Source organism: Acomys minous (genome assembly GCF_964271855.1).
Source record: "Acomys minous genome assembly, chromosome: 19".
Taxonomy (NCBI): Eukaryota; Metazoa; Chordata; class Mammalia; order Rodentia; family Muridae; genus Acomys; species Acomys minous.
Genome location: NC_140499.1, coordinates 44901484 through 44973572, shown reverse-complemented (window position 1 = coordinate 44973572; position 72089 = coordinate 44901484). Strand labels below are relative to the sequence as shown.

The window sequence follows — 72089 nt, the reverse complement described above, 5'->3', positions numbered from 1 at the left end:
GCATTTTTAAAAGGATAGGTTTAGGAGGAATATATTCTGATAGCAAGAAGAGTCTTCAGGTCATGTGAATTTATGATCGAGTTTTTTAAATTCTGGAAAAAAAATCACTTACTAGATTGATAACAAAGTAATTAAATAAAATGCTACAGAGGCAAAGCCCTTTAGAAAGAGTTCGCACGATTAGTATGTGCAAAATCAAAATACAGAATAAAACGTTGCATTGGGTTTTTTTTTTTTCCTGACCAAGATCAAAGAAGCAGTTATACTCAAGTCTGGCTTTAGGGAAGCAACGAATGCATTGGATTGCACATAGAAGCACCGGATGAGGCTACATGCAAATGCATGAGCAAGTAGGCAGCTGCCTCATCAAAAAGCCTACCTCAGAGTGAGAACGACTCCGGGAGCCGTGTCGCTGGGCCACTTGCAGGCGTCTGCATCACTGGAGCCTCTCCTTTTCTCATCAGTGGTTACTGTTTATATAACATCAGGGAGTGTGACCTTAGATCTTGGAAAGTTCTCACTCAGCCCGGGTTTTATAAGTTTCTTTTTTTATTATTAATTTATTCATATTACATCTCAGTTGTTAGCCCATCCCTTGTATCCTCCCATTCCTCCTTTCCTCCCACTTCCCCCCTACTCCCCTCCCCTATGTTTGTGTCTGAGGGGGACCTCCTCCCCCTGTATATGCTCATAGGGTATCAAGTCTCTCCTTGGTGACCTATTATCTTTGAGTCTCATCAGCCTATGGTCCTCCCTGTTCTGTCTGGGAGGAAACCTTCCCATCTGAAAAAGACTACTACACAAAAGAAAACAACGGAGGGTCTTTTCTCACCAGGCTTTGTCTGCAACTTTATTCTTCCTTCCAGATCTTTCGCTTATATACTATGGTTTCAGATTTTTCTGTTAGGGGTTCTGTTTTGTATGTGAATATGTATGTCTTAGCCTCTGGATGTGTTTCTTGTACTTTTTTGTCTGTTTTTTTGTTTGTTTGTTTGTTTGTTTTTCCATTTTGTCTTTGTCTTGGTCAGTGTTCTAGTGCTGTGAAGAGACACCAAGATCCTGGTCACTCTTTAAAAAGGAGAGCATTTAATTGGGGCTGGCTTACAGTTAGGTTTAGTGCATTGTCATCATGGTGGGGAGCATGGCAGCACATAAGCAGACACTGTGCTGGAGGAGGAGCTGAGAGTTTTAAATCTGGATCCCCAGGCAGCAGGAAGAGAGAGGCACTGGGCCCAGTTTGGGCTTTTGAAACCTCAAAGCACACCCCCCGGTGACAAACTTCCTCCAACAAGGCCATGACTACTCTAAAGGCCACATGTACTAATCCTTCTCAAGCAGTGCTGCTCCCTGATGCCTAAGCATTCGAATAGATGGGCCTATGGGGCCATTCTTGTTCAAAAACTACACTCCTATTCTGATCTGTTTGTTTTTATCTTATTATTTTTTTTTAGATGCCTGCTTGTATTCTAATGAAAAAGAGAAAGAAACAGCATGAATTTGGGTGAGTGGGGAGGGTCTGGGAGATTTGGGGATGGGAAATTATAGCAGAATATATTGTATTAAAAATCTATTTTCAAGTAAAAACTTGATTTAAAAAAATAGTAAAAATAACAAAATAGCTTAGAGGGCTGCTATCTGCCTTAAGCTTTTATAAATCTAAAAGGTCTCTGCCTCAATTACTTGGGAACTAGCTGGGGTAGATATACCCTCTAGAGTCTACTATCTCTTCTACAATATATTGGTTTCCACATGATTTGGTATATGTGAGAATGTGCTTGTCCGGATAGCATCCAGATCTTGGGGGCATTTGAATACATAAGATCAGAGCAACCCCAATAAAAATGTATCCCTTATGCTCACATTAACTTATTGAAATCAATAAATAAATACACTTAATAATTGCACAACAAAAATATAGTAAAAAAATAGAAAATCAAATGAGAGATGCTTCTTAGGAAAATGTCATACATGAGACTGCATTGCTGAGGGTAGCTATCTGGGGTCATCTGAGGAATGCGTCCCTGGCAAGGGCCAGCATGTCCATCAACCTGTGCTACTGCAACAAGCACTTGTGGCAACATACCTTAAAAGGAGAAAGGTTTGTTTGGGTTCATCACTTTGGAAGGTTCATCCCATGGTTGGTGCTTCCCATTTGGGGGTTTGTGGGGACCTTACTGGGGTGGTGCGTTATGGCAGAAGGAGGAGTTTCTCACTTGGAGACAACCAGGAAAGAGAGAGAGGGGTATCTTGGCAAGCTGCAATCCCCTTTGATAGTGTACTCCAGTAACCTCAAGGCTCGAGTTAGGCCACACCTCTTACAAGTCTTACCACTGCAAGCCGAGGAGGATCTATTCTTTAGGTCATGGGCCTTGGTATAATATTCTAGATGTATATTGTAGCATCACTCTAGCCTCAGTCCGCTTCTCCACACAGGCACATTTGTCTTAACTGCGTACCGTTTTCTTCATAGGAGAGCAGTATCTAGGACCACTCCTAAGGCTGTTGTAAGGTAAAAAATGAAATCAAATTTGGCTTTAAAAAAAAATATTTTACTGAAGCCAGGCAGTTGTGGCACACACCTTTAATCCTAGCACTCTGAGAGACAAAGGCAGATGGATATCTGTGAATTAGAAGCCAGCATGGTCAACAGAAAAATTTCAGGACAGCCAGGGCTACATAGAGAAACCCTGTCTTGAAAAACTAAAAAAAATAAAATAAAATAAAAAATAATAAAAGTTTTGCTAATCTGTAAATCAATTCTTTTGCTTTTCATAAAAGTATTAAATAAAATATTCTTAAAGTGTGCAGTGATGAATAGAGGAACTAAATAAAGGCTCTTAAATCTTTTAGGAGAAATTATATAGTATACTATCATTTATATAATACAAGCAAAAGCAGGATTCAGTGAACTGGAGTGTTTTGACCAATACAGTGATAGAGTTGTTGTGGTGGTGGCAACAGTGCTAGCTACTACATGGTAACTTGTAACTTCCAAAAGACACTTAGCATCCAAAGTGTAGATAGTTTCTGTGATGTAAGCAAGAAAAGCATTAAGTGATCTCCAGAGGCAAGAGAGAAGCCCATCCTTCTACCTTCTGCTCATGTCATCAGAGAAGCGCCACTTAGCAAGACCTGATGGCTAACCTTGATGCTGCTACTCCATAGCTAAATTCAAGTTGGAAGTTTCTCAAGAAAGGTGAAAAGAGTAAATAGGAGCTGGAAGCTTTATTCACTCCTGGTGGGGATGTTAAATGGTATGCCCACAGTGGAAAAAATACAGTTGTGGTTCCTCAAAAATCTAAATCTAAAGAACCAAAAGCACTAAAGCCTGGGCCAACAGTTCCATGTCTGAGCGCACACTCAGTCAATTAGAAGTAGCAGATGCCGTGGAGCAAATGGAAGTCGGAGAGCAACCTATGGGACTCGGTTCTCCCTTTCGACTGTGTGAGTTCAAGAGATGGAACCTGGGTTGTCGGGCAAGTGCCTGTACCTGCTCACCAGCGCCCAGGAAATCACGAGTTTTAACTGATTCTGTTGCTTGTAGTAGTAAGTTACACATGTGACAGAATTGCGTACATACACACACACACACACACACACACACACACACACACACACACACACGGAATGTGTAACTTATGAAATCTGGAAAACTTCATAGACTGTTCAATGGTTGCATTTTGATGTTTAATGGAGTTTTGGGGGTTTTGAAAAATATTACCATCAGAGATCTGCAAAGGGCTATTGAGACTTCTTTGTGTGTTTTTTATATTCTTTCATTAATATAAAATTATTTCCAATTAAAAACACTAGTGAAACATTTTTGATTTGAAAGTATGAATACAGAATGTCTCCTGATAGAACCCTGGGATATATTCTGAAGGAGTTCCTCACACTATAGTTTATTCTATAGACACATCTTGTCAGGCAGGCATGGTACCTGTTATCCCAGCATCAGAGACAGAAGACCTGCCCTGCCATGAGTTTAAGGGCAGCCTACACTACACAAAGAAACAAATCAGACCTGAAAATGAAAACTCTTTCTCAAAACATAAATAAAAAACAAACATGACTTTTTTTCTAATCCACTTTAAAGTCAATGCTTTGTCCATTTGGCTTTCCAGTTACTCATTTCCCAAACAATAAATGCTTGTATAAGGAAATAAAATTATGGGGAGGGAACTTTCCACCTATAAAGACTGTTCACAGGCTTATGAAATACAGCTAAACTTGTAAAGCCTAATGAACATAATAGCCATCCCTCTCGTACAAATAATATTTTTCCATTATTTTGACAGTTTAAGGGAAACAGCATTGAGATTAGGACTACCACAGACCACTTCAAAAGCAGACATTTTTATTGACTGGGTTGGTGCCCTTTCGATACCAAAGTGATGAGCAATCATGGTGGACATTCTTATTAAGCTAGTTTGCATATTTATGAAGACCCTGTAGGTTCATAAAATGATATAGGGCAGTGAAAGTTTATGAAGATCACTAGAAATGTCAGAATAGTATTCTAAAGACACAATAAAACTTCATAATTCCAGTTTTAGTCCCAAACCATCTAAAATAAAAACCAACCTTCTTTTATTAGCTCTAGCTCATAATTAAATCAAATTTGCTAATAGAGTTTCCATTTACCTAGCATTTAGTTGACTATATTGAAGCCTTGCCATGGCCTTAGTACAGGCAATAAATTTAAAGGATTTAGGTTTAATTTCATGAAAATTGTCTTCTACCCTCTTTGGCTGTAAATATAAAAGTTGATAGATAGTCAGGCAGAGAAAAAAATCATGGTAGCTAAGATAATAAACAATACCCCACACCAATAAATCTTCAAGAGCACTGTCACTAAATCTAAAATATTACACTATCATACTGCTGTTTGGGACCAGTTAATGAATGATATTCTATTATTTTATGATGATAATTTATCAGCTTAGAATTTATATCTACAGTGATGACTATTACTGTTTGACCCAGAATTGTAGTTAATCTTTTATGCACACTTTTAACTTTTAACTAAAAGCAACCGATATAATAATAAAAGTCTTTAAAAGCAAGACTCTTGTTAGTTACTTTCGGTTTCTGGTTTTATTCCTCTAGATGCTTTCATTTCCGGTAGTGACCTCCGCCATTCTTCCTTATTGCTGAGTCTATTGAGAAAGTATGGATCCTTTCTTGATGCTAGGAAAGTGTACACAAGATTGGAAAAGATAAATACTAAAGACAACACTATTGGGCTGGAGCAATAGTCCAACGGTTAAGAGCACTTACTGCTCTTGCAGAGGGTCCAAGTTTGGTTCCCAGCACCCACGCGGCAGCTTACAACCATCTGTAACTTCAGCTACACCTTCTTCTGGGCTCCACAGGCACCAGGCACATATTTAGCACATATATATATGTGTGTGTGTGTGTGTGTGTGTGTGTGTGTGTGTGTGTGTGTGTGTGTGTGTATTCAGGCAAACACAAGCAATGCTATAATCTCAACCACTGCAGCATTTGTGGTTATTAAGATAATTTCTAATAAAAGATAAAGAACAACATTACCAAGAATGACTTATTTCCCCTTAGAAGACTCACAAGCAAGTGTGAAAGTTGCCTTAAAGAAACCCATAATGGAATGATTATCTCTGCCTAGAAAACCTTATAGGATCAGCTGCTAAGGATTTTTTCCCCAAGATTTCTATGTGCAGCCAGCAAAAGCTATTCTTGCTTATGATCCAAACTGTCATAAGCAATACCATTTTACAGAGTAACTAAAACCCAAGAAGAAGAAAAAAAGCAGGTTCTAATCCAGTCAGAGGTATGTTTGATACTAGAGTTTATGCTTCTTGTTTTGGGGACAAATTTAAGTGATTTTTGAGAGGGCTCAGGTGATAATTCCTATTAGCCGCTCTTCTTTTTCATAGCAAGCTTTCTTCAGCAAATGTGCTTGCTGTCTAGCCCAACTGCCCTTCCTCTGTCTCAGCTACACAGACCTCTGTAATTCATTTAATTTCTTGCTGAGAACAGATTTTACTTTTCTTCAATCATTTAAAAATCAAGAAAACCAATAACACTTGGATTCATTAAAAATAGCACTTCCTATTTAAATTCTATTTAAAACAATTAGGCTATTCAACTTGATTAAATCCTTTTTCAAATAATTACTGCAATGCCTTCGCAACTCCAACCATTCAGGTTCACCACCTACACATCCCAGACAGAGCAGCCGAAGCCTGCAGAAGCTGATCTCACAGAGTAACTCGTTGAGAAGTGACTTAAAGCAAAACCCTAGTTTACAGTTGTCTTCTTCATTTACTGAGCTGGCTCAGAAAAACTCAGCTTCCAAACATACAGTTAAATAAAGTTTATTCTAATTTAAACGGAGTGCCTGTAAAATAAGGCTATCCACAGCAAGCATCGTTTATCTCTCCTTTAAACTTCAGTCTGATAACCCCACTGGGCATTATTTGTTAACAACTGCATTTTACTCTTAAATTTATATTTAAATAATTCAAAGTAGGGAATCTTTTAAAAGACACCTCTTTAATGGCTTTAATTGATTCCAAAGCCAATTATTCCTATTTTTAGTCTCGCGCAGAGCCAGATTCTTAATAATTGCCCTTTTGTGCAACTGAACGATTTGCATGAATCCTCTCTGACTTTTTCAAGACTGGTAGGTATAATCCATGAAGGAAATTTGGACATGTAGCCTCAGGGGACCTCACATCATGTCTTCAGGCACCATATAGAAATACAAACAAAGATGTTTTTACTAAGAAATTTCCAAGAGATGGTGACAGGCAAATGACTCTCTCCAGCAAAGTCGTGATGATGGGACAATTTTCCAACTGAGGAAAATAAAATCTGCCATGGGAAGGATAGCTTATCTCTCACTCCCTATAAATATAAACAACAGATTATTGGTAACCTTATAGAAATCTCATATATATAGACTATTTAACCAATCAATAAATTAAATTAAAATTTTTAAATGTATTCAAATTGTGAACTTTTAATACTGAAAGGAAAATAGTTAACAGGTACAATGGAAAAGAGTTAGTAGCTTCCAAGTCTCTTTTAATGTGTAAGAGAAGAAAATGAAGATTGTAAGTAATCAACACACACACACATTTTAAAATACCTAGAAATTTTTGTCTAATTTTTGGTAAAGTGTCATAAGCACAATGCTGATAGAGTAGAGACAATTCATTTAAAAGGAACACGCAAACAGATAACAAGGAGGTAAAGGTATACATGGCAAGTAGACCTGATCATTGGCCTCCTAGGACTCCATTCTACTTGTAGAAGACACTGAGGTCACTGACTCATCCAAAACCCAACTCTTTTCTCCAGAGCCATCATCTGGCTGGATGAAGCACCATCACAGCTTGATCAAGGAGAGAAAAAAAATTCAGATCACTGAATGCAACTTCTGCTTTTCATTCTTGCTACATCAAATGGGAAAGTCGACATCGTAAGTATAGAAGTCATTTTCTAGATGTAAGAGAGAAACCGAAGATAATCTGAAGACCCTGGTCTTCAGTCAGTGAACCATCAAGAGAATGTCAGTACCAAGCACATAACCTCCAGAATCGCTATGTATGGAAAACAAATGCTGCTTGTTTTAGCCACTTAATGATCCACCAAAAAAAAAAAAAATGAATGCAATGTTGCTGGGAGAGTTGCTTATGGTTATTTGTACCAACACTTACTTTTGTAAGAGTTAAAAAGTGGAAGGAACTAATACCTAATAACAGACATATTTAGGAAATAATGGTACATAAGAATGAACCTTAAGTTATCAATCTGTGGATCTTATATGTTGCATATTTTATTTTATTCATGGCACAGGTTGTTTTTATAGCTTTCCTTACATTCATGCTGCATCATGACAACTTGCTCTTCTTCTCAGCAAAGACATGAGTCTATTTCTCTGTTCCTTGACTTTAAGTTCAGTAAAAGGGCTTTCTTTAGACAAAGGAATGTATTGAGCATAACAAAAGTAGTGTTAACACAAGTTCTACAAATTTACTGGTCCTCTCTGAGTATAAATAGGCTAGCCTGTCAGACCTGTAGTTTGTAGAATAGAGCTAAGTCATCCCAGTTTGACTGATCTGTCAACTTGAGATCTCCTCCAAGATCAGAAGAGTTGTCCACAGTTGGTGGCCCTTGGTTAACACAAGGCCTAAGGTTGTTTATGCTTTGCCCTTTGAGACAAAAATCTTTGTATATTGGTAGCATGCACAGGATGCAGAAATGAAGAACTGAGGAACATGAATGAAAATAATAGGGCAGAACTAGGAAAGAAGACATTAGGATGACCAATCAGTCCTCTGGAGACATGCTTGTATACTCCAAAAAAGGAGAGGGAAAGTGTAGAATAAACTCAGCAAGAAGAGGCAAGACAAAATAAGCGCCAAATGGGTGATTAGCTGAAAAGAAGAGAGGAAAGTGAGTGGGACAGTATATGTGTTTAAAATTGAAAGACAAGAAGGAAAGAACTGTTACCTGACCATCTCTTGCTTATAAGGCCCAATGCATCAACATTTTCTGCTGAGAATGAGGAAAGTGAGGTGAAAACAAAACAAAAAAATATATAATCTGAAAGATAGAATTCTATAAGAGGAAGATAAATGTGGATAGCCAAAATGGATTCTGCACTGTGATGAAATTGTTGCCATCTGTATCACATGAGAGGCTATGCTTGGGAAGAATTTTAGAAGTGATTTGAAGTAACAGCACAGAGAATCATACAAAAATAGTACCTTCATTGTTATCGTGATGATTGGTATTTCTGAAAAGCTTCATTCCTTTTTAATGTATTTAGGGGTCAGCCTAGATTTATTCAGACATGGAATAACAAAGTAAACTATAAACCAAAAATGCCTAGATGAGAAAAAATATCATTATGCATTCAATTTACAATCATAACTCTAATTAGACTGTCGAAACATTCCATTTCTTCATATGGATTATTTTCCTAATTCTATTTTCACTACTGTAATAGTTTCAACCCCAAACTGCATTAAAGGATTCTATAGTTGCAAATTCTTTAGTATCACTTTGGGAATATATTCTCTGAAAATGGTACTTTTATGTTGACAAATGGATTTCTTTCTAGAGATTTCTCATCTGTCAGTTTCACCAACTGCCCCACTATGCTCTCGTTCCTGTACACACTATGTACTACAAGTCATTGCAGGAAGTTTACAAATTGTTCCATGTCCATCCCAAGCTCTTTGGTGAGTCTCTTCTAGATTTGAGTTCAACGGTTTTAAGACATCAACAAATCCTGAGCCAGATCAGCTACAAAACTTTTTGTCTTTTTCAATGCTGTTTCAGCCTAACTGAGAGTGACAGCTGTGTGTCATGGCACTGAAACTGTAATTTCACCTTAGAATCTAAGGTACAATCAATAACTGGTCAAAATGAAGAAATTAAAGAGAAAATGATGAAAACCAGGACCAGACATCTAGGTTATAAACTACTTAAAGAGGAGGCAGATCAAGAGAAGCATTCATACCTTGGGCAAAACCACAACTCTGGCCCCAACTATCCATCCCTTTACCCTACATCTGGAAAACAGTGGTCAGGTGCTTCAGAGGACACTGGGAGAGCCTAGATGTGTGGTTTTCACTCTCTCATCAAATTGCTGAGTAAAGCTGTGCTCACTCCCACCTGGACAATCTAGAGACTCGGAGATATCTAGAAGACTATTCATTAGAACTGGCTTGAACTCCCAAAAGTTATCAGAGGGAAGGACATGAAAGTGAGGTGAGTGGACACGTGTATAGACCAGTGTGAGGTTAGCACCAGTTGGGATCAGTAACCAAGACAAAAACAAAAGACTGAAGATGGAGTTCACAAGGCAAGATGATGTCCCAGTACCCACTGAAACTGACCAGTGATGAGAATAGGAAATAGAAACTGGTCAGGTAGAGCTGGAACCACAAAAACAGCAGTTTGGAGAATGACCTTGCTGGAGCCCAGGAATGCTAGAGTGTACCTGTCTGTAGATGAGAGAGTTCTGATTTCTGGTCCTTCGCTATCTCTTACCTGTCTGGAAGTTATCTATACAACAGGCTCAGAAGGAAGCTCAAGAGCCATCTTGCCAGGGTTCCAAGGAAGAGCCAAGCTGTTAAATCTCAGATGCCAGAGAAGAAAGATGAAGAGGGAAGGAAACCATGTGGTCATCAAGCAACCTCATGGCAGACAAGCAGCAGCGTGGCAAGTGAGTGGAGTTTCAGAGAAATAGTGAAGAATCCCAGAGTGTCTAGAAAAGCATATTTAGGAAAGGCAAAAAGAAGAAAAACACTACATGGCTATGCTCCATTAACAACTGCATGGAGGGTAAGGAAGATTTTTTTTTAATTTTTTTTAAAAAGCTGCATGACTGTATTGCATAAGCAGCTGCATGGAGGGCAGGGATGCTGGCAAAGAAAGTGCATTGTGTCATTAAAGGAATAATTATTCCTCCCATCTCACTGCAGTGGTTTAAGGTGAACCAGCTTCTCTAGGGGCTGGTCTCTCAACCAGGGGACTCATCAACCCAACTGGATTAGGATTTTTGTTTTTCAAGGTCTGATCATTTCTTTGTTGTTCATACACTTTTTTTTTTAACTAGATTTAGATTTAGAATTAGGCGCTCTCATTAGGAGAGCCTATGTCTCTTGTTATCTGTTTCTGGTTTTTTTGTTTTGTTTTGTTTGCTTCCTTCATTCTCCTGACCCAAAGTTTAGCATCTCCTGCAGCCTTCTCCTTGTCCTTCTTAGGCATCTTTTTCATTACAGCAACATATCAGTGTTTGTGTTGCAGGGCACGTGAAGTAACAGACACTAAATCTTGGGTGCTTTGGTCCTCGGTTTCTTGCCTTCTCTGTTTAAGAGCTTTCTGACAACATACTGGCAGACATCATCTTCTCTAGAGAGATTAAAAAGCTTTCCAATTCTGCTAGCTCCTTTGGGTCCCAGCCCACTGAAATACAGTGGTATTTATCAGTCCAGGAATATCTTTCTCTCCATTTTTTTTTACAATAACCAATTTGAGAACCCTCAGATTGGCATCCTTGGTGCATCCTCAAACAGACTTGCATGTCCTCTCTCCTGTTTGCCTTGGTCTATAACAAGAATGCCAGTACTTAATAGCACGTGCACTCTGCCATGCCTCAAGATATCTTTCTCTGTGAGAAAACCTTGGCTGTCCTTGCCACCACTGACTCAGACCATACATCCCTTCCGTTCTTCATCCCGAGCACCAGCAGCTGCTTCTGTAGCCATGTGCTTCTCATAGAAAGTGTGATGACGCTTGTGTTCACCATCAACTTCAGTGAGCTTCTGACTGGTGGAGGCTGGGAAGAGAGTACTCAGCTTCATCTTGACATGGCTGACCACATAGGAGGTACCAAAAAAGATTAAAAAAACAAACAAACAAACAAACAAACACCTCAACTAAATTAACTCCTAGGAGAGGGAGGACCCTCTCTACCGACAGGCACACAGGTACATTTCTTCACCTGTCCCTACGAAGAAATAACTTTCCTTAAAAGGATCCAACACAGCCTTGGCTTTGATGCTACTACTTCTGAGGAAATAGTCTTAAAGTGATTTAGAACATGGGCTGAAATTGGTAGGTGGACGTAACCCATTTTCATCATGAAAATCCAAAGATCTAGCCCCAAAGCTGGAAGGGAGTAGCGTGGAGACTAGCTTCAAGTCCTCCCTTACAGCTTCTAGATAGTTGCCCTTTTAGAAAAACTTAGGATACCACAGCTCCCTCCTGCCTTCCTAGCTAGAAGACCAAGGACAAACTTGAAACTGCTGCTTTTGGGTTCCCTGCCCTGGAGCTACCTGTTCAGTTTCTATCTCTTAGTTTTAGCCTCTAGACTGAGCCTGACCAATCTACCTCGGCCAGCCCACAACAGGACACAGGCAGGAACTTCCTTACACCGCCTACTGCCTTGGCTCTCCTCTCTCTTGTCTTTTATTTTACCCAGTCAAACCCAACAAAAATGGGTGAGCTGCAGGGTGGGGGATGGGGGGAGTTGAAAACAGAACAGAAAGATTACGGTGCCTCCCACTGCAAGCGATGCAAGGAAACATGACAAATCGGCTTAACTGATGACTTTTTTTTTTTTCAGGTCTTCTCTTTGAAGACCTGTCTGTCCTAGAACTCAATCTGTAGACAGGCTGGCCTCACTCAGAGATCTGCCTGCCTCTGTTGCCTTAGCACCGATATCAAAGGCATGTGCTGCCACGGCCACTGCTACCACCACCACCATACCCAATGACATTTTTTTCATTAATTAATTTATTTATTCGCTATACATCCCAATCACAGCCCTCCCTCCTCTCCACCCAGTTCCACCCTCACATCCTCTCCCTCCATCCCCCATGGAAGCCGGCCTGGCACAAATCTCTAAACGTTACTTAAGTGTAAACAGAAAAGTCCACTGAACGTGCCCACGTTTTTATCCCATGGCTGAAGAAATGCATTTTTCACTAAATGAAATTTCAGGAGGTCTAAGGAGAGGAAAATAAAAGCTCATTTTAATCACGTCCCTCAAATCATTTGTTCAGTCACTGTTATGAAGTCATGAGACTCTAACAGTATTTTAAGGCTGACATCTTGACATGCGTCCATAATAGGACCGGGGGGTAAGATTTTTTAGCTAAAAAAAATTTTTTTTCCAGCTGAATTTAGGCAAAATGTTCACCTCCCACTTCGGCCTCGAGTGGCTTATAGTCCTCTCGCCTTCCTTCAGGGTCATATATTTCCTTCCTTGCCTCGTAGATCAGGGGAATTTGACCTTGAGGAATGGGAGAAAGGCCTCCACACTACAGTAACAGAGGCAGAATCTTTTTGGATTCAAGCTATTCAGTCAAAATCCTGACACCAGCATGTGCTGGTCTTGTTGAAAGGGAGAGAAGGAGGAGACTGAGCTAACCCAGGCTTTTCTCTCTCCTCGGGTGGGCTTTAGGTCTGGAGTTAGGGAGCCTGAAGCTCAAAGTCACAAAGCATTTCCACTGAGTTCAGTGGCTCTGGAGTCTTGTCTGCGTATTTAAAGAATAAGATGCACAGACGACTCAGGGTGAGTTTCAGAAGGAAGTTTATTAAGGGAAAGAATGCAGTGCCCCTGCCCCACCCCCAGCCCCTCTGGGCCCCCATGCCCCTCTCCACCTCCTCCCCCACATCCCTGTACAGCAGGGAAGCAGGGATGGGCCCAAGCAAATGGGGCACCATGGAATTGCCAGTCTTACCATTTTTCACAAGGCTGATGGTGGAAATATCCTAACATGCATTCCTTAAGAGAAGAAAGGAAAAAGAGGCAGACCTGCCTTCAGCATCCCTGGCAGATGGACAGGGCAGAACCAATGTCATTTTGGCTTAAGAACTGGCATCCTTGGCCTCCAGGAAAGACAGACAGAAGACATGTTGTCAGGGCCCAGTACATGCCTGGCTTTTAGTCAGGAAAAATTGCTTGTCTTTAGGGGTTCCTACCCTAACACTGCCTGAATAGTTTTTATCTCATATTGTTATAATAAATAACATGAGCAATCATATACTATTTCTGGAAGTCAGAAAGATTCAGAGCGTAAGATATATAAAGATCTATTTTACCAGGTAACTTAAAAGTTAAGTAAGATTCTTAGTTCAAGGCACCTAATGCAGAGTGGTCGCCTGGTGAATGTTAGCTCCCTTCCCCCCTTTGATTTTCTTATTGCAACATTCATCAGATGAGGAAGTAGAGTTGTATAAATAACTTTTCACTGCCTATACAGCTGGCTTTTCTTTTAGATGTTTTGAAGCCTTCAACAAAATTACATTAAGGGAAAATTCTACCTAATTACAAATAATAACCAAAAATTGAGTTGGCCTCAATTAAAACAATTTCATCCAAGACTCTTCAAAACGTTAAAGTTAAAATATGTGGCAACAGTATAATTAAAAAGTCAAAAGTCTTATAATTGCCTTGTTTTGCAGTGAGTAAAGGTAAGCCCAGGAAATTTTTTAATTCACTCCAAAAAGGCTGTGTTTACCTTTCATTTGGCTTCATCAATTTTTATTTGCTTTTTATTGTCATGCTATGGTTCTTTTCAATCATTACTTCAATAACTACTGTTTGGGGGTGATTAAGCTTTTGTCTTTGAATGAGTAGTTTTAGTGGCTGACTTTTCATCTTCTGATTGGCATTGACAACTCACCAAATGAATAGTTGCAATACTTTGTGGAGAGAACAAATTCAAATGATGTCACATGTACACTGACAGGACCAGGAATGAAAGACATAGAACATCTCAGAAGAGGTAGAGGCCAAGCAGTTACCAGGTGCAGCCCTTCGGCCTATGTATAAACCCCTCAATCTTATCCTATTGGATGACTACATACCTCTAGTTAGAGACCACCAATAAAGCAGAACCCACTTTGATCATGGTAGATTTAATTAAATCTAACTAGATTTTCAGAAAAGAGTAATGTTTATACTGTGTTTTCTTATATTGGAGTGAAATCAACTGGTTCATTAGTAGAGTCCCTTCCGATCTCTGCTGCCTGAGATGTACAGAGAGAGCCATTGATGCTTGCCTACTCAGAGGTGAGATTTCAAAGGTACCTCTGTGTGTGTGTGTGTGTGTGTGTGTGTGTGTGTGTGTGTGTGTGTGTGTGTGTAAGTGGAGAGAAGTGATGAGAACATTGTATCCATGGGGAGGTCAGAGGACAACTTTGGAGAACTGGTTCTCTCCTTGTGCCGTGGTTTCAGGGATCAAGCTCGGATCCTTACACTTGTGCAGCAATGACTTTTACTCACTAAGCAACCTGGATCAGGAACTTTATATTGTTGTGTGTTGTGCTAAAACACCATGACCAAAGCAACATGCAGAAGAGAATTTATCAGAGCCTCTGCTTCTAGAGGGGCGGAAGCCCATAGTAGAAGGGAGGTATGGTGACTAGCAGCAGGGCTGGTGGCAGGAACAGGGAGTACATCCTGAACTGCAAGTAGGAAGCAGAGAGAACAAATATTAAGTGGCTGGAGGATTTAAATCTCCAAGCCCACCCCCTAGTATTATATTTCCTAAAGCAAGGCCACACTTCCTAAAACTCTCCAAACAGCGCCACCGGCTGTGGACCAAGTGTTCAAATGCCTGAGCCTGTGGAAGACATGTCTCCTGTAAACCTCCACAGTACCTCACCAGTCTCAGCAAAGAGGATTTGGTTTTTTCCCCACTAGACACATCCAAGTTCTCTATTTGCTTTGGCTCTAACCACTAAGAGCAATGGTGACAGGTAGCTTTCTTCAGAAATGCTTCTCAACATCTGTGTGAGGAAACAGCTAACCTGATGCACACACTAGGATGGGCATACAGGTGTGGCTAAGCATGTGATACTTACAAATCTCTCTGAGCATGGGCCGCAGGGACAGTCCTATTTAGAGAGGTTGGTTATGAGCTGTGAGCCCATTGAAGTCGCTCAGTGACTTCATTTTAAGGAGTGTCCCTGGCGCTGCCGAAGACGAATAATATTCTGCAGTAGTTGTTACTGCGCACCAAGAGCGGCTTTTACTCTCATTACAATGTACGAAGTTACACGTGAGAACAAGAAGTGCTGTGCTTTCCCTGTGCTCTGAAGCCCCACACTGTCTACCCTGTCAATCAAAGCACTGCACATAAGCTTTTCTAAGTTTAAACCATAATTCCGTAACCAACTTGAACTTACAAGTTGGTGCTTCAGACAGAACTATATTTACATTCCACTTTCAAAGGCTGATTTATGCTTTTTTCCCACACGCAGAGAAAATGACTACTTCTGTCACTTGGAGTCGAAATCCTAGCCACACACCACCTGAATTTGCAGGGTAAAATTGGGTGTAAGGAACGCACGCTGTTCAACCAAACAAAACGTGAAGTGTGTCAGCAACATAGCAATTATACATATCCACACTGGAAAACACTCATCAACCCCCTGCGGATTGTGTTCCTATATTTAATGCACTATGGGTCACTCTGATCCTGCTTGAATGACTACTTGGATACCTCCAAATTATTATCGTTGGAATTTGAATTTCTCTCACAGCAATTTCACTCCATCGGGTTCTTCAGGCCACTGCTCTGTATCCATTTTGGATGCTAACTCTCTCTGCTCATGTAGCATGAAGGAATACCGTAGAAGGAACACGTATTTTAAACTACACTCCTGATGACCTCTGATCACACTGCTGAGAAGCATTTTGTTTATCTGTTAAAGCTATTTTATAAACATAGATACATTTCTGTTTCATGGCGTATTGTCTTAGTTGATGAACATGTGCTACTTTCCTATAATCAGAGCTACTCAATAGGCTAAGACAGGAGAATCAAGCGTTTAAGCCTTGGCTTAACCTAGGCTACAGAGTGAGTTCAAAGCCACACGTGTGACTTAACAAGACCTTGTACCTGGGGAAAAAAAAAACATTTCAAGAGAAAAGAGGGCTGGGAATGCAGCCCGAGGGTAGAATGCTAGCAAGCACAAAGCCATAGGTTCAATAGCCTCTACTTAAAAAATAAATCAACTCTAGATTATCCATAATCACTAATGAAATAAAAATTCTATACTACTATAATTCTACATTACTTAAGGACTATATATTAAGACATATATACAATTGTAATTCTCCATTACTTTAGGACTATATATGTTAGGACATATATACCATCATAATTATACATTACTTAAGGACTATATATATATTAAGGCATATATATTACAGAGCAGATACTTTCTAATATCTTCAGTCATGCTTGACTGACATCATGAGTGATTCAGAGGGCTGCAGGTGCTTCTGAGCTCTGTGAAGGTTTAGCTATATGACTCATTTTGGGAATAGTATTTGAGTGACTATGATTAACTTCATGCTTTTAGAAGCCATGTATGTTTCTACCATCCACTTGAAATATGCTAGGCAGCTAGAACCCACTTCCTGGAGCCCAACCCAAAGCAGGCAAGAAAAGCCAAGCACATCCACCACCAGCTTGTGACTGGAAAACAGACACATGCTCCCTTGTTGACCATAAACACTTGGCATTGTCTGTCACCACAGAAAAAGCTGGTGAGTATTTACATAATGCTTCTGAAAGGCACATATGATGGTTAATGAAGCCCACTCTCACTGGGCTTCTGACAGTCAAAGATGATTTTACAAAAAAAAAAAAGTTCATTGGAAGTTCAAATACTCATTTTTGACTCTTTAATAAGACTTTCTTTTTCCCTATCTGACTCCTCTTGATAAAGCTGAAGGTCCGGAAACTGTTGCCTATGTCTTTGAACACCTGCATAGGAGTGAAATAGCTGTATATAAAATTTCAAAATCTCTCTCCACAAAGAGGGGCTAGATGTGACCTGAATAAAGACATACACCTCCTATTTTTTCCATTTTCTTTTAATATGGGGTGAGCTCCTTCCATTTCACATTGGCTCTCAGCTTCTCTTACCTTGATACAATTCAAATGTGATGCTCCTACGTTCTCTAACATGCATCTCTGAGGACAAAGGCCCCATCGTATTCATGTCTGTATCAATTCGCCAAGTGTCATCAGTACCAACAACAGAATGGTAGAGAGGAAGAAAGGAAGAAAAAGTGGGAGTTTACACTATGGAATACTATTCAGCTATTAAAAACAAGGAATTTCCAAAATTTGTGGACAAATGGATTGAACTAGAAATGATCATAATGAGTGAGCTAACCCAGAAGCAGAGAGACTCAAATGGTATATACTCACTTATAACTGGACACTAGCCCAAGGGGCAGGTCCCATGAAAGTCTTCACTTACCAGGGAAGTGGGACAGAGGGGAGGACATCCTATTGGGACTCTGGGTGAGAAAAATATAGGGGATAGGGAAATAGATGGATCCAGAGGGTCCTAGAAACCTACAAGAAGAACACTATGATGGGCACATGCAGAGCAAAAGCTGACTTGAAACTCTGCCCTCCATGTGTGCACACACACACACACACACACACACACACACACACACACACACTCATTCACCAACATGCAGGCACAGAATACACATATAGACACCAAAACAAAATTAGAAAGCTATATATGTAATATGTGTGTACTGTTCCTATCAGTGCATCATATTCCAATACATTTTTTAAATCAGTCTGATACTATGACTGTGGGGGCCGCATACCACACACTGTGGAGCATGAGAGGTTTGAGATCACTTCTCTCAAGAGGATCTGGTGAGATGATTATCAACATCTTTCCAGGCTCAGATGAGAGCAACAATAATGGTTCCTCTCTTCGCCCTTGCCTCACTCAGGGCTCAGCTTCTGATTTCCCTCTAGAGTTCCTTAGGCTTCTCTCCCCTTATCAATCCGTGGTCTCAGAAACAAGATTTAGCATCCCACAAGGTAATACCGGATTGTGAAAATGTTGTTCTTGGATATTTTTATTTAATATTTTTCTGTTGCTGAGGCTGAACCTTTTGAAATAAATTGCTCACCTAGTACTCTTTGGGGTAGTTAATAAGAACAGCTGTCGGCCAGCTTTCTGGATTAAGTGTTTTCTCAATATCCCCAATAACAGCTGTGGTGTTTAGGTTTTTGGCAAACACACACACACACATACACACACACACAAAGAAAGAGTAGAACAACCATTGCTTTCCTTAGCTTTTTCGTCCATTCGACTGTGGCTCCCTTGAAGATAAGAAATTATCTCATTCATCTTTGTGTCCCTGGCATCAGGCTTGGTGCCTGGTACATAGTAGATGCTCATTAATTTCTCTTGAATTAAAACAAATGAGTAAGACCTTCACAAAAACCTTTGGCCAGAAGCAATTTTAACTTGCATTCAGCATCCAAGGAGAGTGGGTGTAGTGCTTTGGTGATAGCTATGACATTGAATAATCTGGATGTTCCAAATTTCTTGGTGCTCATTTATCCTCAGGGGAGAAAAGGGGAAGCGAGAGAGGATCGTGTTTGCAAGGGAGGCAGACGCATCTCATACTCATCACCCAGAGAGACGGATCAGATGAGGCAGCACCAGGACCAAGGCCACCTGCTCTGCTCCTGTCTTCCAACTGCTGATGTTGCCTTAATCACTGAGCCGATGCAATTTCCTACTGCTATCCCTCGCTATGGTCCACTGGGAGGTCCCATTTGTCACTGTCATTACCTTTCAGATCAGCACAACATCCATCTTGAGGTGGGCCCTCATTCTCTGCTTTGTTCGGGTATATAAGTAACACACTGTCAGGGGTGGCAATCAGGAACAGTGGCCCTGGGGGACTACATATAAAGGTAAAGTCATACACTTTGATATGTTAACTCTATTTTGAAGATACTGAAAGGTGAATCACAGTCTCAGAATCGTAGCATTTCTGTATCCTCTATAAGCCACATTGTACCAGATTTACATGTTCAGTAAGGAAGCCTTGATTAAGTGCACAGCTCCAGTTCCCCCAACAACACCATGGTTAATCCCATACTAAGCTCAAGACTGTCCTGGCTTCACCTTCCCATCCTCACAGAAATCCAACAGCTGAGAATATCATGTATACTTGCTAGTGAAACAGAGTCTCATCCACATACACAATACAACCCCTATCACATTTGGATCAATACAGTTGGCTTTCATGTTTATCAAACAACCACCTGTTTAGTGCATAATTCGTGGCAGAGTTTTGCAAATGTAAGTTCACTCATAGCACTAAAACTATTTCACAGAAGAAAACCCAGAGGCAAAAACAGATACCAACACATCTTGTTCTTACTAGCTATGACCTAAGTAAGTTAAACTTTAACCCGATGCTTCGGGTTCCTAACTCTGTGCTCTTAACTGCCACAGTCAGATGCTGGCAGCTCCTCAGGGCTAACCATCAGGCCAGTTTTCCAGTGGTGCCCTGTTCTTAGTTTTCTTCGGGCACCATTCCAGACCAAAGCAGCAAATGGCAGAGTAAGAAGCAGTCTACAAACCTGTTCCATCCACTACAGATGTGAAAAATAAGATGTTCAGTAAAAATAAGTCACTGTGAGAGAACAAAAGCAAAGTTAAACTTAGGTAGAAATGGCTCTTTGCTGCGATAAAGTCCACTGCAAAGCTGTAACCAACAGGCAAAGTGCTCTGGCCTGCATGCTGTCTGTCTGAGCAGCCTCTAAAGATCAAAACAGCCAGACCTTTATACTGAGCTTGCTGACTTGCTGACGTTTCGACATCTCTGGAGATGCCTTGAGAGAGGCAAGGCAGCACTGCATCTACTTTCTCCTAGAAGAGATGAGGGGGCACAATACATATCCACAAACTTGGGGTGAAATATTGTCACAAGAGCCTAAAGGTCCTACATAGTCTGAGGCTTTGCCGCCTTTTAGACCTCACCCCACTGCCCAAGACTTTGCCCACAATGTCACTGTAGACTAACTGGCCTCTTTGCTAGGGAGGCTTCTCCATCAGGAATGGCGCCTTTATGTTCGTCCTGTGGTTCCAAGAAGATTTGCTCTCCTGTCTTCTCTGCAGCTTGGCACAACAATCCCTTTCTCAGTGAGGCCTTGCCTAAGCCCGCTTCTCACCACCTTCCACTCTCAATCGCTCTCACCACTTTATTTTTTCCCCAAAGCATGCACCGTCCTCTAGGGATGCTGTCTCCTTTCTTATCTTGAGCTCTATGAAAAGAGAGGCTTTCTTTCCTTCCTCTCTGCTGCTTGACCCATCCTCAGTACCATGAACGGAGCCTAGGGTGCAGTAACTAAGTAAATCAACAAATATGCAAGGAGCAAAAAATCAAGAAGCCAATGTCCTCAGCCTTGCCCTCAAGCTCAAGATAAGTGAGACGCTGCCGAATGCAACTGTGAAAACGCTAATCTCGCGTGTGCTGTCTTTTAGATTCAACATCATTCTTACACCTCAAACAACAATAAATTCATTTTTACCCTGGCTACCGAAACAATCAAGTACTCCTTTTAACTGATCCACCAAAACAACTTATAGACCAGGGGTTCTCAAACTTATGAGCCCCATCCCCTTTGGGGTTGCATAATCAGACATCCTGCATACCAGATATTTACGTTACGATTCCTAACAGTAGGAAAATTACAGTTATGAAGCAGCAACAAAAATAATAGCATGGTTGGTTAGGCGGCCACCCACAACATGAGGAGCTGTGTTAAAAGGCTGCAGCACTGGGAAGGTTCAGAACCACTGTTGTAGACTAAGTTGGTGAGAGGACCCTACGGTTGGGACTGTTGGAATCATCTCGTCCCCTGCTGATGTATCAGGCCTCCCCACTGGCAGCGCTAGCCTTGAGAACAGGGTACAGCCAGTTCCCTTTTCATTCAGTGATGTGCCGCTCTGCTGCCTGAGAATGTGATTTCCAGATCAGTCAGCAGGATCCATGGTTCCCTGCCTCCCAGGTGGGTCTGTCAGCATATTGCTTAGCCACTCTCCACTTCTGTCCACTTAACAGATAGGTACGCCACCCCCCCCCCACCCCAGGTCACCTCCTACATGGAAACCCAATGCAAGGCACAATGTGGATACCTAAGAAATATTAGTGAGGGCAACTCCATCGTGCCCAATGTCCTCCTTTCCCACTTTTATTGTGCATAGAGCACGGCTTTCAGGTTCTCCCTCTCCAAGAATCCTTTCAAGCTTTATAGCATTCTTAACCTCTAGCCTACTCACCCCATTTTAAAAGCTTTTTGTAAGTGGTTTTACACTGCACTGTGTGTCATATCCCAGGACTCGGATCAACCTAGTTGTTGCAAGAGTGGGAGATAAGAATGTGTAGAGCTTTCTCCCAGAACAGCAGCTTCCTTTTTTCAGTTGTGAATTTCTTACTGCAACTACAGAGACGTGCCTAAGCCTTATGTTTCAACAGAAGGAGAAAATCGGGTGGTGCTCTGAAACACCACAAAATATAAAATAGGTCCTTAGTAGCAAAGCCTTCATCACTTTATTTGCCATACAAAATGTGTGTTTAGGGGTTAAGAGGTTTGAGGCTTTTCCTTATGAGATAAAAATAGATACCAAGTAAAGATGGTCTCTGAGCTCCACCTTGTGGCTAGATTTCCTACTGCCTTACAGTTTAGACTTCACCAACCTTCATTGGTCATGTTTTAATATGTTGACACTAAAGATAGAACAGCAAACAGAAAAAAAGAAAAAGCACAAGAAACACACTCACACACACACACACACACACACACACACAAACATAAAAACACAAAATCGAAAACCATTATAGATAAGCAAAAGACAAGTTCATAATGCCCAAAGCATTATGAAATAAAATAATCTCCAAAACTATCGTTGAGTTCCTTTTGTCTTGGCCACCTACTACTGGGCGTGGAGTGTACCCCCAAATGTTGTCTGTGTACCCACTGAACCTTCATTGAAGAGCACTAGTTTTTTTCCTTTGCAAGCACTTAACACTTGAAGGTAGCTGATGGGTTAGGCATGGAAGCACATGCTCACTCCCCTTCTCAGGACCCCATCTGCCTTGGACCCAGGCAGGCCGTGTGCATGCTGCCACCATCTCTGTGCATTTATATGTGCATCAGTCCTGCTGTGTCAGGAAGTCACGATTTTCTTGGTGTCATCCAAACCCACTGTCTCTTACAACACTTCTGTCTCCTCTTCTACAGAGCGTTCTGAGGGGAGGTACTGGATGGAGACGTCCCAGTGAGGACTGAGTGAGTGTTCCAAGGTCTCTCACTCTCTGTACATTGTCCAGTTGTGGGTCTCTGAATTTATTTCACATCTATTGTGGGAGGAAGCATCTCTGATGAGGTATGAGCAAGACACTGATCAACAGAATGCTGTTAGGAGTCATTTTATTGATACATTACTTTAGCAGAACACTAGTGTTTGGTTTTCCCCTAAGTCCATGACCAACCCAGTCTCAGGTTCTTGAATACCCAAACAGTGTCAGGCATGGGTTCCTTCTCATAGAGAGGGACCTTAAATTTGATCAGATATTGGGTGTTTACTACCATGACTTTTGTGCACTATGGGACCAGGCAGACAGGTCACCATTATAGATTGAAGAGTTTGTATCTGGGTTTCTGCTTACCTTTTTCCCTAGTTGCCAGGAGAGTACTTTCCAGTGCTGTCAACACCATTACAGAAGGGTAAAGGCTGTAGTTAGGCACCAGCATGACTTTTCTGTGTTCAATGAGATATGTAGATGTTATCAGTAGATCTCAATTTGTGGAGAGCAACCAATACTGTTGGCAATACCCTGAGATGTTTAGGTGGTTCCATGGAACCCCTTTAGCTAATAACTCAACTAGACATAACCCATTCCTGGCACTGGAGGTTTTACTTGGTAAATGATGTCTAGTTGGGGCTTCGGTTCCTCCACTAGTTGGTGACTCCATTTAGATTTCTTTCATATATGTATATATTTTAATAAGCTTCTACTGTAGTAGGTTTTCATATAACCTCCCCAAGCGGCTTCTAGTGTTATCTGCCCATTTCCAAATTCCCTCCCTTACAGCCTGCTTCCCTACCTCTCTCCGTGTAACCCTCACTTCCCACCCTCATCCTGGTCACTATGTATTATTCTATTTCTCCTTCCTTGAGACATCTCTCCTTCTTTTCCTTCCCCACTAGCCCCTTACTCTATTGTAGCATGCCTATCAGTGCCTGAAAAGTTAACATGCACCACTAGCCCAAGGGATATGTCCCATGAAAGTCTTCACTTACCAGGAAAGTTGGACAGAGGGGAGGACATCCTATTGGGATTCTAGGTGAGAGAAGCATGGTAGAATGGGGAAATAGAAGGAACCAGAGGGTCCTAGAAACCTACAAGAAGAACATTATGATGGGCAGATCTGGGCCCAGGGGTTCTGCTCAATCTATGGCACCAGCCAAGGACAATAAATGCTGTAAACTTCAAACCCCTACCCAGATCTAGCCAATGGACAGGGCATTCTCCACAGTTGAGTGGAGAGTGGGGTTTGACTTTCACACAAACTCTGGTGCTCCACATTTGACCATGTCTCCTGGATGGGGAGGCCTGGTGGCACTCAGAGGAAGGATAGCAGGCTACTAAGAAGAGACTTGATACCCTATGAGCATATACAGGGGGAGGAGGTCCCCCTCAGTCACAGTCATAGGGGAGGGGAGTAAGGGGAAAATGGGAAGGAGGGAGGAATGGGAGGATACAAGGGATGGGATAACAATTGAGATGTAATATGAATAAATTAATAAAATACATTTTAAAAAGTTAACATCCACATATAAGAGAATGCAACACATATCATTTTGGATTTTTGGATATAGATTACCTCATTCGGTACAAATTTTTTTAGTTCCATGCGTATACCTACAAATTTCAGAATTTCATTTTTAACAGCTAAATAGTATTCCACTGTGTAAATTAATCAGTCAGCTTGGAGAATATTTGACCCAGAACAGCTGCATTTAACCAGCAAGCCAGAGATCAGAAAAGGCTAGAAAGGGTGAGCTTATTTAGCAGTAAGCCTCTGATATGACAATTACATCTGGCAAATAAAGTTACATTTACATGTGTGTTTCCATATGAAGCTAAAAGTTGTCCTTTCAATTTCTGTGAAAAATTGTGCTGGAACATTGATGGGGACTGCATTGAATCTGTAGTTTGTTTTTAGTGGGATGGCCATTTTCTCTATGTTAATATTATCAATCTATGAGAATAGGAGATCTTTTCTATCTTCTGGCAGCTTCAATTTCTTTCTTCAATGTCTTTTGATTTTATTATGAATTTTTTTTTCATTTTCTCAGTTAGAGTTACCCCCAAGAAACTGTTTTTGAGGCTGTTGTGAAAGGCGTTGCTTCCTTAGGTTACTTTTTCAGCCACTTGTCATGTGTGTATATGAAGGATATTAAGGTTTTGTGTCTGTGTTGTCTATGACATTTTTTTTAATTGTAGGAAATAGGATGACCCCACAAAAACTAACTGGACAAAATTGTCAATAGAAGAATTTTACATAAATATATTAGATTTTTTATGAAATTAAGCTTTTTAAAATGATACTAACATAACTTGACAGAAGGTGTGGCAGTGAAGATGTGTGAGAGTCCTCCAAATCTGGGTAGACCCTGAAGCATTAAATGTATTTATGTAAGAATAAAAACTTCAACTGATACAATGTTTATACTCCAGACAAGTAGGAGCAGTTGCCGTTATATAATTTGGAGGGTATGAGAACCACAGAAACTTGACTTGGCTGCACTAAGCTGAAGGTGTCAGGCAATCTGAGTTCAGGACTGACAGTCAGGTGTAGCTATTGGTAGCCATTGGGGTAGGAGGAAGGCAGCTATTGAACCTAAATCCTTGGGTTTGTTTAACAAGAGCACACACGATGTACTGAAAGAGGGGAGCCCGTGCCACATTTTTCTAGCCTCACATCATCAAGTACCACCAAGAGTCTAGAATCCATCTTCCAAATGATGTCCATCAGCCAGCAGCTGCCTATGTTTTGCTATCTTGTAAAATGCTTCTAGTCATCATCAACCCTAAGTACTAACCCTGAATAGTCTACACTTCCTGTAAAATGCCCATCACAAACAGATGGAAGACACTGTCAGGTACCAGGAACCTTACATGTGAATTGTTTCTTTGCTGGCCTTCTGCCTGATTGTCTTCATATCTAATACCCTGATGTCTCTCTCTCTCTCTCTCTCTCTCTCTCTCTCTCTCTCTCTCTCTCTCTCTCTCTGTGTGTGTGTGTGTGTGTGTGTGTGTGTGTGTGTGTGTGTGTGTGTGTTTCAATTATTCTATCTTCCTCTGCTAGTTGGTTCACTGCCTTCTGAAACTTGGTATTGGAAGTAATATGAAGGAAAGGGAAGGGGCTAGAAGGATGGCTCAGTGGTTGAGAGCACTCAGTGCTCTTCCAGTGAACCAAAGTTTGATTTCCAGCACCAACATGACAGTCCACGACCATCTGCAACTCCTGTTCCAGGGCATCCAGCAGCTTCTTCTGGTTTCCTCATGTACCAGACAAACACATGGTGCACAAACATGTGCAGGCAAATCACTCTTGCACACAAAATAAAATAATATACATTTAAGAAAAGAAAAAACTCTAAGTTCTGGAATCACTTCACTACTTAATACCTGATTTAGGAAAGATTTCAAATGACGTGCTTTAACTTAACTTAAATCACTCGCAAGTTATCTCATTCTTCCTCTAAAAAGAAAAAAATGCAGGCACAGCCATGGCTAAAGTCACATTCTGGTCTACACAGAAGAAAAATCACTGGATAAGAAACTAATGCAACATTTCCAAAAATTAATATCCTAAAGAATATTGTTCATGGAATGAATTCAAAACTAACAATAAACTCGAGATCACTGAGTAAAACAATATTAAGTTATTTTATTTTCTATGCAAAAGTCAGAGACTACATTAATGTGCCTTATGAATCTTCATAGGATGTATATATATATATATATCATTGAACTTCCAGCATTTGTTTAATATGGAAGCTTCTCTTTTCTAGTGATTCACAATAACATCTAGAAATGGCTCTGCTCTGAACTGTTTGGGAAACACTCTGTTAAGATGCATATGGATAAGAATTTCAAAAGCGAATGCCTGCCCAAATTGGCAGAACATGACCAGAAAATTCCCCGGCACCCATTTCCTGACTTGGCATCCAAAGATTTGCAAATCTGTATAACTGTACCTCTGCAAAACCAAATTCCATTTGGATTCAATAAATTTCACTTTTATAAAAGAGTGAAACTGCTGAATTATCCAATATTCACAGTTACTAAACATTTACTTTGCAAATGAATTTTACCCCCACCTGCTCCCAAAGCGTTATCACTGAATAACTGGAAATAATATTATAAAGATGATGATAAGGGTGCCAAAGAACGTATCAGAAGTAAATGGTCTATCATAAAGAAAGAGCTGAAACTTTGATCAATACTAATTTAATTTTATTTTTGAGTCTCTTGGGGACATTTAGTTCTATGCACAATAATTTGAAGGATAGTTAATTGAGTGACATCTTTTTCAACTTCCTTTTCTATATTTATCCTTAGCCTACATAATATAGGTTTATGTGCAAATCCTTACACACAGATAAATTTTTACGATAGTTTGCCAACTCTTCCACATTGCCTGTGTATTTTTCTGAATTAAGCTGAAAGGAGAAGGCCTGTGTTATATTGAAAGGCACCCTTCCGAGAGAATCAGGGGCTTTGAAAAAGAGCTGTCATCATGGTCTGTCAGCTGTTGCCCTCACATTCACACGGAATGGAGTGACATGTCATTACAAGAGATAAAGTATTTAGAAGGATATTGTCTTAGTGACTGTTCCATTGCTGTGAAGAGACACCATGACCAAGACAACTCTTTTTGATGTTATTTGTTTTTCCTTTTTAAATTTGTATTTATTTAATCACTGTACAGCCTGATCCCAGCCCCCTCCCTCCTTTCCTCCCAGGCCCACTCTCTCACCCCCACCTCCACACACACACACCTTCTTCTTTTTCTTCTTCTTCTTCTTCTTCTTCTTCTTCTTCTTCTTCTTCTTCTTCTTCTTCTTCTTCTTCTTCTCAGAGAAGGGCAGGCCCCTATGAGGTACCAACCCACCCTCGCACCTCAAGTCATATCAGGACTAAGGCCTTCCTCTCCCACTGAGGCGCCCAGCTTGAGGAAAGAGATCCAAAGGCAAGCTACAGAGTCAAAGATAGTCTCTACTCCCGGTGTCGGGGGTGCCACAAGCCACGTGATAACCATGCTGCACATTTGCTACACATGTGTACGGGGTCTAGTTCTGGCCCATGAAAGCTCTTTGGTTGGTGGTTCAATCTCTGTGAGCCCTTTGTCCTTGATCCCTCTGCTACCCTCTTATGATAAAAGGCATTTAATTTGGGGTTCATGGTTCCAGAGAATAATAGAGTGTATTACCATCACAGTAGGAAGAAGACAGGCAGGATGCTGGAGCCATAGCAGAGATCTTTACATCCCGATCTGCAGGCAGAGAGAGACAGGGACAGAGACAGAGGGACACGAGGCAGAGACAGAGAGACCGGGCCTGACAAGAGCTTTGGAAGCCTCAAGGCCCATCCCTAGTGACACACTTCTTCCATTAAAACCACTCCTACTCCAACAAGGCCACATCTCCCAATCCTTTCAAACAGTTGTGTTCCCTGTGACCAAACATTCAGATATATATGAACCGATGGGTGGCAATTCTTAGTCAAACCACCACATACATACTTAGTAACTGTAAGTCTCCTGCATAGATTTGAATGTTACTGAGATTAATTCCTTCAATGGCACCAGGAATGCTATTATAATGCTAAATGGAAAACAATAGCTTTGAACTTAATAGACACCTTCTCAAATGCATATAAATATGTCAAAGGAGATGTTTTGAAATAGGAGCAGTTGACTCTACGTTGTACTTTTTTTTTTTTAATGTTTCTGTATTGTATTTATAGTGAAAAAGTCAAAGTTTTTAAGAGCCCCACTCAAAGTTAATAGAGTAAATCAAAAGCGCAGCGTCCAAAACCCAAATTTATGGTAACTTTCCAAGAGTTTCCTCCGGGTACAGAAGGAACCCACTAAAAATGCTGTCATCCTCAGGGCCGACGTACAGTCCGTTCCAGTCTTTTGACACTTCCAGCCACACTTGATCTCCTGCACTCAATTTCAGAACAACGAGGAGAGAGGCCTGGTCTACTTGCTGACCATAGAGCATCTCTCTGGACTTGAACTGCTTCCGGTTGCGGGCCACGAGGCTGATTCGAGCAGGGCGACCCCGCACAGTGACATGATAGGAAAAAATATATGTCCCAGGAACACTACAGTTAAATTTCCCAGTGACAGGGCTATAATCCCCTTGGTCATTGGAGAGAATCTTGTCAAATTTGATGGGAATATTGGGGGGAGGGAAAGGCTTGGACAAAAGAGCACTAAATGCGGACTGTGGGACTTGAGTGGTTTCGCCTTTAGATCCCTTGACACCCCTGGAGCCCTTTTTCCCGGTGGGACCTCGAACGCCTTTGCTCCCCACCTCACCCTTTGGCCCCGCAGGTCCGGTGACACCAGGAGGACCTGTCTCTCCTTTTTCTCCTTTTGGGCCAGGCTTGCCTGCGGGCCCCGGTAGACCATCTGAGCCCGCTTTGCCTTCAACCCCCGCATCTCCCTGACTACCTTTCTCTCCTTCCACTCCTGCCTGACCATTCTGCCCCTTTTCACCTTTCTCCCCAGAATCTCCACGGTCGCCTTTCTCCCCGACACCCCCCTTCTCGCCCTTGGCCCCAGGCTCGCCGATAAAGCCATGAGCACCCAAGACCCCAGGGTCCCCTTTCTCTCCTTTGGTGCCATTCCCACACAGGTCCCCCTTGGAGCCTTTCTGTCCTTTTGTTCCTGCCAAGCCTGTGTTTCCTTTATCTCCCTTGGGACCGAGTCCACCTGGAATGGAAACATGAAACAATGCTTAAGAATCATATAAACCACGGCAGGCTGCTATTACTAAAGATCTAAAATATTAAAATATTACCAATTAATGGGACCCATAAACCTGCTTCTTGCCTTGGCGAAGTCTCTTCTAGGAGTCAGTAAATGCCGTGGGTAATAATTACCATGTCATGTTTTACAAGGAGAATAACTAAGGTGTCCAAGAAACAAGAATGTTTCGGGTTTTTTGCTTTTAAGATAACAAGGAATTGGTTGCTTCCACTAGCTTTTGTATTTCGCACAATCCAAGAAATCACTTCCGTCTCTGTGTTAGCCATGGATACCCGAAGTCTCGCAAACACAGAAATGCAGATTTTTTTTTTCTGATGACAGCTCAAGAAAATGAACAGAACGCAGACATATTTGCCTAATGTCCCAACTCCTAGACTCACCTCGTCCAGTGAGCACACTGGGTTATTAAATCAATGAGAATCTCAGTATAAGCCTTGCACACTCCTGTTTCACAAGCTGGAAGACACGGGGCTTTCCTGTCGCCCTTGAGTTCCTCCCTCAGAAGATTGGACCTTACCTTGCTCTCCCGGTTTTCCTGGGTATCCTGGAACGCCACCTGCTCCTTGGTCGCCGCGTTCTCCCTTTAGTCCTAAAATAGAACAGGGATTCATTTCAACACGACTGTTTCGTTTGCGGTAACGCTAACACGTGGTTCAGAGCTGCACCACACAGTAAGGTTTCTTAACAAAAATTGCTTAATGGTAAAAGAGTATGGGAAGAGAATGTGTTGAAGGCCATTAGGAGGACTGCGCTCTGGGTAATGGTAAGGCACTTAGGGGGAATTAAGAGCTGACCCCTTCAAGCACAACGGCTCTTTCTCATGACATTCACACGATTCTTCAAACTCTTCGTGGAATTCCTAATACCCTGCAAATATTGTGTATGTGTTTGCTGGTGGTTTCCCTATTGCGAATCTTGAATGACGGTCAAAATGTCCTTTTTGTCTGTCACCCACCATAGCAGCTTAAACAAAGAAAGAGTTCACAACACTCTTCTATCAGCTAAAACTACTCAAAAAACCAATCCAGGGATGAAAACTATACTTAACGATGACATGCCATTTCTTATTTTTAATAGCTGAATAGTATTCCATAGTGTAAATGTACCACAGTTTCTTTATCCATTCTTCTACTGAGGGACATTTAGGCTGTTTCCATGTTCTGGCTATTATGAATAAGCCTGCTATGAATATGGTTGAGCATATGTCCCTGTTGTATGGTAGAGCATTTTCTGGGTATATTCCAAGGAGTGGAATAGCTGGGTCTTAAGGAAGCCCTATTCCCAGTTTTCTGAGAAAGTGCCAGATACATTTCCAAAGTGGTTGTACTAGTTTGCATCCCACCAGCAATGAAGGAGTGTTCCTCTCTCTCCACATCCTCGCCAGCATGTGGTGTCAGTTGAGTTATTGATCTTAGCCATTCTGATGGATCCTGGAAACCTACAAGAGGAACTTTATGACAGGCGGATCTGGGTCCTGGGGTCCTCCTCAAACTATAGCACCAGCCAAGGAAAATATAGGCAGTAAACTTCTAACCCCTACCCAGACTAGCCGATGGACAGGACATTCTCCACCATTGAGTGGAGAAGGAGATCTGACTTTCACACGAACTCTAGTGCCCCATCTCTGACCACGTCCCCTGGATGGGGAGACCTGGTGGCACTCAGAGGAAGGATAACAGGTTACCAAGAAGAGACTTGATACCCTAAGAGCATATATAGGGAGAAAAGGTCCCCCTCAGTCACGGACATAGGGGAGGGGGGGAAGGGGAAAATGGGAGGGAGGGATGAATGGGAGGATACAAGGGATGGGCTAACCATTGAGATGTAATATGAATAAATTAATAAAAAAAACATGCCATTTTCATGACATTTGGAATAACTTCTCTACATTCTTCCAGAGCTACAAGAAACACTTTTGATAATAAAAGATTTAGACATTCAGATATTTGTCATACAACCCAGAAAAAAATCATTCTACTTTCCTAAGGAGGTGGCTTCTCTATTATTACACCACATAAAGCCAAATGTAGAAATGTATCACATAGAACCCCGGAAATAATATCTGGATGTATTCTGACAGGTTCTGATGTTCAGTGAAAGTGAAGAGCTCCTCCTCGGGAGTAGACATTGGCCACCTTCATCCAGCATTACTGGCATTCTTGGTTATTGTTTTGTTTTGTTGTTGTTGCTTTGACACAGTTTCACTGTGTAGCCCTGGCTGGCCTGGAATTCACTATGTAGACCAGATTGGCCTTGAACTCAGAGCTATCTACCTGCCTGTACCTCCCAAATACTAGGATTAATGGTGTGTGCCACCATTCCCAGCATTACTGGCATTAACCTTATTTAAGAAGATTAATTTCTACGTTGGAATTATTCCCTTGGATGGTGACTGACTAGCATGCAGCTGTTCATGCAAGGTTTTGGATTTTTTTTTTTTTTTACTTTCAGTCTTAACTAGAAGTCCACGCTAAGTCTGGAAGTAAAAGAAAAGTGGAGTTGACACTTCATAGAAACTGGCTGAATGAAATTCTGCTTTGATCATTCATCAAAGCACCTTCTTAAGATCCGTATCTTAAGGTACCTCCCTGGATCTTCTTCTACTACCTGAAGTCTAGCTTCCAAAATGTATGAAGCATCAGGGAGGTTCATCACTCATGCTTATTTCACAGGTTCCCTGCTAATAAAGTTCAGCCACAAAAGGACTCAACGTTTCCAAAAGTGAAAAAATCGCGTAACTGGCAGCTGTGAAGTAACCCTCTCTTACCTTAGCATATGTTTTGACTTAATTACGTCACTGACTGTTCTAGCAGGAATGAATTAGGCAGTTCCTGAGCCATGCGGAGGGTGATGTATACGTGATGTTAAGACTTCTGACAGGTGGCACTGGAACACTGAGCTTGATGGATAGGTGGTACTTCCACAGGGTACCACTATTCACTGAGGAATTTCTAAACATCCCAGTCAATCTGTAACTTTATAGTACTTTTAAAGTACCCAAAGAACCAGTCAGTTCTGGGGCAGAAAGCCTTCTATGCTGATACATGCATATACAGTTGCAGACTTCTTGAGCAGGAAAAGATAAATCAAAGTGTTCATACTATAAATCTTGATGAACAGGTTGTCAATAAATAAAAGTCTATTTCTGCCAGGTTCCAGGCAATGTAAAACCGTTGCTATATTTTAATTATTTCTTTTATTTTTGAGATTATAATATTTAATTTATTTAGCTGTCCATCCTTCATATGCCTCTGATTTCAGAGTAATCTAAAGACAATATCAAATTCTTCTTAACAGCCAGCTTTCTACTTAAGTTGAATACTTTACTGAATCCCCTGGTCCTGTGTTATTTAGTGCTAAATTAATTGTATCATTATTTTTAAAAATCCACACTTAAATGGGTGTGTATTGCTCAATGAAAGAGATCTTATCTGGCATGCACAGTCTCACTCCCCAGTACTAGAGGGGGGAGGGGAGAATGAAAGATCTCACCCAGAAAGAAGGACATTCCCAGGCACTATACTTTGTGACTTCTAGTCTCTGGGTCGTACTGGTGGCAAATAAGTGATGGAGGGGTTGTTTAAGAGACTGTCTTGGCATTTTTTTCTCTATGGTTTCTTGGTTGGTTGGTTGGTTGGTTGGTTTAGATTTTTGTTCTTTGTTTTGGTTTGGGGGAGAGGAGAGAAGAGAGAGGGAGAGAGAACATAAAATTGGATGGGTAGGGAGGTGGTGGTATGTGGGGCAAGTTGAGACTGGGGAAAACATAATCAAACCATATTGCCTAAATAAACAAAAAATATAAAGTAACGAAAAAAGAATATCTCTCTATTTCCCTATCTGCTGCTGAGATAGATAGATAGATAATAGATAGATAGTATAGATAGATATCTCTCTGTGTTGTGATATTATCATATACTTTAAAGTTTTTCAGTTAGCCATCTATAAAGTTACTATTTTATGTCAAATTCATACTTGAGGTGATTTATCAAGTGCTTTCACTTTAGAAAGGCCATTTTTAGTAGTCTAGCATTTGTTTAGCAAACTGTTCTTTAAAATGATGCAGAGTCTCCCTGAGTTTGATCAGAAAGAAAAGGTTACATACCTTTCTCTCCTTTTTGGCCTTTGGGGCCTTGGGGTCCAGTGGTCCCTGGGAGCCCTGGGCTGCCAATGTCACCAGTCTCTCCTTTAGGACCTAGAAATGAAATTTTAGAATCATTGCATTCAAAAAATTGTATTTGGAAATTCACTTATTCAGGAGAAAAGGCAGTTGTTTTATTGAAATATTGAAAACTGTCAATGTCCTAATGATAAAATCTGGTGAGAATAAGTCATTACAGAATTCTAAGGACAATATTTCTGTCTGATTTGCAATTTTGTACTACCTGAATAGATAAATTGAGCCCATTAGTACTTGTCACTATATTCATGGCAGTGATCAAATGATTCAGGGAAGCGGCGCTATATCAAATGACAAAAACAAAATGATTATCTGACACTTTAACCTCAGACAGACCACACTTTTAAATTGGAAGTAAAAACACAAAACCAAACACGAGATTTCCCATTCGTCCGCTTACTCACTGATTAGGAACCATGTGTGAGGTGTTCCTGTGCACTAATGTGTCTTGCTAGGTGCTAGAAACACAGCCATCAATGAGCCAAGGGCCCTTACCCTCCCCCAACAGGCACAAGACTCTGTGCAAGGTAAACATTTGACAGGCACAAAGAGAAACAGCAAGTGTCCCACTAGAGTTGATATAGGGTGAAATAGGAAGGATCCACTGAAAGTTACAATTAAAAGCAAAATGAGTTACATTTACAAGATCAGAAGAGAAGTCTCTGAGAAAATAGCATTAAGCAAAGGTTCAACAAAGGAATCAGAATTTCATGAAGTATCTTTTTAAAAGACAGAATTTTTAGACAAGTGAAAAAGCAGCACTGTGCATAGGGGTAGTGACCCAGAGTGGGGGTGAAGGGGGTTGACATCACTGGAGAGTGTCTTAGCTGCCCTTCAGTTGCTGTGAAGAGACACCATGACCAAGACAACCCTCATACAAGAAAGCATTTAATTTGGGACTGATGGTCTCAGACAGTCGCACAGGAGTCACTGTGGCTCCACCTCTGCAGCACACATTGTTTGACTTCTAAGCTGATACAGGTTACACTCCAAGTCTGCTACTATTCTTGGTGGCCATCTGTTGATACCAGAATCTTCCAACAATGATAGATTCCTTTGCTACAATGGGGTTGCCCTGTGACCATCATGGTGGGAAGCAGGCAGGGAAGGCTCTCCAGCAAGAGCTGAGAGCCTTACATCTTGAGCCACAGGCAGCAGGCAGACAGAAAGAGACAGACTGCTCCTGGTTTGGGCTTCTTAAAACCCAAAGCCCACACCCAGTGATGCTCCGCCTTCAACACAGCTACACTTCCTAATCTTTCCTACATAGCTCACCACTAGGAACTAACCATGCAAATATATGAGGGGGGCGGGCAGTGGCGTTCTCCATCAAACCACCAGATACTGGTATTCATCCAGGCATATCACTTACTTAGAATTCACCTAACTCTAAATTAATTATTCTTTCTGCAAGTTCTGCTTTTTGCTTGGAATAATTGAAGGCTAATGTCTTCAGAACTACAGCATATAGATAATCACGCTCAATGATATTACAAATTTTCATTGTAATGATAAGTAAGGTCTGTGGGATAGAATGAAATAGAAATTTAAAAAAAAATACTAAAAGTGGAATGAAAAATTGTATTCAGTAGAATTCCTCTTTGAAATAAAACTATGAATTTTTAAAAAAGAAAGCCATCAGTAAATCGCTTGCAATGGAGGTTAGGGTTGAAGGCAGGCCCTTCCATTTGAAGAAGAATTACATGAAGGAGGGGGAAAAAGACAGGCTAAGCAGAGGACATGAGAGCACAAGAAAGGCAACCACAGTTTGTCATGCAGTGTCTCCTCCAAAGGTGCGGTTCTGTTGTTAAGGGAACCAACGAAATACATGCCCGAGTTAGCACAGGAGCACCCTGCAACTCCACACAGGGTCCAACAGGAGATGGGGTGCTCTCACATCTTCATGGGATGTACATCTAGGTTGTTTTCCTGTAAACACTCTAACTAAGACTGAGAATAAGGGGGAACGCTGGGTTTTCACCATGAACTGATTTTGCCTCCACTCTGTGACCTGGCAGGTGCTGCAACCTCTAGGATGACCAAATGCTCAACAAGCAAGGAGCCCATCACCAGATACAGTGTAAAAATACCTTCAGTGTTTTTTTTTAATAAAGATATAAGAATGATATGTTTCCCCTATCTTCTTAACATGGGTTGCCCACAGTAACTGGACTAAAAACAGAAGCAAATTTTGAAGTGTTGCCTTCCAACCATTACATGTGTCTGAATACGCAGCATGTGATGCCTGCAATGCATGCATTCACATGATCAAAGGAATAAGAGTTAAGGAAGAAAAGCTGACATGCTTGGATTGGAGTAGGCTTATTCTTTCCCTTCGAGTTTGTTCAACACTGCTCCTATATTAATTACTTTATTTAATTATTTACTTTTGGTTTTCCAAGACAGGGTTACTCTGTGTAGCCTTAAGCTATCTCAGACTTGCTCTGTAGGTTAGGGTGGCCTCAAATTCATAGATATCCACCTGCGTCTGCTTCCCCAAGTGCTGGGATTACAGGTATGCACTACTGAACCTGGCTCTTATATTAGATTTCTAATAAAGAAAGAAGAGGATGAATCACAGAGAAAGTCTACATATGTATTTAGGTATATATATATATACACACACATATATACATATATACATATATATCAACAATTAAGGAAAAAAGAGGCCATAAATGTGAAAGAGAAAAGCAGGTTGCATGGGAGAGTTTGGAAGGAGAGGGAGGAAGTGATGCAATTATATCATAATCTCAAAAAATGAAAAATAATTTTAAAACACTGGTAAAGCTAGAATAACTGTTTGAATCTCCAAAAAACAGGATGTTCTCATATCAGGACCAGAGAATTCACAAGCGGGAACCACACTCATTCCATATTAACTGAGTGACAAAAGTGAGTCATAGAGTATTTATTCCATTTCAGGCATCATGTCATTCATATTGGTTGCATTATTATTTAACCGTTTCCCACTGCTGAAACTGAGACCTAAGGAAATAATGAAACCTCCTTAGGAAACAATTGTGACCGATTCCACCTTCTGAGCTTGAGCCCAGCCTGATGATTTGGGTCTGTAATTGCAACTACTTGAAAGGCTGAGGTAGGAGTTGGTCAAGTTCCTGATCGGCCTGAGCTTCAGAGTGATTAGCAGGACAACGTGGGCAACTTTGTGGGGCGGCTTTAAAAAAAAAGTGGCAGTGCAATAGCCTTGCATGCACAAAGCCTTCTGTATTCAATTCACAACGTGAGTACATAACATTCTGAGCCAGGTGACATAACGCATTAGGCTGTGACATATGAGCTAGATATGCAAGAAGCTTGGCCCATCTCCAAAATATATGTCACAAAGATTGGAAGAGAGGCTGAAGTCCAAGAACAGTCTCATCAAATCCATCATCAGGGGAAGCATAAGCCCTCATGATCTGGATCTCAGTCTTCTTAGGAGGAGGCAGTGTTGTGCCTGGCTGTGTCTTCCTGGCCCTGACTTGGGGCCTTCTGTCCTTAAGCAGCTTACGAGCCAAAGAAGTCATGAAGAGTTCTGATAAATATGAGGTCCTCAGCCTTGTCACATTTTTTTTTCTTTTTTTTAACTTTTTAAAAATTAATTTATTCATATTACATCTCAAGTGTTAGCCCATTCCTTGTATCCCGCTTTCACCCTATTCCCCTCCCCTATGTCTGTGACTGAGGGGGACCTCCTCCACCTCTATATGATCATAGGGTATCAACTCTCTTCTTGATATCTTGTTATCCTTCCTCTGAATGCCACCGGGCCCCCCCATCCAGGGGACATGGTCAAATATGGGACACCAGAATTCATGTGAAAGTCAGTCCCCACTCTCCACTCAACTGTGGAGAATGTCCTGTCCATTGGCTAGATCTGGCTAGGGGTTCGATATTTACTGCATTTATTATCCTTGGTTGGTATAGTAGTTTGAGCAGAACCCCTGGGCCCAGATCCACCCATCATAATGTTCTTCTTGTAGGTTTCTAGGACCCTCTGGACCCTTCTATTTCCCCATTCTCCCATGCTTCTCTCACCTAGAGTCCCAATAGGATGTCCTCACATCTATCCCAATTTCCTGGTAAGTGCAGACTTTCATGGCACATTCTCAATAATGCATCATCAACCATGAAACCTTGGGGGTCTAATCGCATTCTCTTTATCCCTTAATCCAGCTCAGCATAAACAGCCCATCTTTCTAAAGCCCCTTACTACAAGATGCAATCAATCAAAAGCTCTGTGGGGATGCATAATTACTGATTTTACAGCTTTCTAGTCTTCAGGATACATGCAACAAACATTACATGAAAAAATTTTTTGAGGAATGGTATCTTTAAGATTGACATACTCATCTTAATTTTATCTTGACTATACTACATAACACATAAAAGCCAAAATGCATTACAGTAAAGCTGAGAGCATATTGATTATGTGTACATTAAAGACATCTGAGATTTTGAAACAGTAACCACAGTGTTCAGCGGAGAAAATTGCTGGGCAATGACAGTGTTGCTTCGGCATTTCAATGAGGACCAAATTGAATTCTGTGCTTCGTTCCCACTCACAGCTCTGCCACTTCTAACCCTAACTAGGAATAGCACTCAAAAAGTCCATCAGTTGCCACATTTTCTTACCACGCAACACAATTTTCATTTGCCAATTTTTTAAAATCCATCACTACAAATCCCGCTGATCACGGCCTGAGCTACGTAAAATAACCTCAGCTCCAGGGCTGCAGTTGGGAGTCCCTGAACCTATTCAAACCAGCACTATTAAGAAAAGGGGAGGTTTTTACCCCATCCAGTAGGCACCGGCCATGTGTAGTAATAAGAACTCTTGAAATATGACGGTTGGGGCTGAATAAGTTGCTCAGTAGTTAAGAGTACAGGCTGCTTTTCCAGAGCACCTGGACTCAATCCCCAACACCCATAGTCTGGGATGGGTCACAGTCATCAATAACACCAGTGCCAGAGGACACGATATCTTCTTCTGACTCCTATGGGCACCGGGCAGACACGTGACTCACAAATATACCTATGCAGACAAAATACCCACACTTGTACAATGAAAATAAACAAATCTTTTTTAAAAAGAAAAAGAAATGTAGCTGTGGTTTATTGAGCTGCATTTTATTTTAATTTAAATATCTATCAATAACCATGCTTCAACTTGCATTTGTCACCTATGTACAAGTAGCCCATCACTGCTGCTTGCATGGCAGTGCAGAAACCCTCAGAACAATTCTATTTCCCACCCCACCCCACCAACCCTGTGTCGCTGAGGCTGTTCAGTGGGGTGTTTTCAAGTACCTTGTTTTCCCATCTTCCCAGGTTCTCCTTTCTGCCCAGGGACAAATGAACAACAATGGCAGCAATTCAAAAAGAAATCGGCCGTGTCCAGAGAGAAGGTTTCAAAATGAAAGAGCTTGGCTGTGGCCGAGGCAGAAGGGTCAGTGGTAGGGTCTGCCATGGCTGACGCAGGGGGCTCGGTGGTGGGCTCCACCATGGCAGCCACTTCTGTAAGGAGAGTTTTCTCTTCATCCACTGGGAAGCCATTGGATGGCTTTAGGCCCTTCATCATCTCTTTTGTCTCAGATTTCTTCGTAAATTTGGTGTATGGTGTGGTCTTTGCTATTGCATCCACATCAGCCATAGCCAAAATAATTAAAACAGCACAAAGCAAAGGAAATATCCACATACTTGAGGCTAGAAGAAAAAGATTAAAAAAAAAACCACAAATTATATGCGGTCCAAATAAAAGCACTAAGTAATATCATTTATCCTTATAAGAGAAAAATAAGTACATCTCTGAGGCATAGGAATAATCAGCATGCATGATTTGGAATGATACACTGTTGGTCTGTTTCACATGTAAGTGTATATGTGAGTCACCACGGAGCATTTTGTTTAAAGCATTTATTATAGGAGCACTTTGCTTTCCCTTTTCCCTTCTGGTTGTTTCTTGGTGTTACGTGTTCTCAAACAGTGCTCTCAATCATTCAAATTATCTTGCCAAAGAGCAAACATGATCTATAATAAATGCAGCTTGCCTTAACAGCTCATATACCCTGTGGAAAACAAATATGTGTGATTTCCTCCCTGACCTCACTCAGATTTATAGGAATCAAATGCGTTTGTATTAGAGGGAGATGAAAAATATTGAACTGAATAGTTTATTCCAGCAAACTCAATTGTTTCAGAAAAATACTGGTAAAATAGTCTTTAAATCTACTAGGGATAATGGCCCTGTTGTGAGAGCACTCTTTTAGAATCTATTATAATAAACGGAGAAGGAGACAATAAAAAAATCATAACTTTAAATATATGCTCTGCCCTCAGATTTTTCACATGCCACTTAACTCTGGGATTCTCTGCTATATAATTTGGGGAGCTTTTCTGAAAATTCACATTTATCTTTGAATTACTTTAGTTAGGCAAGTATGATTATTCTTATTAATTTTTTTAACAATATCCAAAAGACATGATACAATGTTCCCAGATGGCTCACCACTCCATTTTCCATCCACTCCAGATGGGATGCTAACAGACGAGCCAGGACGCACATGCGTGTTCTCCGATATGAGACTTTAAAAATAACAATAGAGACAAGTAGTAGGAGAACTGAAACAAGGATTGAAAAAAATAACCTACTATGAGCTGGGCGTGGTGGCACACACCTTCAATCCCAGTACTCAGGGAGGCAGAAGCAGGTGGATTGTTGTGAGTTCCAGGCCAGTCTGGTCTACAAAGCAAGTCCAGGACAGGCGAGGCTACACAGAGAAACCCTGTCTTGAAAAAAAACAAAATAATGATAATAACCTGCTATGTTATTATTATTAACACATAGCTTCCATACCATCATTCCAACCAGTTCCCAAAATATCCAAAATCTCTATGCCAGGCAGATGGCATGCAAGCAACTCTCCATCACAGATGAGGAAACAGGCACCGAGAAGTTACATTCCTTGTCCAAAGTCATAAAACCAGTAAGATTTGGGTGTAGGGTTCAGATGCAGTTCTGTTTAATTTCAAAACCTAAATTCATTTCCACAAACCATGTGGAATTTTCAGAGATATGCTAAAGAACAGCAAATGCAAGGTTAGCTCGGTGGAGTAGAGCTGTGGAGGAGACAGACATGAGTCAACGCAAACAAGAAGAGATGATGCTTTATTTTTCAAAACTGTATAAAAATCCAAAACTGCTCCCTTTCCTTCTGGTTGTCTCTTCTTCTGTATTCATTGACTCAACTATTATTGGGTGACATCAGTAAAGTCACAAGAAATGAGGAATTATTTTTAATGACACCATATGTAAGTCATGGCCCTGTCCTCAGGGAGTTATGTTTACCAAGAAGAGATGAAAGACAACAAAAGTAAAGAAAACATGAAAGGCAGCGAGTTCATCAGGAGCATCATTCTGAATGCATGCACGCTCCTACTCACACCTTCCGCCCACGAGATGAGCATCCACACATGACTGGCATCTATCAGCCAGCTACACCCACCTCTAGCGTCGTAAACCATGGGTCAGTGGACCTATATGAAGCCACAGGTGATGAACATCATTTAAAAAATTTTGCTAACAGTAAGAAGTTTTTGAACACATAAGAACCAAAATTTAATTCAAAATCCATCTCTCAAAGCATCTGAAGTGCTTCTAGCCGTGCTCATCTGTGTTGTGTCACATGACTTCACTGAAGCCTTGGCTCTAACCACACAAAACGTAAACGTCGCACTGGCGTTGCCCTCACACCACACAAAGCCAACTGAAACTGCCTGAGACAGGTCAGCTCAGGTTCCAGGCTCCTGTGTGTTATGAACTTCAGTGTTTTACTGTTTTACTGTGCACACTGCACTTACAGAAACATAATAGCTCAATTATGGAAAACAAAGACAATTGTCTCCTACTTTCATGTTAATCATCTAATTAGTGTGTCTTTGGATTCTATTGTGTTAGGATGCTTGATTTTTTTAATGCTATTTGAGTTGCTGTCATGGGTTTCCTTCTTTTTTTTTTTTTTATTTTTAATCAACAAAATTTGGCTTGGTGGTAGGACAAAATTTTTACCAATTTCTATATTGGCCCTAAACATACTTCTTCCTTTTTGTACTTTTTATTTAAATTAAACAGCATTATTAGCACTGACAATTACAATATTGGACTGTTGCTCAACTCAGACAAATGTTTCAGATGCTCTACATCCAGCAATACTAAATATTCAGCCATGTTTTAATTCGCAATACTTATATAAACACAAACATGCTCTGTTCATTGGCATGCTCACTTGGTTTTGTCTCTTATAAATGTTTAAAGCCAAGTATGAGACAAATAGTTAGTTTAAAATAAATTTATTATGGTTTATTATTATCAGTAGATGTTTGATCTGGGTACCTATTATATATACCTATTTGTTAAGTATGCATGAAAAAACTTTAAGGCAAAAAGAGTCAGAAATGGAAAAAGTTTAAGAAGCCTCTGTATTTAGTAAGATTTTTTTCAAGATGGTGTGTGTGTGTGTGTGTGTGTGTGTGTGTGTGTGTGTGTGTGTGTAATATCTCTGGCTGTCCTGGAAGTCACTTTGTAGACCAGGCTGGCCTCCAACTAACAGAATTTCAAATGTCCTTGCTGGCATTGAAGGTGTGCATCACTACTCTGGGTTTAACAACCAGATATTACTGACTATAAAATAACTAAACTTCTACTGTTTGTACAATTGCATTCTATAAAGTGATCCTGTGTTCAACCACCATTTATTTAAACACCTAAAAATTCTCATGAACTCAGGTAATGAATTTTATTCCTTCTCAAGTCTCTGATGGGGTTGAAGACCAGATAGTTTAGTTTTACAATTAAGCTTAGTTGTTTAGGGGTTAAGATTTTTTAGGTGTAGATAGATATTTTAGGCTGATAATGACAAGACATGATGGAGATTGATTTACATTCAGAAATTTAGATGCATCAACATAGGAAAGATGTTTTCTTCAAGGCTGACAAATACAAACAGCCAAAACACTAAGAATGTAACATTTAAATAATTTCTGATTGTGTCATGGTTCTTCTTGCTGTAGGTAGATAGATGATAGATAGATAGATAGATAGATAGATAGATAGATAGATAGATAGATATGTGTGTGTGTGTGTGTGTGTAGTAGTAGTAGTAGTAGTAGTAGTAGTAGTAGTAGTAGTAGTAGTAGTAATATAAATGTATAGGTAAAAAATAAAAATAAATAAATAAATAAACCAGAAACATTTTCTCATGATAATTCCTCAAACATAGAAATTTTATACCTCATCTTCACATCCTGAAAATACAAGAGCCTGGCGGGACTGAAGAGCTTGCCTCTGCCTTGAGAAGTGAAAGGAAAAAGAAAGCATTGTAAGCTGTGTGAGCCCCTCGGGAGAAACGGGATGGCTTGGGGCTTCTCCTGCAGATGCTATCAGGCTTCTGTGATTCCTCTTTCAAATAATTAATCAACAGTGATGTGAGCAGCTGCCACGAAGATCATTAAATCATTAACCTCACATCCACTGCAGGCATGTGCACCCTAAGAGAGTAGGCCCCGCAAGAACATACGCCACTGGAAGGGAAATGGGAAGGAGTAATTGCAACTTTTCTTTTTTTCTTTTCTTTAGTGTGTGCGTGCGTGCGTGCGTGCGTGCGTGCGTGCGTGCGTGCGTGCGTGCGTGCGTGCGTGCGTGCGTATACACTTACGCATATGTGCCACAAAGGCCCGAAGAGGGCATCAGATTCCCAGGAGCCACAGTCTGCAGTTGCAGGCTGTCTTGAGCCACCCCTGTGGGATACTAGGAACTGAACTCAGAGAAGAAAGCACTGCTGAGCCATCTCTCCCGGCCCTGCCACATTCATCTCCTCCCTCCTAAGAGCTCTGGCCATCACACAGCCCTCGTTCCTTCTTGGGGTGCCTGGTGTTGTGCTCTCTGGTCTTTGAAAATATAAGAGATAGTTTCTGATAACGCTGTTTCCTCTTGCCTCAATTCTTTTAGCACAGGAGGGCTTTTAGTTCTCAGATCTCGAGTTTATGCTCAAATGCACGATGTCTCAAACGGAAGAGGAAAGACTGTGAGCACAGATTTCTGTTTCCTGATTTATCTTTTTAAGGGCAATTACAGAGTGATTGTAATCATCTCTGACAGGCTCTACACACCCCTTTGTGTTGATAGAGGCAGCAAAAACCCTGTAATTTCTATTGTCCAGTGGGAGCCTGCTTCTCCCAGTGTCTAAATAAATGAATCCATTATAAGTTTATTAAGCACATTGAGTGTAGCACTACATTATACCAAGTTAAATGTTTCTTGTGTCTTATAAGTATGCAGGAAAATGGAAACATATTCTCAGCATTTTTCTGTCAGATGGGAAGAGGTTGGCTTGGGTTCTGAACATGATGTCACACGGAGTCCAGCTGCAGCTGTGGCTACCTCTTTCCCTCTCTGCATGCTGCTTTTTTTTTTTTTTTTTGGTTCCTCCTCTTCTATCCCTACCCTGCTTTGAATCAAAGTAGACATTCTGAACCAGAATAGTATGAGTGGCAGTCAAGACACACAAACTAGGACCATGCAGAGAAAGAGCTGCCAAGCTAGAGGAGGACCAAGAGGTGACTGATAAAGAAACAAAAGTCACCTGTACACGAATAAAAAAAAATGCAGAATAAATTTAGTCAGAAAAAATAAGCCCTGGCCCCATATCTCCAAAACTGAATAAATAAATAAATAAATAGATAGATAGATAGATAGATAGATAAATAAGGACTTTACCAGAGAAAAACTTTTCAAGGGACGGAACTAATTTATTATTAGTTGATTTCATGTGTTTTCACTCACAATGATTCAGGCCATGTCTGCCAGAGCAGTTTTATTTTCCATTTGTTCAACAAAAAGGAGCTTGGGGAAAGGGACAGTATGAACTTGTGATTGCACAGCTAGATAACGAACTGAAGCAAAGCCGCCGGCAGATAATTCCCTGGTTGTAAAAGCTCAGGGTGAGGGTGGAAGGTACGTGGGAACTCTTTGTTCTGGCTGCTTCTTCCGTAGACTTGTGGCTGTTCTAAAACACCAAGCGCGCTGATTCCAAATAGACAAAGTGACAGAAGGAGGACACACCAGCTGCCTTGCTCCTTTCTTTGTCCATCAGACGATCCGAGTATCCGTCAGTAGTCTGTCAACGTTGTTACTGCACACCTAAACTTAACATACACAATCTATTTTTTTTACCGGGGTTTGGCGTATCAAGAGAAAACCCATGGTAATCTAAGACAGGGGACTGCATGAGAAACTGTCTGAATGAAGTCAGTTACATTGAGTCTTTTCTGTGTGTTTGATCAGGGAATAGCTGAACACCCGTTAAGTAAGGGGAGCCTGGCCTTGTATGAGCAGACAGCTTCCCTTTCTGGAAACCAGATCAAATGCCGGCTGTGCGATGCTCCTCACTGGGGGGTGGGAGGGCGCTATGGGAAAGGCTGAAGGCTCGCTAACGGGGACCTCTGTGACACTTAGGGATGTAGAAGCTAGAAAATGTTAGGGCTGTCTTTGAAGCAGAAGATGGTGCTGGGACATGGGGGTAGAGGGTTGGGATTTTGACCACTAGCATCTTGCTAGCCTAGGTTCTGAGTGTGAGAAAACCCTGTGTTGATTTCTTTTATACTTTTATACACTTATCACAGGCCCGTGTGTAAGTAACTCAAATGTGAAGTATAGCTACTAAAGAGAAACGGCATGCAATAAATGGATTGTCCCACAAATATTCCAGTTACCAAACTTACATTTACCAGAGCCCATACCTTCTTCTTTTTTTTTTTTTTTTTTTTTTTTAGTTCGGAGTGATTTAAAACTATTCCATTCCTCAGAAACATAAACGTTAGGCTCGTCAGAAACTTAAGAATGGCAAGAGAGTAAAAGATTATATGAGTATGTGCAATATGTAAATATATATATATATATATATATATATATATATATATATATATATATATATATACATAGCCCAAACTTGCCTCCTTTCTTACCCATTGGAATCTGGTGGTCACTTCAAGGCCATTTACTAAGATGGGAGGAGGCAAGTAAAATGAATGAGCAGTTGAGCTGTTCATTTAGGCCTGTAAGCAGCAGACTGAATCTTCCTGTCTCTGGGTCTCAAAATGCTCCTTAGATGCCTTTAGTAGTCACTGCGACTCATAAGGCTATTTATCTTCCTGACCTGTGTCATGAAGGCGGAAATTGCGGAAGACCCACACAGCAATCCTCTGCTCCTTCCCAGCACACTCACCCTCACACTTGCCCCTTTTACTCTTCCCCTGGCTGGCATTTGTAAAAACTCATAGTGAATGTGGACTTTTTTAATAATTTATTTTTATTTTATGTGCAGTGTGATGCTTTGCGTGCGTGTATGTCTGTGCGATGGAGTTGCTGATGGTTGTGAGCTGCCGTGTGGGTGCTGGGAATTGAACGCAGGTACTCTAGAAGAGCAGTCAGTGCTCTTAAGCACTGAGCCATCTCTCCAGCCCTGTAAATATACATTCTTAATGACCCCTGAGCCTGGGTCACCACCTGTCTCGTGAACCTGCCATTCATTCCCATCCTCCAAGTCTGAGTGACTTATTAAAAACAAAGAGGCGGAACTAGATGAGCTAGCACGGTGCCTTTTCTAAACCCGAATAATTAAGATACCTTTCCCAGTAAATCCTGCCTCATTTCACTTGGTGTTGGGGACGTAAATACTCTACAACTTCCTTTTGTCACTTCACTCAAGGCCTGTTCCAGGACCTCAGAGTCAACTCACGAGAAACTGTGCTTGTGGCACTGGCTTGAGGAGCCTTTTAGAGGCCAAGCATTCTCCTGAAAGAAGTGGAGAATCTCAGCCTAGCAAATACCTGATAAGTATCAGATTTGGTATCAGCCCAGAGGCGAACAGAAGGGAGCCTGTCCCTGAAAAGCTACCAAGAGGCTAATGCATCACATGAAAAACAGCATCTCTTCCCCTTCAGGACAGCCGTGCTATTTAATACCCCCAAAGACCAAGGACAAAGAATGGCATTGTATAAGCACTGTAACTCAAGCAATTAGCCAGGTAATGGTCTGTGGGGTTCATTATAGCAGAATGTCAATTAAAACACTTGGAAGGAGATTATGCCCAGCGCTTAGACTTCAAATCTTATAAGCTACCCTAGTAGGACTAAATTATAATAAATGTCATATCACTACAATAGGTAAATGAAAATAAAGTTTCTTCTCTAATATGGACCTCTGCCTAATGTCTCATAAATCCCACAAATTGAGACGAACAGCCAACTGTCTGGGCTTTATTTCACAGTAAAGAAAATGGGATAAATTGTGTTGAGCATAATCCTCTCTCCCTATGGCCTAATTAATTAATACCTGAATATTTCTAGCTAATTGTTTTTTTAAACATTCTAAAATATACATGTTGGCTTTTATCTTGGACTTTTGTCAATATACTTGAAAAATAAGGGAAAATAATGGATAAGATATGAATTTCAGAAGAAAAAGATGTTTCTTAGAAAAGCTTTTAGACATGGGACTTTCTGCTAACAACTTTCCATATTATACTCATGGGCACAGAGTGGTCCTTTGTTAGTGCAGACCCTATTAGAAAAACTCCTTTGTCAAACTATAAAAGAAGTGACAGTATCCTATATGAACTTTCAAACTGTGAAGAGATGTGAGCATCCAAAGAAAAGAGCCTAACAATCTTCTCTGAATAATGGATAATAGAAAGAACATGATATATAAAAAATTGGTTTCTGTCTTAACAATACTCAAGTAAAGTTACATCACAGTTAATTTCCCACTAATTCTATCATAGATAACAATGCATAGTACGGTTTTGGAATTATTCATACTTTTTTCTATACAACACCACAAGCATAACATATTTTAAAGCAAAATATATCCCTCATCAGATAGTTGTTATGAAGGAAACCAAACATTTAGCACAACTACATATTGATCTATGTCACTGTAAATGAAGCTGATCTAAACTATTATGACTTAACAAAAGTTGCTTCTTAAGATCTTCACTGCACATCATCTCCAAAGGTGAATTAATCACTGCATGCTATCAAGGCCATATGGTTGCACTGTTCTTCCTTTAGAATTTTCCTTGTCTACTTTCCTTTCAGACATTTACAGACTCAGTAACTTAGAAGTAAGGAATAATTCTATACTCTAATGCTCAGACTTCTGCATTTCAAAAATCAATACAAAAAAAGCAGACTTAAAACCAGAGAGGGAAAAGTACCTTTTACTAATTGCATACTTTTGCCATTTCTATTCATATCTCTATTTCCTTGAGGCAAATAATATTAATGGAAACTTTCTAGGCCTGAGATCTTATTGCAGCGGGCCTGATAAAAGATAAAATAAATCGATATTTGTAATCATCCCATACCTTATGGTTGTTCCCTTACCGGACAATCCTTCTCCTCGGCAGCACACCGACAATTTTGATTTCATTTGTCATTAGACAGGGGTCTGTGTTCTTTCTTCCAAGGTTTTGCCCTTACCCAATGAGAGCTGAGTGCCTGGGTAATAAGGGGAGTGGTGACTTCCCCTGAATCTAAAGAAAGCCTTGGAAATCTGATCGAACCCAAATGTCTTGAGAATCCTGGAGTCTTAGCCTTGACTTTGTGGGCCGTTCTTCTTGACTTATTACATAAGTGATCTTTCACCCAAGAAACTCTGTTTTACATAAAGCACGTTTGCTGTGTGTTACAATGTGCTGTTAGGTTACTTGTGTGGCACATGGGTACCCTTCTCCACTGTCCATGTAGCAGACACTCACATACCTGCAGGTGCTCACCCTCCTCCTCTCTTCTGGGTAAGCCTATCACCCACTGAGAGTCAGCAATTCTTAGCCAATTTCATACATGTATATAATTATATTCCGGTCACACCCTTCCCTCTGCCTTCTCTTCTCCCCCATCCCGTCCCCAGCCAGCCACCCACTCCTCCCATCAAGTCACCAGCTAACTCTTAGGTCTTTTTGGTTTTGCTTTTGCTTTAAGGTTCACCCTGGGCTCAGGAGGCAGGGCTGCCCTCATGGGCATCAGCGTGGAGTTATTCACTGTAGCATGAGTGACTCAGCTGTGGCTACCTCATTAAAATCAATACCTACTTCTCCCTCAGAAGACTGAGACTTCTAGTAGCTTCCGGGAATGGTGCTGGGCCTGATATGTGCCTCCCTAATCTCTGACTGAATGTTTACTGGCTTAGTGTTGTGCAGACCTTATGCCAGCAACTGCAGCTTCTTTAGCTATGTCATGCCCATAACATAGTGTTCAATAACCCTTCTCCCCACTGTCCAGCTCTCACTTTCTTTCTATTTCTTCTACCACTTCCTCTTCTACAGTGTCCCCTGAGACTTGGAGGGGTCATGGGAGTGTGGCATTTGACGTTGAGTGCTCGAAAGTCATTTGTTTTTAGTACTTGGATAAGCCTCTGCATTAACTGCCATTACCGTATAGGGGAGCCTCTTTGGTAAAGGCTGAGGACAACTCTAACCTGTGGGTATGAGCATAAATATTTGCATGTTGACAGCATGTCAGTTTAGCAAAACAAATGTAGTAGGTTCATCTGGCACCTATGACCTCCCCAGCCCATGGGACTTCAACCAGAATCCCAGTACTAGGCATAAATCTTCTCCTTTCTGTGGAGGAAATCAGCCAATCAAAAAATCACTTGGCTTTCCTTATTATAGTTGTGTCACTTTTGTGCCACTTCTTGCCTGGCAGGTTAGTACCGTAGCACACAAGGTCTAACGTTGAGGAAAATCATTGCTAACTTTTCTCCCCAGCTGCCTGCAGCAACTGCTGCCACTCTGCAAGCTATCCAGCATAAAGGAATCTTCCAGTATGGTTCCAGTGTGATCTCGCTGTGTTCTGCAATCAAGGTGTGTGTTATCTTCACCAATGGAGTCTTGTCACCTGGTTCTAGTGGTCAACCAGGGACAACGGTTGCAACCTGTATAGTCAGGGACATGGGGTTTTGGTGTCTTTCTTGGCCAAATTCATGTCTGTGTTCATTTGTTAGTGTTTATGGAGCCTCCCAAGCAACAGAGCCTGTCCTAGTGCTGGTCACAGAAAGAAAATCTGCATAGTTTCTATTTCCATGGAGTTTATAACTTCATAAGAAGTACAAACAAAAATTTAAAAAGAAATAGGAAGTGGTGAAGATAAGATACTGAGAGACTACGAAGTATCATGTACAGGCTAACATAAAGTGACTAGAGAATGAATAAAATAAAATAAAGTGAATAGGCATTTGTAGATTGGGTGCTCAGGTGGAGCCTTTTTTAAAAAGTTCACCCTTAAACTGTCTAAATATCAAAGAATCACAGTGGGGGGGAAAAACTGATGAAAAGATAATGATTGTGAAGACCCTAAGATGACAATAAACACTGGTGGATCAAAGCTGAGATGCCAGTAAAAAGTAAGCCCCAGACCATTAAAATGATATATGATGGGATATTGACACATGTAGTATTTGAACAGAAGAAGAAGGTGAGACAGTCATCAAAACACACAAATGGAGGCTGCAAAGCATCGACAGAATGATGACCCGTCCAGGCAGTCCCAAGGAGCCTGAGCCAATGGGACTTATGGTCCTACTGGGTAAGTGGACTCCTGATTATGAGATGGATGCTGCCAGCTAGTTTAACCGGACGGCATGTTCCATTTGCTTTGTGTAGATTCCCTCCTTCTTATTCTCTACTCAAGAACATTGTCCAATTACGTCCTTTGAGAAATTGTGCCTGTTAAGACTTCCACTAATGTGATAGACTGATTACTCGCATTGAGCTACGAAGTGTGTTTCTAATTATCATTTGGTTTCCCTGACAGCTTATCCACTTGGAGGGAATTCTGTGCCTATGCTGGTCAAAGTGCAGCACTCCATTTGGTTGTACTACAATAATGAGTGCTGTGAAAGCTAGCTGTCCCCTCCCTGTGTTACTGTTTCTGCAGAGTTAGAGCACCAACACCTAAACGGATAAGCTCAGGATTAACCAAGCTACCTAGAATGTCCTCCCAGTCCAGCTGGCTTCTTGTTTCCCTTTTGTACTCACTGCCTCCTGGTGCTGAAGGTAGGGACAATGCTACTGCAACTTCAGTTAAAATGCCTTATCAGGTGCCTGGGGACAAGCAATCAGGTCCAAGATTTCCACCACTGAGTCTGAGACTCTTGACAGACAAATGTCAATTTCTTCACCTATATGTGGAGTGGATTTGAGATACGTCTTTTCTCATTTTTAAGCATACAGGTACTATAAAGTTATATTTTCTCTGTAAACACATAAAATATTACAGGAGTGTCTCAATCACTGTTTCCTTCCAACCCCTTTTCATGTATTTAGACCATGTCTACATACCTACATCTACCTATTAAAAGTACATACTATGACTACCCTGTGTTTAATAAAAAAAAATTCATTGGCCTTCCTGTTCTGTAATTTGCTTTCACTAAGCTACATGTCTTAGAGACTTTTCCACAACAGGATATTAAGCCTTAGAAAATGTGAATAGACCATCTGCCTTTGTTTCTTTAATTGTTGCATAGAATTTTATTAAATGAAGGTGTTATACTTTTATTGGCTGTCTATCAAGTGAGGGCCATTTAGACTCTTACCAGTTTTTAAGCTCTGTAAAATGTTGACGTGACTATTTTCCTGCACTCCTTGTTGTGCATACAAACAGCCTCTCTGGAACAGCTTTGAGCTATCTGGTTAAGCTCACGTGTAACCCTATAGTGAGATCTCTTAAATCAGAACCTCAGGTGTGTCTGCTTTGAGGGACAAGGGGCTGGAGAGATGATCCAGCAGCTAAGAGTACTCATTGCTTTTACAGAAGTCTTGGGTTGGTTCCCAGCACCCACATGTGAAAATACAACTCTTTGTAATTCTGGGGGGTGAAGGGGTTATTTTGAATTGTTGTTGGTTGCTTGGTTGGTTGGTTGGTTGATTTGTTTTATTTTGTTGTTGCCTCCTGGCAGATTAGACACACAAGTGGTACACATGTATACATGCAAACAAACACTCCCACACCTAGAATAAAAATAAATAAATCTTTTCTTTTAAAGAAAGAACAGAAGACTAAAGGAAAAGGCAGGCTTCATTGGCCTCAACTTGGGATCTGAGGCGGAACCCACAGATGTGGCTGCTCAAAGCCCCTATGGTGTTTTCCAGACTTAAGGTTGTAGAACCAGTGTACTGGGTGGCTGGCTCTAGGGCGACTTCATCTCCTAGGGATATACTAACGTGCAAGACACTGCCCCGAGGGAGACCTTGCACACATCACCTATGGAACTGATGTTTTCATAGCACAGAACCAGAAGCAGAGCAGCGCTGCCATCCAGCCTGAACTCCAACCAAACCTGTACTTCTCCAGACACTCCAGGCCAGCCCTCACTCCCAGGAGACTCCTCCATCAGCCTGACACCCCACCCTTGTCACCCTCATCAGCTCTCTGCTGGTACCTGCCCCTGCTGAGCTGTCTCACTGGTGCTTTGCTGCACCCCTGCTGGAGAGAAATTGACCAGCTGCCCTGGCAATTCTTTGTGTTCCTGTATCTGCCCGAAACTGCCTTAGCAAAGGTCTGGAGTCCATTGCAGACTTGAAAGGCAACATGAGACTCTTAAAAATAAACATGTTAATAACCTTCATTCTACGAACAGAGGCCTAGTTAATGAAACTTTGTGAGGCAAGTGCCGTCATCCCCATTTTATGAGGTAGCAGAACACAGGCGTGGTTTGTTTGCCTTTTGCATTTTTTTTCCCTCAAGCTAGCTGGCCAGGGAGGGTTCGATCCAGCATCTAGCACTCAAACTCAGATAAGGCTGGATGCACAGCTGGGCTCGCATGGCTTACTTCTGTTTTCCCGCGTGTCTGGGGGCTTTTCACTCTTTCTTTCGCTCCGAGTATTTACTTTCTGGGTATGTACTTTTCGCTGATGTACAAGTAACAACCTTGAGCAGACGTTTAAAGGTGTGTGGCCCGCAGAAATCTTCATCAATTCACTTGAGAGTGCTCAGCCAGTGCCACGCGCAGTGCTGAGTCACATTAGGAATTCATGCCAGCCTGTAATTCTTTACACGCTCTGGCATGCTGGCGCTGGATGGATTTATGTACCCCACTAAACTTAGAGAGCTTAGAACACCTCATTGCCTGAGCCCTTGGTAATGCTGATAAAATATATGTGGCTATACTTATAAATCATTATCTTTACTTCCATTTAATGAAATTGAAAATAAGAAGTCCAAGAAGTTGGTGGGCTATTTCGACTCACTGCACTGGCGGCGGCGCTTGCGTTTTACATACTGTATCTTCATATTGTGATCACCACGGGCAAAACAGATTGCCTTGTTTAGGTAATCTTTATGTATTTTTTTAAGGTGAAAAATTTAACCCTTATAAGCCTGTTCCCAATTTAGCTGGATGAAGAATATCCTAGCCGGGCGAGGTGGCACACACTTTTGATCCTAGCACTCCGGAGGCAGAGGCAGGTGGATCTCTGTGAGTTTGAGCCAGCCTGGTCTACAGAGCGACCTCCAGGACAGCCTAGACTATTGTACAGAGAAAGCCTGTCTTGAAAAAAAAAAAAAAAGAAAATTGAGGAAGGGGAGAGAGAAGGGGAGAATGATATTGGCTGTGTCCCCAACAGTTCATACACAGGAAGCTTCATTCCCAATGCCGCTGTCCTTGGAAAGAGTTTCTAGACATACATATAACATACACATTTATGTTGTGTGTTGACCTTGTACACCATCTTATGTTCCTCTTCAGGAGAGCATTTGTACTCTGTTCAGTATAATTAGAAGGAAACAATGCCGACCTCTTTCAGAAATAGCTACATCCCCAAGCAGATCATATTCCTAACCCTGAACCAAAGGAGCTTGTGTGCTTTCTTTCCTTCTGGGCGACTCAGTCCTGCAGGGCTGCCGTCCAGACAGTCTATCGGCTCTTATTGGCTTTATCTTTCCGTGACCTCTTCCCCGCCGGATACGCATCTCATGTAACAGCTGTGCACGCTTGACCCTGACTGCTTTGATCAAACTCAAAAGAGAAAGGAATTAGAGGAGAAACTGTCCTTGCTCCGTGTAGAACAGGAGGGCTTTTGTTCTCAACAACGTGATTTTCTGTCGCAATTCCCTGTCTGAAAGTTGGTAACTGGAGTTCTGAAACTGTTTGAAATTAATTTTACTCTGGATCAGATTTTAATTGCTGTGAAATTGTTTTATTCTCACGCTTATTACAAATCTTATTGTAGAAATACTCATTTGTTTCCCATTCTGAGAAACCTGTAAGGCATAGGGTGGAAAATTTAAATGGCAAAGAGCTTCCTTCTCATACTTTACAGCTGAGTGTGTAAATAAAGTCAGCATGCAGCAACTAGCCACTTCCTGTGTACCTGTTAATCATCCAAGCTGACCACCCAAGGGAGAGAGATTGTCCTTTTGGTTGCTTCCGGCCTTTTCTTAAAACCATTTAGCTCTATTCCCATTGATCCAAGCAATAAGAGAGCCAATGTTCCTTGAATCACTTATATTTGGAAATGCTTTTTGCTTCCTGAAAATATTCAACTTTTATAACAGTGAGGGTTTTATTTTCAATAAAGTGGAGTTCCAGAATATAGGCAAATCTCCCACCAGGGACCTTTGAAATATTACAATACAGCAGCAACTCGATTTAAACACTAAAAATAGTTCCTTTTATGCCATACATTCTTCTGGAGTCTGATAGAGTTACACATCCTTCTATAAAATCAATTAATATTTGCTAATGTGCATCCATCACTAATATACATTAATATCTAAAAGTGTAAAATATATTGTAAGGTCTTAATTAAATCTGGAGGGTTTTTCAGTTATTCAAATTCAACCAGAGTCTGACATTCTAAGTATGGAAATCATCCTACGTTGCTATATTACAATCTGGCTCAAAAAAAAAAAAACTGTACTTGGGCTGGAGAGATGATTCAGAGGTCAAGAGCATCTCTCCCAGAAGATTAGAATCCAGTCCCCAGCACCCACATTAAGGAATCCACAAGCTCTTAGAACTCCAGCTCCAGGAGATCTGACAGCCTCTTCTGGCTTCCAAGGGCATCTGTATGTATATGGCCTACACTCATAAAGATAAAATAAATCTTTAAAATAACATGAAATGTATGTATAGACTGATTTGGTTTGGGGGTGTTTTTAGTTTTTTGTTTGCTTGTTTGTTTGTTTCTGATTCTGGGTACCCTTAAGTAATCACTTAAGCGTTGCTTGCTTTTACCTCTCTCTCCTCAGACCCACCCTCTAAGTGCATCAGACCAAGTGCCTACACAGGCTCTGGGTCCACCCACTGTGCTCCATCCCTTCCCAGGTCTCTCCCTTCGCTTCTCCAGAAATAGAAGCACACACAAACACATGCAACCCCAAATACAAACATGCACATACATAATTCATGTACATAATTTATGCACACATGCGTCCGTGTGTGTGTGTGTGTGTGTGTGTGTGTGTGTGTGTGTGTGTCTGTGATCTTTATGTGTTTTTCTTTCTTGCTCGCGCTATAACACCGCAATAAAGGTCTTTGCCAGATGTGAACCCCTGGACATTGAACTTCCAGAACAGTGAGAAAGATGACTGAGTGTCTTTGGTTTATAATTTACACAGCCTGTGCTATTCTGTTATAACAATCCACAGGCTAAGGCAGGAAACGGGTGCCAAGAAGTGGGGCTGCTGCTATAGCAAATACACAAGAATGTGAAGGCGACATTGGGAATTGGCCATGAGTAGAGCCCAAAAATAATTAGTGATGGAAAAAAAATAAAGAAAAGAAATGTAGTTTTTTTTTTTTTTTTTAGAAAGGATGGTTAAGGACAATTCTCATAAGGACACCAAGGTACAGAACTTCAGGAAAAATGTGAAGAATTTTAATTTTTAAGTGGCTATGACAAGAAAATACAGGTATGGAAAGACAGGTGAATTTCACTGGGTCTCAGAGAGAACTGAGGAACAAAGCATTATAAACTAGAATGAGAATTATCTGTTGCAAAATGGCAGAGATCCTGGCTGAATTATGTCTGCAACCAAAAGCATCATGGGACATAGAATTGTTTTAAATTTGTTTTATGTGTGTGGACTGAAAGGACCAGTATCCACACAAGACACCAGAAGACCAAGTTCTCGACACAAAGGACATTTGTTTTCCCTGAGGAGTAGGGAATAAGAGACAAAGACAATTTGAAGCCAAACCTGAAACAATCTTTAATTAAATACTGGCCAGGGAGGATGGAGTCTAGTCAGGTACACGTCTGGGTTCCCAGAAAACAGCCACAAGTCACGTTCTGCAGGAACTTTAAAAGGCAAAACCCACAATTCACATTTCTTCCCGTCAGGTCCAATCAGGGGCAAGCATAGTATTTCCTGCCTACATCCCTCCTACCTATATCCAATTAGGGGCAAGCATAGATCCTGATGCATTTCCTGCCCACATACGTCCCGCCCACATGTGATCAAGCATGTCTGGTGCAGATGTGTCAAGCAAACAGGACAAGCGGAAATTTATTCTTAACTGACTTAACTGCAAACAGAACCCTTAACTTGCAAGGTACGTTTTCCCTGTTTTGGTCTCTCATTCGCTTACCAGGTATATTGTTCTTGTTCCTGCTTTGATCTTACAGTAACCGAGACCCAGAAAGACAAATATGGTATATATTCACTTATATGTGGATAGTAGCTGTTAAGTTGATGACAAGCAAGCTACAATCTATAGACCCACAGAGGTATAGAGTAAAGACTGAAGAGTGGAGTGGGCCAGGTAGATCTCCCTAGTAAAGGAAAAAAAGAATAGACAGTTATGAATCAACATGAGGCGAGGACTGCAACAGGAGGGAACCTTTCTGAACTCTTAGAAATTGAGGAATGGGCCTTCCGTGTTATGAGCTACATCTTCAGGAATGTTTACGTAAGCAGCCTTGGCAGATGAATTGTGTTTCCTCCAGAGTAACGGGCAAGCTTGCTTACTACTCGGTACAGTAAAGAGATGGCCTTCAGGTGAGGTCGGAGTGAGCTTACTCCCCAGGATAGGAGCCTGGGAATCCTTAGCTGCAGGTCCCTGTACACTGTACCACATTAGAAGTATCGCTTACCCTTTGATGTCACACCGTAGGAACCCCGCGCTTGGGAAAGTGGCACAAACGCTGACGCCCTGATTACTGCTGCTGCTCTGAGCAATCAGTTGTGCTTTGTCTGTGACCCTGGAGTCTCATTTCTTCTACCAGAATCCATTAGGCTGTGGGAGGCTAATGTGTTGCTTTGCAAGTAGGTTAAGATCTCAGACCCTTTACAGTTCTTGATTTTCTGTACACGCTTTTTTTTTTTTTTTTTTTTTTTTTTTTTTTTTTTGGTATAAAGTGCATCATCTTAGCAAAACTTTAGAACTCGGAATAAATGAGCAAATACACGGGACAAGGAAAAGCAATAAAACCTATTTTAAAAAATACATTCTGTAGAGCAAAGCTAGAGTTTAGAGGTACAGTAAACACCACCTCACAGTGGGGAAGATGTGAGAGAAACCTGGCTGATAATGAGATTATAGGCCACCGTGAGCACAGGGTGTGGAGAGAAAAGTGGAAATCACAAGACAACGGAGTCGCCACATGTGAGCAGTTAACTTTAGTCTTCAGGGGAAGAAGTTGATCTAGAATCTTCACGAGACAAGTGCCCTTGCCTGCTGTCCTGGATTCTTCCATGATCCCCTGGGGGTGGGGGGTAGGGGGCGACCGACCAGTAAAGGAGATTATATGCCTGAGACCAGGTGTATTTTGAATTCTGGGCAGATAGCATGTGTTTTAAAAACAAATTTACAAGACGAAAACCTTTAAGCGATTTTTAAAGTAAGAAAGGGCTTTATTAACACCTTTATAAAAGATTCACTGAGGACATTGTTTCTTTCAAGAGTGCTGCGGCTTTGGGAGGGCCTAACTGTCCTTTTCAGATCTTTGGAAGTGGCTTTGTCTGTTAGGGAGATCTTGCAAATAACCTCTTTCATCCCACGTCTCTAAGACACGTTTCTCCTGCTTTCAGATGGAAGAATGAGGTTACCTTGAGTCAGAACACCAGCATTGTGCTCTTTTCAGTAATGTCAATTAGATATGCATATTTTACTGCTGGAAGAGGAGGCAGAAATCTTCCCAGAAGGCATTCAATCAGTGCAATTAGCATTTGCCACTTGACTTTGCATCAGATAGAATAGTTAAGAATTTAGGATGTATGGTCCTCGGTTGTTGCTTCAGTCTCCACAAGCCCCTCTGGGTCCTAGTTGGTTGGCTCTGTTGGTCTTGTGGTGCTCCGGTCCTCTCGAGGTGCTTCTATCCCCCCATACACCCACCAACTTTTCCACAAGACTCCCTACGCTTCACCCACTGCTTAGCTTTGAGTATCAGCATCTGTTTCAATCTGCTGCTGGGTGGAGCTTCTCAGAGCACAGCTAGCTAGGCTCCCATCTGCGTGAATATCATTAACAGGGTCAGGGGTTGGCTCTCTCCTATGGAGCGGGTCTCAGGTTGGGCCAGGCATTGGTTGCACATTCCCTCAGTCTCTGCTCCATCTTTATCCCTGCATATCTTTTAGGCAAGGTAAGTTTTGCGTTGAAGTTCTTATAGGTGAGTGAGTGTTCTCTTTCCTCCAGAAGGAGTCCCCTACACAGATGCAGCCAATGGGCAGCTCAGACTTTGTGTGGGTCCCCTAGAAAAGAGAACAGGGCATGTCTCTGACATGGACTCTGTTGCCTGCTCTTCGAATACTTTCCCCCTGCCAGGGCTGCCTCTCCAGGCCACAGAGGAAGAGGACTCTCTTAGTCCTGATACGACTTGGTGAGCTGGGGTGGGTTGGGGGACTCCCCTTCCCTGAGGGACGGGGGAGGGGGAAGACAGGATGAGGGAGGGAGGATAGAACCAGGAGGAAAGGAGGGAGGGGCTGCAATCGGGATGTAAAGTGAATTAATTAATTAAAAAGTAATGTGGGATGTTTTCTTAGGAAAGCGTACTTTCAGCTGTGCCCTGGGGAAGTCGAAGGACTTTACTTCAGTCAGTCTCACAGCCATTCTAAGATGCTTGTTGTGGGCACAAATGTGACTCACACTTGAACTCCCGAAGGGAGAACTGCAAGTGATCTGGATGGTCCCCATTGCCTTGGCAGATACTGTAGTCTAGGTTTTCCCTGCAGAGCTCACATGACCATCTCGCGCCATCACAGAGGAGATAACCATGGCCCACAGTCTGAGCAATGAGACCATGAAAACCATACACGGATTACTGGGTCTACCACAACGGCAATGGGGTTTTGGCACTCCCAAAAAGAGCGAGTGTCTCTTTAGAGCTCACAGCTTCTCTTTCTCTCCTGTGCTGAGTCCCATTTGTCACGGGAAATGCCAGGTTATTTAGGGCGTAGAAGGTTAAATGAAAGCAGAACTCAAAAACCCAGCTTCCAAGAGGTCCTTCACTCATGATGGTTGGGTCTCTTTGATGATGTCACTGGATTTGAGCCATTCATACTCCTGTAAGTAAGCCAGATAAAGTAAGTATTTCACCAACTTAGACTTGGGTGGACTCGTGTCTGTGGAAGGGCTTTCTTGCTATACCATCCAGTGGCACCAGGCAGAAGTTGCACAAGAGCTCAATAAAATGAAGGGGGTCGGGGAGCTGAGCTCACCTTGCATATCAGCAAGCTGCTCCCTGAAAACCATTTTTGCTATAAGGGCCCCCATGCCTAATCACTCCTGTAAGGCGGAGCTACTGCTCATCTCTGTTGCAGTGGCGGTTCTGTTTCTAACATGTGGACTTAAAGGGACGCTTTCAACTCTAGCATTCTGATGCCAGTGCTAAAACTTCATGTCCTTCTCGTCTGTCTTGAATCAGAACTGAATTTGCTATCTCACTACAAAGGTAATAGATAAAGGACAAACGAGCTAAGTTTACTCAATAGCAGATTCGCAGCCGCCTGCAGCAGGGAAGGAAGGGTCTTGAACGTGAGTAGCGCTCTGGAGCAAATCAGTGTGAACCTGGTTGGTTAATTTAAATGAATATAGGACTTCTGATTGGTTGATGGGACGGTGGGGGGGGGGCGCGGAGGCCAGGCTGGATAAGTCCTCCCCTCCCATCAGGAAAATTCCAACCAGAAGGAAGAACAAGGAACTAGAAAGAACCAAGTCTGGACGTTGCTCCGCTAAGTCAAGGCCTTCCTGAGAAACAGTTCCTGGACTCATCTTCGGTGTTTTCCGGGGACTACCAGTTTGTCAGCATACATATAGACATCCCGTGATAGAATGCAGGAAGTCTGTATGGCAATCCTTCTCTCAGGGCCTCACACTGAGCCTGTTATGTGAAAGGCAGCTTGAGACCTATTAATGCCTCGGGGTCTTTTTCCATTGTCCTGAGGGCTATCATCTTCACTGTTTCTCAATATTCATCATATTTCCTTTCCAAAACACCAGTTTTCTCCATACACGTCCAGTCATGTGTTTTCAAATCTCTCCATCCTATGCTTCTCTTTGAGTTGTAAATCCTGTTTTTAAAAAACGCATGCGGAGGCAGGCAGATCTCTTGAGTTTGAAGCTACCTTGGATTACAGAGCAGAACCCTGTTTCAGAACTGTGGCCCTATTATGAGCAAGAAGGTAGATACATATAGTTAGTTTAACAACAGGTATATCTTGTTATGCGGAGGGTCATCACACAAGGCTCACACTCTTGAGTTCTTAACTACAGCCCTAAGCCTATGGCCCTAAGGCTGCACACCTGTGTGATATATCTTGGCTAAAGGTCAAGTCCAGTCTCTGAGAGAAGCCTGTGATTCCAGGGTCAGGATCCTCTGGGAGAGTCCCCAGGAGCAGGGCAGATCAAGGTGGTATCTCACCAGACGTGCACAGCAGAGCATTGCTCTTGGTCTCTGTTTATATACTGTCCAGTGGGCATCATGGGGCTCTAGGGCAGGGTCTGGTTATCTTGAGTGAGTGCTATCACTGAGTTATCAGGTTATCAGATGTAGCCTTCGGTGTAGTGGGGATGCTGACTAAACTATTTTTAATGTGTCCAAAAGGCATTTTTTAACGATGCTCATCACACACACACACACAATTTCACTTTGCTCACATTATACCACTGTATTAGATGGAATCCATATCTGATACTGCTTGGAAAACCAAAAACCTGAAACTAGATAGCCCAGAGTCCTAGGATAAACCCAAAAAATCAAACAATATTGGTCTAAAAAAAATGAGGGGTGGCTTTTGGTTTGGTCTGGTTTGGTTTGGGTTTGGGTTTGGGATTTTGGAGACAGGGTTTCTCTGTGTAGCTTTGGCTGTCCTGGACTTACTTTGTAGACAAGGCTGCCCTTGACCTCATAGAGATCCACCTGCCTCTTTTTCCCTGAATGCTGGGATCACATATGTGTGCCATTTTTTAAATGTAGCAATAATATGACTCCCACAGTGACTGGGCAGCAAAAAATACAACTAGTTCTCCAGGACTTGGCCAATATTCCAATTTTCCTAGAGTCCCCAAAAGATGCTTTTGCCCCAGACAGCAGAGAGCAATTTTAAGAACACAACGCCCCTATTCCCAAGAGATGGGTGGCTGGCTTTTGATTTTTCAGTGAGTTGTGGATGTTTGTTGTTGTTTAGGGAAGTTGGTTACAAGTTGTTATTGATGATAGTCAGTGAGGAAACAAAGTAAAAGAGATTAGAATCAGAAATATTTTTCTTCTCTCCCATCTAGTCTTAAGGGGAAGGAGAAGAAAAGGGGATGATAAAAGTATAAAAAGGGGGTGGGGTAGGATATAGGATGATAGGATAAAAGGTACACTATTCAATCTACTAGACTCAAATATTTTATATTGTTATGTATTATTATTTATTGATAGAAATTTAAGGTTATTTTGTTCAACTCTTGCTTATTGTATTGTACATATGCAACTCATTTTAAAATGTAATATAAAGTTCTAGTCTTATGAAAGCTACTATTGCAAATTTTTTACTATAATTAGAAATGAAAATTAGTAGTTAGTCACCTACACATAATCTTACTTGTAGCCTTGTTAGATACTAGTTTAGTTAATTACAGAAATGAGCTTTATTTTGCCTCTTGTATATGTTTTCAAAGTAACTGCAAACAAGCAGTGATTATCCATTTAGATGTACTGAGATAAATAGGTGGTCTTCAAACACTTCACATACAGAAATTTACAGACAAAATTTACAGTCTTCAAACAAACAAATATAGAGATTTACAGAATATGACATTTAAGATGTTCTCATAATAATAATAGGCTTTTCTGATACAGAGATCATCTTTTGGCAGCATCCCCAATCTATTTCAAAGAAGGTGATGGGCACTGAAGAACCTCTACTTGGACTTTGCTTCAAATGTTGCAAAGATAGCCGCTGAGCCAAAAATCTGGCCTTACCTCCACTGCTGACAGCAAGCCGATAAGCAGGACACTGGAAAGTTGACTTCCTAACTTTGCAGAGATAAAGTAGGCCAGTCCTTCAATATTTCTGCTTCACAGAAAAATCTGTCAGATGTTCTGGGCCTATAAGTTGAAGACTGGATTCCCCAACAGCACAGAGAAACCCTGTCCAGTAGACAGCAACCTCTGTCATTTCTATAGTTTTGGAAGGTGCTTGCTCTGTACTTACTCTTTTCTCAGGTAATATTTATCCTTCTCAGATCTCTGATGGGGTTGAAGACTAGATAGTTACAGCCTTACAGTTTTCCTTATTCAGATTAAAGCCATAAAAAGCTTTAGTTTCTTATGACCTAAGAAAATGTTTTAGGGTCTAAAAAGACATTGTTAGGTTGATAAATGTACATTATGATGACAAAATAATGTAAATACAGAACTTTGGGCTCACCAGAATAGGATAGATAATGGAATGCTTTCTCCAAGGTTGGCAAAAGTTGTCAAAAGATTGGACATTGTGAGTGTAATTATTACCCAATTGTTCTCCTAATTGTTCTTATTGTGTATAGTTTATTTATGTTATAGAAAAAGCCAAATTTTTGGACTAAAGGGGAGAAATGTAGTGAGAATTTTCATTTATTTAAAAACCCAGTTATGTTATATGAATATGTATTTGTTTTAATCCCAAGCGTGGGATATGGGGATTCTTCAGATTGTCCACAGCAGCTGACTACAATTTATCCCATGCTCTGGAAGAAGCATGACTTGTGCCATCCTCAGGTAGTTTAATTCTTGGAACTCTTGAGTGGGTATAAATAGGAAAGCCCCGAGGGGCTGGCTCTGTGGCAGCTGCTGTTCCCTCTGTTGCTGCCCCCACTGCTGCTGGTTCATCCTGCTGCTGCATTCGCTATTGCTGGCTTGCTGGTTTGCTGAACTTCTAGATATCCTGCCAATGAAGATTGGACTTGCCCCAAGAAACCACATCCCTATTCAGCAGGAAGTAGCCTATAGATGTTTATGCCCCCTTTCCCTTCTACCCTTCTTTCTCTCCTACCTAGAATTGAGGGCTTGAAAGGGATTAGGGTGGGTAAGAGTTAGAAGGGAGGTAGAGGTGTAAGAACCCAATCAAATAGATAAAAAAGGAAATTGTCTACATATGACTTCTAGAGTCATTCCACTATACTAGTAGAGCAGAGCCTTGCTCAGTCATCATCAGAGAAGCTTCCTCCTGCAGCAAATGCCAATAAATACAAAGACCCACAACCATTATGCAAAGAATGAGTGACCTTGAAATACTCAGCACTAAATAGAATGTATTCAACAAACCCATTCCCTGAGGGCCTAGGGGATAACATCAACACGCAAATGAACTCACAGAGACTGAGGACCCATGTACAGGGCCTTCATGGGTCTGCACCAAATGGAGTCCTAGAGCTGAAAAGAAAGTAGGCACATGGCCCCATCATTAACCAACAAGCTATCTCCAGTTGATAACCACTGGCAAATGAAAATTGAGTTTCCTCCAAAAAGAGTCTCATTGGAGAAATAAACTACTCTTAAAAGAAAGCCACCTGCCCAGCAGTAGATGGCCAACAGAAAGTTGGCGCTTTAGAAGTTTCTTGTCTCAAAATGTCATGTCAAGGCTTTCCTTTTTTAATGTTATTTTTTAATATATAGTATACATACTTTTTACCGCTTTTTTTTTTAGCCTTCAGGTGTATTATAACCTCATGCTTAATGTTTTTATGGAATTTCTGAGTGTGTAAATGGGTGGGTCTCTGTTTCTTGTGCCTTCTATTGGGTTCTTTTTCTTCTGTGTTTAATTTGTTCTATTCCAATATGTTACTTTTTGTTACACATATTATAGTATATTATTATATTATAATCCCTTAGAAGCCTGTTTGTTTTGTAATGAGAGACAGAAAGGGGATGGTTTCAGAAGGGAGGAAGTGGGTAGGAATTAAGAAGAGTGGACAGAGAAGGAAACATAATCGGGGTATATTATGTGAGAATCAAATCTATTTGCAAAAAAGTAAAAATAAAAGATTTCAGAAATGTGATATAGCAATACAGAGTGTCTCCAAACACACAGTGCACTAAATTCTGCTAAGACTTTCAAAATCTTTCTGCAGTCAGCTTTATTTGAGTACCTACTTTATCCTAGAGACCATAACAGGTGCCTACACACTAAGGGGAACGGTATATGTGGAAGCATGTTTAGATCATGGAAAGACAGCATTAGCCATTTTTCCTAATAAAATAGTTGATCTATGTGCTAGATTTTTTTTAATTTCAACTTCACACAAACTAGATTCTTCTGAGAGAAGGAAACATCAATTGAAAAAAAAATGCCTTCATAAGATTGGGCTGTAAGGCAGTAGGAGATTTTCTTAATTATCAATTGATGTGGGAGGGCCCAGTCCATTGTAGGTGATGCCTTTTCTGGGCTGGTGGTTCTATAAGAAAACAGGGAAGAGTCTGGGACACATAGGCACAGGAGACAACTTCCTGAACAGTACACCAACAGCCCAGGCCTTAATGTCAACAATTAATAAAAGGGACCTCATGAGGCTGAGAAGCTTCTGTAAGGCAGGAGACACTGTCAGTAGAACAAAGGGACAGCCTACAGACTGGGAAAAGATCTTCACCAACCCTTCATCTGACAAAGGTCTAATATCCAAAATATATAAAGAACTCAAGAAATTAAACACAAAACCAAACAACCCAGTTGCGAAATGGGGCTCAGAATTTAACAGAGAATTCTCAATAGAGGAATATCAAATGGCTGAGAAACACTTAAAGAAATGCTCGTCCTCATTAGTCATCAGAGAAATGCAAATCAAAATGACACTGAGATTCCATCTTACACTCATCAGAATGGCTAAGATCAAAAACTCAAGTGACAACACATGTTGGCGAGGATGTGGAGAAAGAAGAACACTCCTTCATTGTTGGTGGGAATGCAAACTAGTACAACCACTTTGGAAAGCTATCTCTGGCGCTTTCTCAGAAAACTGGGAATAGGGCTTCCTCAAGACCCAGCTATCCCACTCCTTGGAATATACCCAGAAAATGCCCTACCACACAACAGGGACATATGCTCAACCATGTTCATAGTGGCTTTATACATAATAGCCAGAACATGAAAACAGCCTAAGTGTCCCTCAGTAGAAGAATGGACTAAGAAATTGTGGTACATTTACACTATGGAATACTACTCAACTATTAAAAACAAGGGATTCCTGAAATTTGTGGACAAATGAATTGATGTAGAAATTATCATAATGAGTGAGTTCACTCAGAAGCAAAAAGAGACAAACGGTATATACTCACTTATATCAAGACACTAGTCCAAGGGATACGTCTCATGAAAAATTTTTTATTTCCCAGGAAAGTGGGTCAGAGGAGAGGACATCTTATTGAGACTTTAGGTGAGAGTAGCATGGAAGAATGGGGAAATAGTAGGACCCACAGGGTCCTGGAAACCTACAAGAAGAACTTTATGACAGGCGGATCTGGGTCCTGGGGTCCTCCTCAAACTAAGGACCAGCTAAGGAGAATATAGTCAGTAAACTTCGAACCCCTACCAAGACCTAGCCGATGACCAGGATATTCTCCACATGTGAGTGGAGAGTGAGATCTGGCTCTCACACGAATTCTGGTGCCCCTTTTCTGACCACATCCCCTGGATGGGGAGGCCTGGCAGCACTCAGAGGAAGGATAGCAAGTTACCAAGAAGAGACTCATACTCTAAGAGCATTTATAGGGGGAGGAGGTCTCCCTCAATCACAGACATAGGGGAGGGGAGAAGGGGGGAAGTGGGAGGGAAGGAGGAATAGGAAGAAACAGGGAAGGGCTAACAATCGAGATGTAATATGAATAAATTAATAAATTAATTTTAAAAAAGAAAGCAGGCTGAGCAAGCCATGGGAAGCAAGCCAGTAAGCAACACCCCTCCATGGCCTCTGCTTCTGCTCTTGCCTCCAATTCCTGCCCTGTTTGAGTTTCTCTCTTCCAATGATAAACTATCATGTGGACAGGTAAGCCAAATAAATCCTTTTCTCCTCAGCCTATTTTGGTCGTGGTGTCTCATCACAGCAACAGAAACCACAGCTAAGACAATCTCCTTGTTATTTTTTGCCACCAGCAGATGCTGTGTCAGTTTCCAACTACTGGCGTATTCCCATATTACTCATCTTCTAATAGCTGTATTCATCTTTTCCTGGCGTAACTGTGCAGTTGAAGAGTCAGTGCACCAAAGCTTCAGGCTCTAGTTTACTGTGCACAGACTAATTCTCTGCCTATGACCAGCTTCCAGGGGCTCTCTTTTCATAATAGGAAAAGGGAGAAACTGGCTGGCTAAAATTCAGAAATGTAAAAAACTCAGTTGTGAACTTAAATAGTGCTCCATGATATTAAGAAATGATGAACTAAAGATTTCTCCATTTGATTGCTTTCTAATTTAAAGCAAACCCATTTTTCTTATGTGATTTTGATGTGGTGTGTTGTATAACAAATTATTGGTGGCTAAATATTTTTTTACCACTGTGCAATAAAATTTTCAGGGTGAAGAAAACAACTATCCTGCAAATTCATACATAATGCATAAACACATTATATAATACGTTTTTCGAAGTACTTTAGGCAAGATAATATAAATTTTTAATTCTCATTGTTTATTTTCTTTTGCTTTACACCTTTTGAAATATGTATTAACTGTGCATATCTAAAACATACTGTTTGAGGCATTTTAATATGCAGATATACTTATAAAGCCAGTACCACAATCAAGATGATGGATGATCACCCCCAAAAGCTTTCCAATACCTACATGTAGCCATTTTCTCCCCCCAACCACTCCCAGTAATTTCTATCATGTCAACATATATGCACTACCATTTTATAAAATTATAACTAAGTGGATTACACAGTATGTACTATTTCTAGCTTTGCTTCTTTCAGTAGCATATTTCTATATGTATTTATGCTGATATTTGTATTAATAATTTATTATATTTTGGGCTGAGTAGTATTCCACTGCATATATATTCCACAGCTTATTTGTCTTTTACTTGCTTGGGTTTTAATGCACAAGCCACAGCTCCAGGGTCCCCACAGATTATGCTGGGCCACCCATCCACAATATACCAATTAAAGAGAGAACAGTGGTGACAGGCAAAGAAAAGCAATTTAATGAACATGGAAATGTGAGGAAGAACAGATTAAAGAGTTCAGTGATGCCAAGTCCTTCTATGGGGTGTTAACATAAGCCTTGAGTTTAAACAGAAGAAGAGTTGGGACATAGAGCAACAGGTATGCATAGTTAAGCCACCATGCTCAAAATATAATCTTGTTACCTGAGTTTTTTAATCATAAAATCCTGGGCTCTACCAGCCCCACAAAGCTCAGCTCAGCCACGAATCCCTGTAGACCAATTAAAGGGAAGGATAACAGTGAAACAGAAAGCAGAGATTTATTCAATATGGCTATCTATTGAAGAAGAAAAAATGAGTCCAGTGACCATGGGTCCTCTGGGATACGGACATGGGGTTAGTTTAAACAAGGACAGTGGGTACTCATAATTAAACAGCTGCATCAGGGTGTGATCCCTCCCATCACTGAGCCACCACTGCCTCATGTCAAGTCCTACAAAGTGCTGTGTAAACTCCTAATCTGACAATCACGGTTCTCAGTCTGATTTCTATGAGACCATGACTTCTGATCCAGAGTTCAGCCACATCCTCAATGATAACTGTTTTTATCTGGAGAGGAGACTCTATCTTGAAAGGGTTTGCTCTCTGGAATTTAAGGTAAATTAGGAAGAAAGGTGACAAGAGAAGATACCAGATGTCAGACTCTCTGGGTAATAAATAGGATAGTGTTGAGGGACAGTTCTCCTAAGGGATGAGTGCATAGTTTGGACTACCAAAAAAGAAAAGTTGACGGAGAGGACAGATTCCATTACAGATTTCTCAGTTGGGGGGGAGACCTCTCACGGTGTGTGCAAGTGCAGCAGCAGAGGGTCAAAACTTTAGTTTAAGACAAGGAAGACCTCAGAAAAATTGCACTGTCTTTAGTAATAGACTATTGGGGGAGAGGGAGAGAGAGAGAGAGAGAGAGAGAGAGAGACAGACAGACAGACAGACAGACAGACAGACACAGAGAGCATCCAGGGACACAGGGAGAGGTTATGAGAACATCCCCTTTCCTCTGCACTGGAATATCTAGAACACCAGCAAGAAGCTATCTCACAAGAGAGCCATGGTGAGTCAGCAGGTGCTCTGGGAACATATGTGTTAAGGACCTAAAGTCTGAGTGCCATCTGGCCTGGATAGAGAGGAAAACTGAATCTAAACTGCCTTGTTCTGCAAAGGAAAAAAAAAATCAGTTCTGAACCATTGTCAAGTGAATCACATTGAAACAGCATGAGCAACCACGCCCCTGAGAGTGCACAGAGGCAGGACTAGTACCTGTGTCCCACCCACATTAGGGAGGCAAAGAGGCAAGATCTGTGTGGGGATTTAAAGAAGAATGCCGCCCCCCAATAGCCTCGTGGATTTGAATGATCGGCCACTAGGGAGTGGCACTGTTTGGAAGGATTAAGGGGTATGGCCTTGATGGAGAAAGTGTGGTACTGGAGTAGGCTTTGGAGTTTCAAGAGCCTAAGCCAGGCCCAGCATCTCTCTCTTCCTGCTGCCTGTGGATACAGATGTAGAACCCTCAGTTATTCGCCAGCACCACGTCTGCCTCCACGCCACAATGCTTGCCACTACGATAATGGACTAAACGTCCGAAACTATAAGCCAGCCCCAATTAAAAGCTTTCCTTTGTAAGAGTTGCCACAGACATGGCGTTTCTTCACAGCAATAGAACACTGACTAAGACAATGTATCCCCTCTATGGAGTGTGCCCAGAAGCAAAGGACGCCTGTGCCACGCCCTATACCCGTACCCACCTTCTTAAGAGCCTGTGAGAGCCCACACAGAGACAAGAGCATCACCCATTGATCAGGCCATTCCTTACCTCAGCTGATCGTTTGCTTTGATGCACAGAAATCCTTATTTAAAAGTGATCTCATTTAGAGCTGGACTTTTTTTTTTTCATGGTGAACATTTAGAATGTTTATTTAGCAATTCCTAGAAAATAAATTCAGTGAAGTTGTTAAGATTTGATGTCTGCCGGTGGTCATTGAAGTACCATTGTTCAAGAATGCTAACTGAAAAAACTTTTAATGAAGAAAAATCACAAACACTTGCCATTTCCAACAATAGAGTTACTGCTAAGTAAATCATGAGACATACATGACCTAAGAATTTAAAAGCTAATAACAATTATGCTTTCATGAAATAAAAATAAGGTCATGATAATACAAACCATGCAAAATATGATTCCAATTTAGTTTAAAAATACATACACACTTAAATTTAGTAGGAAATAAATAAATCAAAATATTAACACTTTTTCTGTGTACTGCCATTGTTGCCAATTTTTATTTTCTTCTTTCTTCTATCTTTTGGTTTCCTATCATAAGCACTTATTTTTTTTTTTATTAATTCAGATTACAACTCAATTGTTCTCCCATTGCTTGTATCCTTCCGTTCCTCCTACCCTCCCACCCCTACCCTATTACCCTTCCTTAGGTCCATGTCCGAGGAGGATCTCCTCCCCCACCTTATGGTCGCAGGCTAACAAGTCTCATCCTGGTAGTCTGCCTATTCTTTCTTTGAGTGCCACCAGGGCTCCCCACCAAGGGGAGGTCGTCAAATATGGGGCACCAGAGCTCATGTCAGAGTTAGTCCCTGCTCTCCACATAACTCTGGAGGATGTCCTGTCCATTGGCTAGATCAGAGTAGGGGTTCAGTGTTTACTTCTTGTATTGTCCTTGGTTAGTGCAATAGTTTGAGCAGACACCCCTGGGCCCTGGTCCACTTGTTACGATGTTCTTCTTGTAGGTTTCTTTGATCCTCTGGATCCTTCTATTTCCCTGTCTCCTATATTTCTCTTACCTAGAGTCCCAGTAGGATGTTCTCACATCTGTCCCAATCTCCTGGTAAGTGAAGATATTCATGGTACATGCCTTTTGGGCTAGTGTCCAATTATAAGTGAGTATATACCATGTGAGTCTTTCTGTTTCTGTTTCTGGGTGTTTTTTTTTTATAGCTGAATAGTATTCCATAGTGTAAATGTACTACAACTTCTTTATCCATTCTTCAACTGAGGGACATTTAGGCTGTTTCCAGATTCTGGCTATTATGAATAAGCCTGCTATGAACATGGTTGAGCATATGTCCCTGTTGTGTGGTGGAGCATCTTCTGGGTATATTCCAAGGAGTGGAATAGCTGGGTCTTGAGGAAGCCCTATTCCCAGTTTTCTGAGAAAGCACCAGATACATTTCCAAAGTGGTTGTACCAGTTTGCATTCCCACCAGCAATGAAGGAGTGTTCCTCTTTCTCCACATCCTCGCCTGCATGTGATGTCACTTGGATTTTTGATCTTAGCCATTCTGATGGGTGTAAGATGGAATTTCAGAGTCTTTTTGATTTGCATTTCTCTGACGACTAAAGACATTGAGCATTTCTAAGTGTTTCTCAGCCATTTGATATTCCTCTGTTGCGAATTCTCTGTTTAGTAGAACTGGACATTTAAGGCTACTCAAAAATCTTTGTCCAAATAAATGCTCTGAATAGTTTTGTGTCTTCTTCTACTAGTTTTTTAATTTAGAATCTTACATTTGAGAGTTTGATCAATTTTAATTTGGGTTTTATGTACTGAGAGATATAGTGGTCTGACTTCTTTATTCTCTGCACAGAAGCATAACTCACTTTTCTCAGCATAAGTATTGAAGACACTTTCTACTCTCTAATGTACATTGTTTCTGTCTTTGTGGAAAACTGGTTATCTATAAATGTGAGGATTTATTTCTCAACTTATTCCACTTTTCGATGTGTGTTGTATACCAGTACCTGTTGCCTTAACTTCATAGTATATTTGGAATCTGGTATTCTATTATCTCCAAATTTGTCTTTATGTTCAAGATTATTTTGACTGATTGGAGTCTTTTGAGTTTCCATGTAAGTTTTGTTTTGTTTTGTTTTGTTTTGTTTTTCTTTGGTTCTGTTTTTTTTTGTTTTGTTTTGGTTTGGTTTGGTTTAGTTTTTTGTTTTAAGCAAGTCACTGATATTTTTTTATAGAAGTTGTACTGATTCTATAAATTGTTAACATTAATCCATGAACATAGGCTGTCTTTGTACATTTTTCTATTTTCTTATTTTTCTTGAAAATAATGTTTTATAATTTTTCATGGTAGAGGTTATGATGATCCCTATCGAGGTTGGTCTGATATACTTTGATGAAGATTGTTTGTACCTTACTTAAGAGCCTATTCTTGTTTGACCAATAAAAGCCATCACACCTGGACAAGGCAAATGGGATAGGCATGGGATGGCTAAGGTTCCCAGGCTTTTGGGGAGAGAGATGGAGAATGGAGGGGCGGGGATAGGAAGGAGACCATAGGAGAAGAGAGAAAGAAGGAGGTTGTGCCATGGGTTTGGTGGAGGAGAAGCACATGGCCAGCATGGATGGAGATTTGGCCCAAATGATAGTAACTAAAAAGTATTTGGGATTATGGATGGGAGGTAGTTCAACAGAAACTATTAGAAGCGGATGGCATAGGATTGGGACAGAATATGGAATACCTGCCCCAATATGGGATGTAGTCTAGGGGATTAATATCTGCCTTGCTCCAGGTTAACTAAGGCTATTTTAGAATAATAACAGGTGTCTGCGTCTTGATTGATTGCTAGCGGGTTAGAATATACTGCCCTAATAATTATAGGCCTGATAATAGACATTAGGCCATACTGATAAATTAATCACAGCACCAGTGCATAAAAAGCTATTGGTTTTTGTAGATTTGTTTCTGGATCCTGCAACTAATACTGAATTTGTCAGCTCGGGCAGGTTCTCATATTCTTTGGTCCTTCTCTGTGTGAAAG

The 72089-nt window shown here is 41.1% G+C and overlaps 1 protein-coding gene across 1 annotated transcript; it reads right to left on the bottom strand.

Annotated features, from left to right (window-relative positions):
• Nucleotides 1-28488: 28488 nt before the first annotated feature.
• Nucleotides 28489-39322, bottom strand: OTOL1 (otolin 1; the record flags this gene model as incomplete). Its single annotated transcript, XM_084768761.1, has 4 exons — nucleotides 28489-29387; nucleotides 29962-30033; nucleotides 33547-33636; nucleotides 38935-39322. 4 exons carry the CDS (start codon nucleotides 39320-39322, stop codon nucleotides 28489-28491), a joined length of 1449 nt encoding a protein of 482 aa, XP_084624887.1.
• Nucleotides 39323-72089: the final 32767 nt, after the last annotated feature.